A 72,089-nucleotide genomic window follows, 5' to 3' on the forward strand; every position below is an offset into this window, starting at 1 on the left:
AGGAAAGTTCACGACATGGACGCCTTTAGGAACATGGAGGTCACGGTTAATCCATGTAGGGAAGTTCACTACATGGACGCCTTTAGGAACGTGACGTTCACGGTTAATCCGTGTAGGAATCTTGGCTCAGCGCTCCGCAGCATTCAGTGCTTCAACTTTTCCGAACTTTCATAATAATTACGGTGGGACCGCTTGTCACTGTAGTCACATGAATAGTGGTCTCCTTCTCGGCCACTACTCGGATAATCCTTCCTTCGGGAGCTGCCGAAACTCTGGGAGCCTCCATAATAATATCGATTGCGGCCACCACCAAAACTACGATTCCGTTGTCCTCTTCTGTGGCCCCCACGACACCTATGAAATGCTTTCCCTACAGTTATGGTCTGACCCTCCAACTCCTTGCTATTCAGATCCTTTTCTGCATCTCTGGCGTCCTTGGAGTTTTCAAACGTGACAAAGCCAAACCCTCTTGACTTTTTCGTTTCCCTGTCTTTTGCCAACCGCACTTCCAAAAGCGGTCCATATTTGTTGAAGACAGAGGTCAGAACTTCTTCCTTTGTTTTGAAGTTCAGTCCACCTACAAATAACTTGCTACATTTGTCACCATCCCTAACTGGTGTGGTGTTATTTTCCCTACTGGGCTTTTTAACAACCATCGGGTTACCATAAACTTGACCACCGGCCAAATCATTCCCGATAACAACAGATACTCCCTCTACAGGAAGAGTGGCTTGTAAACCTACGGTGACCGGTCCTGACACCAAATCGGACTCCAAATGGATGGCATGAAGTGGAGCTCTAACACAGCCACCAATCCCCTGTAAACGAACACTATCACCAGTTGCCGTCTCCTCTGACAAAGGCAAGATGCCTTCAAGCATTAAAGATTGATGTGCTCCTGTGTCCCTCAACACCCTAACCGGTCTCCGGTTAGTTGGGTCTCCACCCAGTGACACCAACCCCTCTGAAATAAATGGTTGGTAACCCTTTTGAGGGCGATTTCTCACATTGGCCATTGCATTCGGAGTTGTACTAGTCGAACTCCGCTCCTGATTTTCCTTTCCCAGAGCATAACAGTGGGACATCAAGTGTCCAGGTTTATGGCAAAAAGCGCACGTAGGCCCGGAGGAAAACCTCGTGGTTTGTCTCGAGCCGCCCGGAGGATAAGTCTGCCTTGGAACTGGTGTCTTCAGATTTATAGAAGTCGTGGTATCAGAGTGGTCCTCATAGTCATCTCGAGGTCGCCCCCATGAAGTTTCGTTCTCCGCCCCTGATGTACCATAGCTCCCCTGGCTAGGTCTATGCGAGAAGTTAGGTTTGTGGAACCCCATCCTGTGGGTTAAGGCGTAGTCATCAGCCATGGCTGCTGCCTCATAGAGCTTTGGTACTTTCCTTTCCTCCAGATGAACTTTAATGTCTTCCTGGACACACTGTTGGAATTCCTCCACCAGGATCAATTGTCGCAATAGTTCGAAGTCTTTCCCAACCCCTTTGGAATCACACCACCTGTCAAACATGGTTTCTTTCCTTCTGGCAAACTCCACATGGGTCTCACTCTCCCTCTTCCTGGCATTCCGGAATTTTTGCCCGTAAGCTTCCAGGACCAATTCATAGGCTTTGAGAATGTTTTTCTTCACTATCTCATAATCTGCACATTGATCAATCGGTAAAGCCGAATAAATATCTTGAGCTTTACCCACCAGAACATTTTGCACTAATATGGTCCAGGACGCCTCAGGCCATTTTAGCAGTTGAGCCACTTTCTCAAAGTGTGAAAAAAAATTGGCTACCTCCTTTTCATTGAAGGGTGGAACCAGCCTCACATGTCTGCCAACATCCCAGGTGTTCTGACTCGTTGTCGAACAAGTCGGCATGGATGGTACCTCTCCCCGTTCTCTCATTAAATCCAGCTCCTTGGCTTTAATTTCCTGCTGAAGCGCCATTTCGTGTGCCTTTAATTCCCTTTCAGCTTTTTTCTCCTCTGCTTAGAGTTCCCTTGCAACTCTCCTTTCCTCTGCTTTCATCCTTTCTAGCCTTTCCTGGAGTTCTCTTTCCTGTGCTGCTCTTCTTTCCTCGAGTTCTCTTATAGCTCTCCTTTCCTCTGCTTTTTCCTTTTCTACCCTTTCCTGGCTCTGCAAATGCATCTCCAGTTTCCGGAGCTCCACATCTTCTTGTTCCTCCGGTAACCAATCCAAGGCTACCTCTGTCCATGTTCCTAATCCCACCAGAGATTGTATCACCACTGTTTGCAATTCTGCCTTCTTCATATTACTTCGGACCTCCAAGCTAAAATGTTTGGCCAATTTAAAGAGTTCCAATCTTAACAATGCTCTGAACTGTGCCTCACTAGGGGTCGCTGCAAACTACCCTGAGTCAAACTCCATGGTGACTATTGTTAACACCTGTTAACCTTCACACAAGAAATCTATTCAAAAAAATATATATAAATTTTTTTTTTTTGAAAACATTTGGGAATGTTGGAAAAAGTTCCAAATTTGGGAATTCTGGGAATGTTAGGGAATTCTTTTCCGGACTAAATTTATGGAATTGTATATCCCGGACGCAGACCCAATTTCGAGCCCACGAGTCAATTGGACGAGCCCCCAATTTCTGTTACGTGTTCCTCCCCGACCTTCTGGTCTCGGTATACCACCGAACCCCGAGAGGAGTCACGGCAGAAAGAAGAGTTATTCAGTTTCAAAATCAATCACTAATGAAACCATCCATGAAACCATCAAATGAAACAATCAAATCAATAAGGAAACCACACCAATGGTTGTCAATGAACAACTAATCTATCTATAATTCCAGCAATCTCTGTGTGTATGTTTGTATGTTTGTATGTTTGTATGTTTGTATGTTTGTATGTATGTTTGTCTGTGACCGCTGTTTCTCGACAACTACCGGTCCGATATACTTGAAACTTGCCAGGTATATTGCTGGGGACCCGAGGATGTGCCTTTTCAAGGTTTTAAATTAATCGCAGAAGTAGTTACCGAGCTATGTCCAAAAAACGATTCAACCAATCAGAGAGCAGCGAGCTATCACGTGTGCCGAACGTGGCGAACAGACTCTGCCTCGGATGGCACATTTGAGAGCGTATTCATTTATTTCCCGTCGGCAAACTATGTTGGCGCTATGTTGGCGTTAAACGATGTTTTAAAACTAATTAAAACTAATTTGCGATTCTTTCGCTTTCCTGCGATATGCGACCTTCCGGACAGTCAAATGAGGACGTCACTTCCGGACTTACGTAGCGGCGAGCGGGCGCCATTTGGAGGAGCTGGGAGGACTCAGTCGTGATAGAGTGAGCCTGAGTGAGTATATCAAGACAAGAACAAGATCTAGAAGGAGGTATGTACGGTGCGATTCATATAATATATTGTTTAGTTATCGTCGATGAGGAATTTGGGGGCCCGATTAACTGCAGCGCCATCCGAGCTGCGGCGTCGGGACGATACATTCATTGTACGGTAACATCACGCACTTACGGGCACGTCCTATATATATAGTACGGGCATGCCCTAGTATATTAAAAGCACACAAGAAGAACAATACAACAATGGTAGCAATCAACCATACAATCAAGATCTGAAGATGGTAACCTAGCTCAAACTCACGGCACCCCCAGGGACTGAAACAGAGCCCTTCTCATTGTCTCTAGAACACAATGGTGCTCCCGGCGAAGAGGCGATGAGGCGATGAGGTGGGTAAGGAGATGTAGGCAAGGCGGGGACCGTCACGTGGTCCCAGCCAACCCCAATTGGCGGTGGAAAGAGGAATCCCAAAGACGCGATCCAAACATGCACATACACCATGCAGTCGAGAACCGCACCGTATTCTTCAAAGGCCACTGTCGTGCACACACATCCTCGGCAAACCACCGGAGGGCGGGACCAGCGGACGCGGCTAAACAAGGTTCCGCGAACGACGCGCGAGGTCCCCGAAATGATGGACGGCTCTTCCTCGAGCCGCAGCCTCTAGGCGAAGATTCTCCGGAATCTCACACCTGTACCTGGCTTCGCAGGCTTTTCCACAACTCCAGCGATAACACCAATCGCACGAGATTCCTTTGAAGGACTCAAAGTTCACTTGCCATGTACGCTCGACTACGCGAGGTATGGAGCTTTTACAAAACGCGTCGTTTCACCTCTGCCTCACGCCCTCTTCTTTCTCGCTTCATGTCTTCCGGTGCACGATCCGATTTCGTGTTACATTTTTACCCTGAGCGCTTTTAACCTTTTAATCACAATAACCATTTCCTTTAAACAACAACAATCGCCGTTTCCTTCCAACCCCGATAAGAATAATAATACATAACCAGCAATGTTACAAGTGGATGAAAGCCACAACCATGGAAGGGCCGAATCCGTAACAATATAGTTGCAGTTTTGAGAATACAGGATAACCCCCCTCGTAGGTAGTTGCACCACAACATGTAGCTTCGCTTTTGTTCAGTTATTTCTTATTCAATGTTAAGCATAGTCTCCTTTCCTGTGTTAGTATGCGTTGAGCAGGCCAGTAAGTGTAGGCCTCGATTGGGCTAGAATGCCATGTGCTAGGGCCTAGAACAAGTCTGGCAGGCCCAAAGGAGGAGCTGCAGGGGAGTGGCCGGTAAGCGGCAGGCAGCCAATGAACGCTACAGGGGAGTGGCTAACAACAGCAGCCAGAGGAGGGGCTTGGAACATTCGGGTAAGACTCTGGGGCGGGGCTATAAGACCCTGCACCGGGCCCCCCACGCCAGTCGCCGAGAGAGACCAATACAAGGGAAAGTCAGAGTCATCTGGTTGAGTCAGAGTGTCGGAGAGTCAGAGCTTCAGTCAGAGTAGAAAGAACGAGACACAGAGTTTCTGTCCAAGAGGTCTGTGAACGAACGCTCTCTGCCCCCAGCTCTCTCTGTGCACGAACTCTCCCTGTGCCCTGCGCTTTGCGGCTGTTAATCACGCTTGCAAGGACGATCCCTCCCGGGGCCACAGACGCACGATCTCCCTACCTGAGGTCCCTGCACACGTGCCGCGAACACTTTGAGGGCCACGCCCGGCGAGCTGTCCGGAGCGAACGGCGCCAAGGCGCGTTTGGAGCGTGTACTTTTCCTTCCTCCTTTTTCCCTGCGTGAGTGAGTGGGCCCTTGTCTGTGTATTAAGTAAGATTGACTAAGTATCTGCTCTGTGTCTCTTCTCTTTACCCTGATCAGTGTATAAATTGTAAATAAACCTGTGTTTTTCCTTCCATTTGACCGAGCACGTCATTTCACACCATTGGCCGAGCATCGCACGAATAAAACCGCTCAAATCAGGTTCAATAAGAATTAACGGCACGAGTCACGTGACATGCAAACCGCTCGGCGTATCCGATTAGCGTGGCTCGTGCGAGGCCCAGTCCCCGTTCTCGTGGCGGCGTGTGTACCGAAGGTACGTGGGGATTCGACCCGATACCCTTCCGCACGCTCGCTACGGGAGTGGCGGCTCGGCCTTGTGGACTCGAAGCTCGAAGGGGGAAAAGGGTTTAACCCCCCTCTATACATCGACGGGCTCGAGAGATCCGCAATATATATATATATATATATATATATATATATATATATATATATATATACATACATATATATATACATACATATATATATATATATATATATATATATATATATATATATTATAAATAATAATATATATTTTCATAAATAAAATGTAATAATAATCTATAATACGGAAATAATATTATATGTACTAGAAACGGTACCCGCCCTATGGGCGGGGCTTCAATTGGGAAGTGCAAATGAAAAGGCAAAATATCAGAAATTGAATGTTTTTTTTTAAAATTTTAAACGATTCATATACAGTCACGTGAAAAAGTAAGTACACCCCATGTAAAGTTTTGACTTTTTCAACATATTTCAACATACAGCTATTTGATCATTTCAACAATATTGATAGATAAAGGTGATATAATACAACAAATATCATGAAACATATACATTTTGTCGTCTATTGTATAACTTAAATAAACATAAATGCAAATTTCGCATGTGGAAAAAGTAAGTACACCCCTACATTTATCACTACTTCAAATACCTAAAATTAGAATCAGGTGCACCAGCTCAGGTGCAAATGATTGGAACATCGTTGGAGAAGATCTTCGAGGAACCTGTCTTATTTAAACCTCATACATTTAGTTTGGTTTGCTCTTTGTTGATGAGGTGTGCAGCGTCACCATGCCTAGATCAAAAGAGCTCTCTGAGGCCTTCAGAAAGAAGGTTATAGATGCCTACGAGTCTGGGAAGGGATTTTAAAAGATCACCAAACAATTTGAAATCAATCATTCGACTGTCCGGAAGATCATCTATAAGTGGAGAAGATTCCAAACAACTGCCAGCTTGTTCAGGCCAGGCCGCCCCAGCAAGTTCAGCCCGAGAGCAGACCGCAAGGTGCTGAAACACGTCTCTAAGAACCCCAGAATGTCATCACGGGACCTACAGGTAGCTCTTGCCACTGTTGATGTCAAAGTGCATGAGTCTACCATTAGAAAGAGGCTGCACAAATTTGATCTACATGGGAGGTGTGCCAGGAGGAAACCTTTGCTGTCCAGAAAGAACATCAGGGCAAGACTAAAGTTTGCCAATGAACACAGAGGCAAAGACCAGCACTTCTGGAACAATGTGCTCTGGACAGATGAGTCAAAGGTAGAGCTATTTGGCCACAGTACCAGAAATATTATGGTTGATTTTTGTCTTTTTGCACTTGTTTTTTGTACTCTGTCAAAGCGTCTTTGGGCTTCTTGAAAAGCGCGATATAAAATAAATGTATTATTATTATTATTATTAAGACATGTTTGGCCAAAACCAAAGATAGCTTTTGACCACAAGAACCTGATACCAACTGTAAAGCATGGTGGTGGAAATATTATGGTTTGGGGCAGCTTTGCTGCATCAGGGCCTGGGAAGCTCACCATCATAGAATCCATTATGAATTCTTCATTGTACCAGAGGGTGCTTGAGGATAATGTGAGGCCATCTGTCGGAAAGTTGAAGCTCAACCGAAGGTGCTTGACAATGACTTGCAACATGACAATGACGCTAAACATACCAGTAAATCCACCAAGGAATGGCTGAAAAGAAAGAAATGGAGGGTTCTGGAATGGCCACGTCAAAGCCCGGATCGAAATCCCATCGAGATGTTGTAGCGGGATTTGAAACGAGCTGTGCATGCAATAAACCCCTCAAACGTCACACAGCTGAAAGAATTCTGCATGGAGGAGTGGGCAAAAATTTCTCCCAGTCGATGTCAGAGACTGGTAGACAGTTATAAGAAAGGCTTACTTGAGGTTGTTTCTGCCAAAGGGGGCAATACCACCTATTAGAGCCAAGGGTTTACTTACTTTTTCCACATGTGAAATTTGCATTTATGTTTATTTAAATTATACAATGGACTACAAAATGTAAATGTTTCATGATATTTGTTATATTATATCACCTTTATTTATCAATATTGTTGAAATGAAGATCAAATAGCTGTACGTCGAAATATGTTGAAAAAGTCAAAACTTTACATGGGGTGTACTTCCTTTTTCACATGACTGTAAACATCCGTTGAATCATATCACATGCAAATCATCAAAATATAAACAGTACATGGCGCCCATTTTGAAAAAAGATTGAATTCTGCAAAAACAGAAGCGGCCGCTACACCTGTTTCTCAGTCGCTTTGCACATGCTGCCATGTTACTTCGGAGCCGCACGTTTATATAGGAAGAGTTCGTCAGAAGTCTATTTACTCTATCCTGGTACGTAGAATAAACAGAATTTGCAGAATTTCAACAAAAGCCACATCACGGTTCATATCGGTAAATATTATTCCATCGTGTTTGGAAAAACTGGAAAATTGGAAAACTTGGAAAAACAATATCGTCTATTTTACTCCCAGGGGTCCCAGGAATACCCACCCAAAATATCGTTGTGATCGGTTCAGCCGTTTTTGCAGTACCTTGGAACGGACGGACAGACATTTGGTGAATTATAGTAAGATTTATATATACTAGCCGAAAGCACCCGGCGTTGCCCGGGTTCTTTTTGAATGAATTTACTACTATAATTCAGCTTTTACTCGTGGCCGTAGAAGATTGACTACAAAAATTCAGCTCAGCTTTTAATTGCGAAATGGGCCCGGTCCGACCAAGGTGGGCCTCGACCGGTCTCGCCACTGTGGAAGTGTAATTCAGTGTAACTTATTAATTGGCACTGGTAACTTATTGGTTGACCTAGTAACAAAGCAGATGCATTTTACATGCAAACTCTGTGGGGGACGGGTTTGTAAATGAGTTAGGAATGTGTATGAACAATGTAATCTCTTGAAACACCTGGTCAAGGCCCCAGGCTAGAGCACCCCCCCCCTGCTGTGATTTCCATTTACACAGCAGGAGGGGAGCGAGCTGATGCCAGGACTCGGTGCGATGCATGACCTCGGGACATTAGCGGAGAGGAGATTAAGTCCAGCTTGGCGATATAAACGAGAGCAAACGTGGAGTGAGCAGGACTTGCTATCAGGAGCTCTGACCGACGGAACGGACGAGCATGGCGGAGGAACATCGGCCGAACGAGAAGGACCATGCGAAAAGAGTAAACCTGATCCATTATATTATGCGGTATTATTTGGTAAATGGAATGTAAAGTGAATAACCAGTTAATAAACCAGACCTTTTGTAAAACCTGTGTCCGACCACTGGCGTCTTGAGTCCCTTCAACACTTCCCTAACAAATGGAGGCACCGCTTGGATTTTCGAGTGGACCTCGCCAAGGTAAGCATCTTGGGGATGGTCCATTATGAAATATGAAAGAAAAAAAAAAAAAGAACCAATTACTAGGGGATGTGTGTGGGACTTGTGATTGTCTATAGGTAATCCAAGGATGGAACGTTTTAAATAATTCTATTATTCGTGAGCTTGCGAGGATATGTACATTATACGCTGAGTATTAAAAGCCTTACTCTGGTCTGCAGGCAAATCGGCTCATGAAGTGCACCATGAGTAGATTTGTTTGCCGGTTCGGTAAGGTTCGGTAAGGTCCGTATACGTGTACAATTGTGTACACCCGTTTTAAATAAAGAAATAAATAATTTTTTTTCAGTTTTCCCGCCATTTCTAAAAACTCGTTCGATCAACTAATAAATTCATGACAGACAATCCCACCTCATGCCGGTCCAGAATTATTGTGAAAGATGGCGATCGAATGAAAATGAAGGATTTTTCAAATTGTTGTGGACTTTGGCCTATGTTGAATAAAATGTAGTGATTGAATAAAATAGTTGACGGATATATAAATCCCAGTCGAATGTAAAGTGAATCGAATGAAAATTAAGGATTTTTCAAATTGTTGTGGACTTTGGCCTATGTTGAATAAAATGTAGTGATTGAATAAAATAGTTGACGGATATATAAATCCCAGTCGAATGTAAAGTGAATCGAATGAAAATTAAGGATTTTTCAAATTGTTGTGGACTTTGGCCTATGTTGAATAAAATGTAGTGATTGAATAAAATAGTTGACGGATATATAAATCCCAGTCGAATGTAAAGTGAATCGAATGAAAATTAAGGATTTTTCAAATTGTTGTGGACTTTGGCCTATGTTGAATAAAATGTAGTGATTGAATAAAATAGTTGACGGATATATAAATCCCAGTCGAATGTAAAGTGAATCGAATGAAAATTAAGGATTTTTCAAATTGTTGTGGACTTTGGCCTATGTTGAATAAAATGTAGTGATTGAATAAAATAGTTGACGGATATATAAATCCCAGTCGAATGTAAAGTGAATCGAATGAAAATGAAGGATTTTTCAAATTGTTGTGGACTTTGGCCTATGTTGAATAAAATGTAGTGATTGAATAAAATAGTTGACGGATATATAAATCCCAGTCGAATGTAAAGTGAATCGAATGAAAATTAAGGATTTTTCAAATTGTTGTGGACTTTGGCCTATGTTGAATAAAATGTAGTGATTGAATAAAATAGTTGACGGATATATAAATCCCAGTCGAATGTAAAGTGAATCGAATGAAAATTAAGGATTTTTCAAATTGTTGTGGACTTTGGCCTATGTTGAATAAAATGTAGTGATTGAATAAAATAGTTGACGGATATATAAATCCCAGTCGAATGTAAAGTGAATCGAATGAAAATTAAGGATTTTTCAAATTGTTGTGGACTTTGGCCTATGTTGAATAAAATGTAGTGATTGAATAAAATAGTTGACGGATATATAAATCCCAGTCGAATGTAAAGTGAATCGAATGAAAATTAAGGATTTTTCAAATTGTTGTGGACTTTGGCCTATGTTGAATAAAATGTAGTGATTGAATAAAATAGTTGACGGATATATAAATCCCAGTCGAATGTAAAGTGAATCGAATGAAAATTAAGGATTTTTCAAATTGTTGTGGACTTTGGCCTATGTTGAATAAAATGTAGTGATTGAATAAAATAGTTGACGGATATATAAATCCCAGTCGAATGTAAAGTGAATCGAATGAAAATGAAGGATTTTTCAAATTGTTGTGGACTTTGGCCTATGTTGAATAAAATGTAGTGATTGAATAAAATAGTTGACGGATATATAAATCCCAGTCGAATGTAAAGTGAATCGAATGAAAATGAAGGATTTTTCAAATTGTTGTGGACTTTGGCCTATGTTGAATAAAATGTAGTGATTGAATAAAATAGTTGACGGATATATAAATCCCAGTCGAATGTAAAGTGAATCGAATGAAAATGAAGGATTTTTCAAATTGTTGTGGACTTTGGCCTATGTTGAATAAAATGTAGTGATTGAATAAAATAGTTGACGGATATATAAATCCCAGTCGAATGTAAAGTGAATCGAATGAAAATGAAGGATTTTTCAAATTGTTGTGGACTTTGGCCTATGTTGAATAAAATGTAGTGATTGAATAAAATAGTTGACGGATATATAAATCCCAGTCGAATGTAAAGTGAATCGAATGAAAATTAAGGATTTTTCAAATTGTTGTGGACTTTGGCCTATGTTGAATAAAATGTAGTGATTGAATAAAATAGTTGACGGATATATAAATCCCAGTCGAATGTAAAGTGAATCGAATGAAAATTAAGGATTTTTCAAATTGTTGTGGACTTTGGCCTATGTTGAATAAAATGTAGTGATTGAATAAAATAGTTGACGGATATATAAATCCCAGTCGAATGTAAAGTGAATCGAATGAAAATTAAGGATTTTTCAAATTGTTGTGGACTTTGGCCTATGTTGAATAAAATGTAGTGATTGAATAAAATAGTTGACGGATATATAAATCCCAGTCGAATGTAAAGTGAATCGAATGAAAATTAAGGAATTATTTCATTATGAGCGATTAATGAAGTACTCATTTAATTAATTACATTTCTTATTAAATTACAGTAATTACATTACAGTAATTACCTGGGGTAATTACAGTAATTACAGTTCCGGTAATTACAGTAATTACAGTAATCATTACAGTAATTGCAGTAATCTTATTACAGTAATTACATTACATTAACTCAGGCACCTTTTGAGTAAGGAAGCTGATATTTGGACATGACACTGACCAAGTGATGTGGCTGTCAAGGAAAATATTGATTTATTGATTAATCATTTAATAAATTAACTCGTTGATTTATAAATGACTTATTTAATTAAAAGTCCTCAGAGATACATCTTCGGATGAAATACTTGCAGATTGGTTATGCTATGAGCCAATTGATTAAGGAAAATATTTTGTGATGGCCATATTGGCAATTTCGTGGCCATATTCGTGGCAACTCAGTTAGTGCCACTGCACCTTTAAAATGCATCCCTGCGTTCATTTTTCGATCGATTGAGTTGAAATTTTGAACAATCGGAGCTGGACTGTCGTTGTTAACGACTCTAGCACGCACTCGTCCAATCAGGATGGAGCGGTATGGTCCCCGGATTATCACTGCTCGCAGTTATAATTAATTTTACTTTTCTCTTGGTCATATAATTTTGAAGACATGCATGTCATGATAGAGGAAATGTTTGTTCTGTGAAACGGAATAAATGTTGTTTATTTGTGTGGGTGTGTATTTTTGTGTATTTGGATATATTTTCACGACTAATTCCAGTTATCGTCCGGCAAAAGGTCTGCTCGTTCTTTTTCCTTTGAGTCGTAAATTCCTGTTGAACTCTCATTAAAATGCGGAATTAAGTACGCGGTGTGATGATAGAGATCCTTGATGACGAATCAGGAATAGTGAATGAGCAAACAAATATCACGGATGGTACGCCGGATAGGGAAAATGTAGATGAAACCCCTTTTTGCTCAGGTGCTGTGCAGCGCTGCACAAAGATCCATATGAGCGGGGCCTGGGTGCTGTGTAATTAGTACACAAAGAACCAATTACTAGGGTGCTGAATAAACACAAAGATCCATTTTTGGAGCTGGTCCTCCCGGTGCTGTGATTTATTCAAAGAACCAAATCTTGCAAGAATTAAGATATGATTTGTCGACATTATAAATACTTTAATATATGTAACGATTTTGTAACGATCATCCTGCAAAAGGTCTGCTCGTTCTTTTTCCTTTGAGTCGTAAATTCCTGTTGAATTCTCATTAAAATGCGGAATTAAGTACGCTGTGTGATGATGGAGATCCTTGATGACGAATCAGGAATAGGGAATGAGCAAACAAATATCACGGATGCTGCGGCTAGAGCAGTGGAAGCGATTTTTGAATTGTTCAATGATTATTCGATATTGTTATGACTTATTGTCAATAGGTATACTAAGTGGCCATGAGGTAGCCTGTTGCTATGTACAGTTTTATTCTATTGTTGATTATACCACATAGCTGTGGTGATAAAGGAAATGTTCGTTTAAATAGATGATTATGATAGGACCATGACTATAAAATCATGATGATTATTATGAATGATATCATAGGGTTCAAATGCAGAATGCTGCATGAACTTGAGAAAGAACTTTCAAGCCCTATGGGATAAATTGGGTATTACAAGCGATGGAGTTTCAAAATTTAGCATGATTGAAGAAATTTTACAGTCCCATTTCAGGAGTTTTACGAAATTTATATTGCCAAGAGATTTTGGGTACTATTAAAAGGAAAATGATGAGATATTTTTCCCAAAGAACTTTAATATCTGCCATCCATTTTGGCTGTCTCACGAATGAAGGATGAGTTGCCTTTAGTGGTTGCAAAGAAAATTTGTGGAGACCAGGCAAAATGGGAAAATATGTCAGATATGACCCTAGGACAGGACGGCGATTCATCAATTGACATGAGGTACGAATCCGAGGTGACGACCGATGAAATTCGATCTCAGTCAATGGATGGACCTGTCCTGACATCATTGGGGAAAGGGCTTATGCAAGGAGACATCCAAAATGATTAATTTGATTTATTGATGAATATTGATGAATTAATTGAAATTGAATAATTGATTGAATTGTTGATTGATTGAATCTGATTGATTGAATCTAATTGATTGAATTTAATTGAATAAATTTTACTGAATAAATTGAACTGAATAAATTGAATTGAATATATTGATTGTTTGATTGATGAAAATGCGGTCTCAAGAAAGAAGCTTTGATATCTTTGCGTGATATTAACAATGTGGAGACAACCTGGGAATATTGAGCAAGGTGGTGAGTTTATATATAGATATATATGTGCGGTTACCATTGTGTGATTTCCCCTTCAACAGAGCGGACACCTGAGGATTCACCCATTTCATACTGACCCTCTGGCTCATATGCAAATACTGATCTGTGAGATTGGATTGTGCAAAAGCCACAGGTGAGAGAGATTCTCTGGAAATCACCGTTTGAACAGGTGGAGAGATCCTTCCTGGAGGTACGAGTGAAGCTTTAGAGGAACAAACTACAACACATCCAACGCTACTTTGATAAAAGGCAGAATGGGAAATGGAGCCTGCAAGAATACACAAGGACAACCAGAGATTCCACAAAAAGGTACTTGTACACATCATATGTACGACCGTTATGGTGCAGAAGCTATAAGGCAGGTCGAGAATTGGTATTTGTGGACAAAGGGACATGATGAGGAGTTTCCAAGAGATGGTACATTTGAGCGAAGTCGATTGGAAAGATTGGAACAAAGATTGAAAGCCAGGAAGAGACAGAATCTAACGGTAGACTGGCTTGCATTCCATCTTTGGGATGGTGAATCCAGACAACGGGAACAGCAAGAACGGATAACGGAACTAGAACTTAAAATAAAAAGGATACAGGATACAGTGGAGGAGACAAATGCACAACTGCCCTCGAAATTAGGAATGAAAGTGACAGTTGTCCCATCTGATTTCCAGTTGTCTCCCCAAAAAGGACGGTACAGAGAATTTTTTCGTGTTTCAGGAGATAACGAGAGATTGCAGTGGCAACTCAGGGATGTAGAGATGCAGCCCAGCAATACAAGTGCACAGGTGCACAGATCAGACAACGACAGAAACCGGTGTTTCGAGTGTGGAAAGATGGGACATTGGAGAAGAAGATGTCCGTATGTCAACAGGAAGACAAGGTCATGGGGCAAACCAAGATCAAGGGTACCAGTGCTTACCGGTACCTCAGACAATGATTAGGCCTTCATTGCTGCAAATCCCAAATGATGATTGGCCTCAACAGATTCGATTACTGGACAAACATGAACAACTGTCAATGATTCTTGTGTCTGAAAAGTTTTCAGAGCAAGAATGATTCATTTTTCTTTTTGCTTGTTAACAAATTAATAATTAATTGATCAAATGCCAAAATTGGATCTTCTATTTTGGGCACAGCAATTTTTAATTTACAAAGTTTGGAACAATTGCGTTGCAATTGTTGGCAAACCAAGTAACAAGAGTCACATGATGATCAGGTGGGAATTTCGGACTATTGTTCCGCACGATTGATAGGTCAATGGTCGACTGACATGCAAATGGGTGTGTAGTCAAAATTTGGATAGATTATTGTGAAGGCAGAAAGGGTAATTTCAATTTGACATCATAAGGGTTTTCTAAGAATGGACTTTTGGTTTATTTGTCTATAAGCATTTTGAATTTGATTGACAAATTTTATGAAATTGAAATAAAATTGACACCCATCTGATCTGTAAATAATGGTTCCAACGCAAACAAATATGCATAATGCATGTGTGTGTGTGTTTTTGTGTATCAATCTTACAAGATTGTTGACACCGACAGTGTGCCTGTCTGGAAATGGATAGTGATATGTGGATGGGATTGGGATATGTGGATGGGATTGAATATCCAGAGAATCCGTAAAATAAAATAGAAATATAATTTGATTATGAACATTATCTCTTTTGTCAAGGGAAATGGAATATAAAAAATTTGATGTGCTGGGTTATGAGCAGCCATTAATTAATAGTAAAATTGTGAGTAATTTTGGGATTCCATTTTTGATAGAATGTATATGAGAATAACATCTATTTATGGATATGAGCTTCATAAAAGGAAATGAGGAAGTACAAAATCATCCAAATTTGGGAGAGGTCTTACACTGACTTCCCAGAATACTCTGCTCATGGATTTTATATATATAAACTTGAATTTTATCAGCATATAAATTGTGCTGTATGTATGGATGTGTTTTAGGCATAGATGATATGGGAAAAGAGTAAAGAAAATTTTGCTGGTTTGAACTATTGTGGGTTTTTCAGTTCTGGAGTTTAAACAAAGACACTGGTTAACAGATGAGAAAGGATAGTAAATAAATTATTCTCTGCTGGGCAAATTAAGTACGATATTACTAAGACTTATGAGAGCTATTGTTCCGCCTTACAGCAGTGGAAAATTATGGGAAAAATTAGATCCAACATAATGAATCTATAAAAGAATGTGATAGGGATAATATCCTCAATTTGTACTAATTATTTGATTGTGGGTAAAGGAATTAAGTCATCGTAGTGGATTGTTAACAGCAGCCTGAAAATGTCCTGAGAGTGCATCCATGTAATCAGAAATCCCAGATTTGTTTTTACAAACAACATTTTGGTAGAGGTCTTGTGTGGAACACTTCCTTGGTAGATAAAAAACGGTACTGCATGCTGGCAGCCACTTTTGCGGCCAGTTAGGCCAAACAAATTGAGAGGAAATTGTAGTTAAATACGTAAGTTACACATGGCTATTTGTAAAAAAGGAAATTTGTTGAGATGGGAAACATTTTTTCGAAGGTTTATTAAGGTGTTATAATATGACATGTGGCAAGGCAAACTATTGGATGGGAAAATTAGATCTGGCTATAGGATAAATTTATTGACCCCTTGAAGTTAATCCTTCGAATCATTGTTTCACTGGCATTTTTTGTTCAAATTGGAAATAGTTTGGTAGAGCTTTGGTTAAAACCTTTGGTTGCGGTATCTTGGAACGAATTGATAAACCATAGGAGATTGATAAGAATAGAAACAAATATGGACCCAAAATAGAAAGTTGGATTCATGCCTCTCATTGCAAGCAAGCACATGGGGCTAAGGTGGACGATCCCACAGAAAATGAGGCTGCACCTAGCAGCCCAGCAGAACATTCAGTGGTAGAAAAATGATAGTCGTGATTTACAGTCATTTGAATTACATTTTAACACCCCTTGCATTGATAAACATTACATTTTCAACATGTGATATTCCTACTTGGAATAGTGACATTTATTTGCCTACATGACATACAATTACCTGCTGATATTAATACAACATGAGTGAAAAAATGTATCACAACTACACTCATGATCAGGGGATTGAGTTCAACCCCGCGAGATAGGGGGATCAGGGTAAGACAAATAATCTGATTATGTTACATATTAAGGGATTTTCTTTATTTACCTTTTAGGAAGCTTGTTAGTTTGGTATATAATGTTAAATGTCATCGACATATAACTATGTCATAGATATGAATATATACAAGGAGTAGCAGACTTGTTTGTTGGTTTAGTAGTTATATTGGCAATTGTTTTAGTGGTGGCTTGCTTGAAAGCCTTAGTGACGGTGTGTTTGAATAAGGTAACCAACAACACGATGATAACACATGAAGTGACAAATGAGGAAAGAAATGTGGAACCAGAAAAGGAAGACTTTTATGGCGACATAAACAGTAGAATTAAGATAATGGCATAACGACAATGTTATGAGTTGTGTCAATTACAATATCAATGAACTCATATCACCACGAGTGACACACTGTTAGGAAAAGAGGGAAAAGAAAAAGTGGAGAGGAATTATGGTAATAATACATTATGCTTAATTTGTTGGTTTGGGAAAATTGTTGTTGGGAATTAGGTATTCCCGTTTGTGATTGTAATCATATACAATGCTATTCTTAGTTTAGTAATAAAATACATACCTGATTGAATATTATTTGTGTGACGCATATAAATGAATATAACTTTTTGTGTTAAGGAAAAACAACAAATTGTTGAATGTGAAACTGTCGGAAGATATACATGATTATGCTGATTTCATGGTAAGATGTACCCTATCTGATTCAGTGTGTGCGGAAAGCAGATTCAGATATGACTGAGCATAAGGATAAGACGAGATCACATTTTGGAGGGATTGCTAACGGAATTGGGAAGAAGAAAGAAAGAAAATTTGTGGCTAAAAAATGAAGTTAATCGTGGCATACACCCTCTTTCTCAAAGAATGATGAAGACATTCTCCCGTGTAACTTGGAGATGAATGCTTACCTTCACCAAGGAAATTTATGTGACCATTTGCCTGGATCACACTGCAACATATGAAAGAAAGGCGATCACTTACTCTTGTTCGAAGACTTCGAACATTCACCACATCAGAAGTTGCAGGACAACGACATTTTACCTGCAACCTCTGTGAAATGCGGGGACATATGTTATTACTTCACCAACGTCCGGGGAACCAGCATGGAGCTGCAAAAAACGGCTGTGCCCTTGTCACAACAGCTGTGCACGATTCTGCTGGATTGCTCCTGGTAAGGACCATGAATGACCTGAACACCATGGTCCCAACATCATTGTGGATGCATCCGGCATCCCTGTTCCACATCTTGCTGGCCAATCAATGTCACACCAATACTTGCTGCCCACTCACAATAAGGGAGGAGGCAAGTCGACTACAACTGGGTGAAGGCCTTGTTCAGGAATTACTATGGTTTACAGCAAAAAGTGGCAAGAATGCTACAAGGAGAGCAGGGTCAGTCTATGACTCCGCAATGTTACCACAACAGCGAAATCCTACACGAAGTAGTGCAGGAGCTATGAAGACATTAGGAGAAAATGTTTCATACCTGGATTCAAACACAAGTGATCAGCCCTTCCTTTCAAACAAAGTCAACATTTGTGTGGAGGCAAACGTTTTTGCCAGATGGTGCAGATGCTTTACAAAACTTGAAAATGAAGTGAAATTGTTGTATCTTGGTGATGGTGAAGTGTTGTTTTGAAAATATATTTGTGATGCAAATGCAATAGATTGAACGATATGGAAGGAGTCAATGACCAACGAAATGTTTTGTGATTCTTGCAGGATGACGGTGTATGCCCAAGGGAATTTGATTACCAAAGTGATTGATTATTTACTTATACTTGTAATGATGTTTACTTGTAGTGATTGATTGTTTACTTATATTGATGTTTAGATTAATGGTTAATATAAACAAAAACAAAAAGATGAGGGAATTGTGGAAGTGTAATTCAGTGTAACTTATTAATTGGCACTGGTAACTTATTGGTTGACCTAGTAACAAAGCAGATGCATTTTACATGCAAACTCTGTGGGGGACGGGTTTGTAAATGAGTTAGGAATGTGTATGAACAATGTAATCTCTTGAAACACCTGGTCAAGGCCCCAGGCTAGAGCACCCCCCCCCTGCTGTGATTTCCATTTACACAGCAGGAGGGGAGCGAGCTGATGCCAGGACTCGGTGCGATGCATGACCTCGGGACATTAGCGGAGAGGAGATTAAGTCCAGCTTGGCGATATAAACGAGAGCAAACGTGGAGTGAGCAGGACTTGCTATCAGGAGCTCTGACCGACGGAACGGACGAGCATGGCGGAGGAACATCGGCCGAACGAGAAGGACCATGCGAAAAGAGTAAACCTGATCCATTATATTATGCGGTATTATTTGGTAAATGGAATGTAAAGTGAATAACCAGTTAATAAACCAGACCTTTTGTAAAACCTGTGTCCGACCACTGGCGTCTTGAGTCCCTTCAACACTTCCCACTTCCCTAACACCACCTAGCCTAAAACCTTCCTGGGGCCCGTCCCGACATTTTTTGTATTGGAGTATTATTGGAGTATTATTTTCGACATTTTTCGTCCTCCTATCTTTCGCCGTTCAGGAGATTAGCTTGCGCAGACAAACAAACAAAAACCTTCTTTTATATATATAGATAGATAGAAGATAGAAGAAGATAGAAGATTATATATATATATATATATATATATATATATATATATATATATATATATATATATATATATATATATATATAATTAAATATTGCAATGCTGTTTTGTACAAGTTATCAAACGACAGTGCTCAAACCGAGAGACCGTTGTGACGTACCGTCGAGCCGGAAGGCAGCCATTTTCCAGCCATCGTGCGTGTGACCTGTTTGTCTGGCTTCCAGCGTTCGTCCCGTGTCCTGCAAGATGAATCCCGGTCTAGAGATCGACTCGAACACCTTCAGGTTCTGAAAAGACATGGAAGAAGATGAAAGAGTGATCCATCTCAACATGGCCAGTTACCACCGCACTCTGCGCTGACCGTACTCCATGTACTTCTTCCAGTAGCCTACCTGGACATGCTGGTCCAGTCGATCGTTCCTTTCTGGCTCATTGTAAGGGAAGGTGTCATATTCCTTTGATACCTTCCCTTATGGAAGGTCTTTGCAACTTCACAAAACAATGACCCAGCATCACTCCCTATAATCCAGGATGGAGGACCGACCTCTGCAAAAAGCTCCAACGATTTTTAAACTATAAAATGTTTCTAAAATGTTTAAACGACCATGTTTGTTCAATTTGACGTTTTACTCCACCGTTTTATATTCACAGATAACAAATATCTCTATACCACCCGTGCGCAGTGTAACGCGGGTTAACAATTGGTTCACTCTGTGTCTATCTATCAGTCTATTTGTATCAGCGTAAAGTCCGGTTAATAATTGGTTCACTCTGTGTCTATCTATCAGTCTATTTGTATCAGCGTAAAGTGGGGTTAACGATTGGTTCACTCTGTGTCTATCTATCAGTCTATTTGTATCAGCGTAAAATGGGGTTAACAATAATTGGTTCACTCTGTGTCTATCTATCAGTCTATTTGTATCAGCGTAAAGTGGGGTTAACAATTGGTTCACCCTGTCTGTCTATCAGTCTATTTGTATCAGCGTAAAGTGGGTTTTTTTTTTTTGGTTTTTTTTTGTATACTGAATCGAGGCTCGTGAAAGAGCGAACATTTACTTCACAAACAAATCAACCAGACAAACAAAATACCCAAAAAGAGGGAGCAGAAGACAATGGGGAGAGAAGGGGAAACACACAAACACAACATCCGAGAGCAGGGAGATGTGTGGAAGGGAGAGGGCCCGGGGGGAGGAGGCATGGGAAGGGGGGGGTGGGGGGGGGAGGGAGAAGTATAAAACACAATGACACCAAGGACTTCCTGGGCAGAAGTTGGTATTTCAAAAAAGTGGATTTGGGGTGAAATTAGTGGGGGTAGAAAAGATCAAGGTTTTGGATGGGGGAAGATAAGAGATGGTGGTGAACAGCTGTTTTAAAGACTTGGAGGGTGGAGTGGGATTGAAGAGAGTGAGGGAGTTTGTTCCAGAGGCAGGAAAAAAGAGGAATGAAGGAGTGAAGGTGAGCACAGAGTCTTGATTTTGGCAGTTTAACCATAAGAGGGTTGCAGGCAGATCTTGTGCGACCTGTAGGAATATTTGCGGGACAGAGGCCAGAGAGGAGTCGGTAGAAGACGGAAAGACCACCAACCTGCCTTCGGTGAGTGAGTGAGAGGCCCTTGGAGTTAGCTTCATCGCGGGAGATTCCAATGATTCTGAATGCTTTGGTTTCAACAGCATGAAGGCGAGCTAGGTGTGAGGCAGGAGCACCAGCCCAGAGGGGAGAGCAGTATTCCATTGAGCTGCGGATGAAAGCCTTGTATGTGGTGAGGAGCTCAGGTGTGCCAAGGAAGGACTTTGCACGACGGAGGATGCCCAGTCGGCGACTGGCTTTGGAGGCCAGATTTGAAATGTGGTTTTCCCAGGAAAGATCATGGCAGATAGTGAGACCCAAAAGCTTGAGTGACAGAACTTCTTGGAGAGGATTATTCAGAAAGTGGATGTGAGGGTTGTCCAGTCGGTCTTTTCGGAGAGACATCGTAAGGGTGTGAGATTTGTCAGGATTGAAAGACATGTTCCACTTGTTTGCCCAGTCTGTGATTTTCTCAAGGTCTGCAGAGAGTGAGGAGGCTGCAGACTGCCGATCTGAGGGATGAAGAATGGAGCGACAGAGAGTAGAGTCGTCAGCAAAGAGATAGAGAGGATTTTCAAGAGAGTCAGAGAGATCATTGATGAAGACCAGAAAAAGCACAGGGCCCAAAACACTGCCTTGGGGAACTCCAGCCTGAACAGGAAGAGGAGATGAGAGAAACCCATTCAGGGCCACACGTTGACTACGACTAGAGAGGAAGTCCGCCAGCCATGCGTGGAGATTTCCATGGATACCAAAAGAGGAGAGTTTGGTGAGCAGAGCGGGGTGCCAGACCGTATCGAAGGCACGTGATGTGTCAAGGGAGACTGCTCTAATTTCCTGTTTGGCATTGAGGACCTCCATCCATTGTTGAGAAAGCAGAAGCAGCATGTCCAGAGTGGAGTGTCCAGGTCTGAAACCAAATTGATGATTAGAGATCAAGCCATTGGAGAAGAGGAAAGATTTCATATCTGAAGCAATGATGGATTCCATGACTTTGCTGATAATTGGGAGAAGGCTGATTGGTCTGTAGTTGCTGGGATCTGTTTTTGCACCTTTTTTGTGCAAAGTGGTGATGTTGGCTGATTTCCAAGCAGATGGAAGATGACCTTGAGCAAAAGAGAGGGTGAAGAGAACAGAGAGAGGGAGTGAAAGAGCGGAAGAACATGATTTTAGGACCCGTGGGCTGATGCCGTCAGGTCCAGTTGCAGAATCAGAGTCGAGGGTTGACAGAAACTTTTCCACCTTGTCAGGAGGAAAGGACACAGAGTCCAGGAGCAGCTGGGTACGACTGGTTATGGTGTGTACAGAGAGGGATGGGTTTGGGACACAAGATTTAGAGGCAAACACAGAGTTGAGGCATTCAGCTTTTTCACGTGCGGAGTCAGCCGTGTGGCCATTTGAGGTGAGGGAGGGGATGGAGGGGGAACAAACACCAGAAACAGATTTGACCAGACGCCACCAGGATTTGGAAGAGGGAGACAGATAAGAGAGTTCGTTCCTGAGAACGGAATCGCTGGGTTAACGATTGGTTCACTCTGTGTTTATCTATCAGTCTATTTGTATCAGCGTAATGTGTGGTTAACAATTGGTTCACTCTGTGTCTATCTATCAGTCTATTTGTATCAGCATAAAGTGGGGGTTAACAATTGGTACACTCTGTGTCTGTCTATCAGCCTATTTGTATCAGTGTAAAGTGTGGTTAACAATTGGTTCACTCTGTGTCTGTCTGTCAGTCTATTTGTATGATTGAGGGACTCCATAATTAGTCGCGCCCCAAAGGGGATGCCAGACTATTATTGCAACATGTCCTTGGTTGTTATTTCCATTTGCGAGTTTCAGGAGGTAGAACGGAGTCCGCTCCGTTCATCTCCTCTTCAGATCTCCTCCTCCGTTGAAAGTATCCACCTCCTTTTCCGGTAAGAGATCACGGTTCATGGACCAAGCTGTTCAACTTTTTCAGAGTTTTGTTCCAAGTTCTCTTTTCAGGAATCGTCACCGAACCGCGGATTGCCTCCAGTTGTAGTTCATTTGTGGTGATATTCCTGGGGATGGTTTTTTAAATCTCAGTGAGGATCTTCTTCATCATTCCTTTTGCTCCAATGATCACTGGTACAATTTCGACGTTCTTCAGCTTCCAAGATCTCTGAACTCCTTTTTGAGGTCCTGGTATTTGGTGATTTTCTTGATTTCTGCCTTGTTTAGGCCAAAATCGCTGGGTACTGATATCTCAATCATCAATGCTGTCTTTTCCTTTTTGTTCCTGAGTACAATGTCCGGACGCAATGCTTTGTTTTCTATGTTCACGCTCAATGGAATCATCAGGTCGTACATGAGCATGACATCCTCATTTTCAATGATTGCCCTTGGTTCGTGTTTCCATGAGTTTTCTGGTCCTGGGAAGTTTACAATTTTTGCCAATGAATCACTTTGCATACTTTGTTGTGGCTTTGTGTGTAAAGTTGTTCTGATAATAGTCTTTTGTTTCCCAATAGGAAATGACTTGTGCGTTGTGTTTCTACCTTGCAGAATCTACACTTATCCGATTGACCTTGATTTAATTGTTTTTTTCCCCCTTCAGCCTTTACACCTTTATTTTAATACAGTTGAATTATACACGTATATTTGAACACTGTCGACAACAAATTGCCTTTTTGCACTTCCAAAAACCTTTAGTTTAGCAAAACTTGGGAAGAATCGAGTCGTAGGCCTCCACCACATGTGGGTCCCAGGCATCAAGATGATCACTGCCACAGATACGGAGGCCCGGGGGCCACACAGGCCCGAGGGATCCCTTATGACTGCTCGTCATCCTTGTTGAATGGCCCTGACTGCTCACCAAAGGTGGATGACATGAAGAATGCACCAAGACAGCGGCAATCCCATAAGGATGCCGTCCTTCGAGGTGCCACTCTCTCCATCCAGCCACGTCACCCGCTGTTCCCACAGTTCAAGGCGGGCAACCTTGGCCATCCATTCAGGAAGGCCAAGACAGCGAACCAGGCCCTACCACACTGTTCCGACCAAGTTGAGTGGGAGGAGGTCCGTGGTCGCGGTCCAGTTGGTAGATAACAACTGCTGAGGACCGGACAGCGGGTATCAGGTCCACGGTCTGAGTGCTGCCGCATACCATGACGACAATATATCAAACACTTGGCTGCGTAACCTGATGTTGGGCTGAGTTTGGCATGCACTTGTGGTGCTACAACTGTGTTCCAACACCTACCTGCTCAGGGCCAAACTAAGCAGGGGACAGGAACCTGTAGGCAGTGCCAGACGGTGTTGAAAATCCCATCCCATGTCCTGTTTGTCCGGAGGTTAAACGCAACCATATTCAGAGGCATCACAGAATCTGCGAGATGTTAGCGAGAATGGTCGAAGTGTGTGGCTGGGAGTGTGAGAAGGAAAAATGTAATCTCAGGAGACCAGAGGGTAAGCTTTAGGCCAGATCTAGTTTGAACCAAGCAAGGATTCCCAACCAGTATTGGATGTTACGACAGTATTCGAAAAACTCCCAGTCCATAGACTCTTAGAGAATTTAGGGCCAAAACACAGAAGTACAAGCTCCTGCTGGATCTCTTGGCTCAGCAATTAGCGACAACACAGCTAGACATACAGGGTTTCCGCATAAGAGCCAGAGGCTTATCGACCAATCAAATTTGCCACCCTCTCAGTGTGGTAAAATTTTGATTCTCCTTCTTCCTCTTCTTCTTCTTCTTCTTCTTCTTCTTCTTCTTGCAGTGCACTGTTTCCAATAAAGTCCCATGTCCAAGTTAAAATAAAGTCCGAAAACACTTACGAAAGATTGAGAAGACGGATAAACAGGTCAGTGAGAAAGAATGACTGGTAGGGAAGACGCGAACAGGGAAAGAAGGAAAAGTTGTGAGAATGAAATGATTGATATGAGTTCAAAAGATGAAAACGCTGATGGACTGATGAGGAGGACACAGATAGCAGTTGATGTGTGGTCACCTCTTCTTGGCCTTGAGGCCACTCCAAGAAGGTCGACTGTTGACGGAACCAGTTGTCCGCCCTCCAACGTTCAATGATCAGCGATCCGTCTGCCCTCAAGCACAGGAAATAGTTTGGTCGTTCTGCCCACTCCATGGACACAGCAACAACGTTGGCTGTGAACACGCACATCGGAAACGTCCATACGTTTCGCACAACATGTTTGTCTCTCAAGAACTCAATGCAAAGACCAAGGTCCACTTTACTAACCAACAAGCAACATGAGAAAGCCCAAGTGTACCAACGGGAGGCCCTCGGTAAAGGGGAGGCGTAAGCATGAGAGCAAGCGCCCTCGGCTCCGATGGTTCCTGGCGTCCGTGGGGATACACCGAACAGCCGGTGGTGTTCAGGGCGACCACACTCCCTCGTGGGCTCACGAGGTGGTAAGGACCACGACCAAGCTCTGAGCAATAGAGGCGTAAAAAAAAACCAAGATGGCGGACAATGGGGAGCAAAATGAAAAAATCATAAACCCAAACACGAGCCAATTAACTTTTATATACACATCAAACACAATGGGAAAGACTCTTCCTTGCCCTGTGTTCCCATCATGAGATCAGGCTCAGTGATTCGTAGGGCGTGTACTCTAGGCCCAAGTCTTTCACGAACCGGCTGGCCAGGCTCGATAGATCTTCGACTGGAGCCGATTTGGAGGGGAATTTGTAATTTGTTCAGGGTGCCGGCGATAACTCACCGACTCTTTGTGGGGGACAACGTGGATGCACACCGACTAATGCTAGCATACGGGACACCCGGCTTAACATCTATCCGAGGGAGGGCGCACTTTGCGATTTGCGAGGCGACGTGCGCTACCCATCCACCATTTTGTCCGACTACAGGAAGGAAGAGACTGATGCAAGTTTAAAAGTATCCCTCAACTCTGATACTGAATAAGAATTATTGAACAAAAAGTCTGAAATGAAAATTTTACAACAAACAAGAATCCTTTTATTTATTATATTTACATATCAATCTGAGGCTCATGGAGGAGTTTGAGTCCCAATGTCCTTTTCCTGCGAGTGATTTATGTACATCAACGAATTTTGAAGGAATGACGTCACAGTGGGATCAAGAACCGTTATGGGAGGAAGAGCGACCCCTTGTGAGTGTGACATCACAACACCGGAGTAAAACGCGCTTGCTACCTACAATTTGAACAAGGTGTGTGCTGGTCATACCTCTGGAGAAGTAGTCACAGTCAAAAGCTGCAAAGAAGAGGAGACGTCACAGTTAGAGACGCACATGACATGTCTCATGGCAGACATGACGCTATAGACAAAGTGGGTAGACAATTTACGATCGCTGAACGGGTATGGAAGGGATTTTAAACGATGTACAATGGCGGCAAGATGCCATTTTGTTACAAATAAACATTCAACATTTACACAGGAGGGTGCAGCATCAAGAAGCATGCTCGACTGTGAGAGTGAAAAATAAGGTGGCTGTCCTGTGTGCTTTCACATACCACGAGTCAGTGCCGAATGTTCTACAGGACACCATCGTGACCGGCAATACACATGTGCAGGTTGGTACCCTCTACAAATCGCAAAATTGTAACCACCACCACCACCACCACCACAACCCTCAGCACACTCAAGAAACTGCCATAATGTACCACGAATTCCCATTGAGATCGTCAGACGAAAAGAGGTTGTATGCGGTGCATTCAAGCGGTATGCGGGTATTTGAGCAGTATGCATACGGCAGTGTGGTTTGCGGTGGATTAAAGCGGTATATGCGAAGCAGTGTGCGGTGAAGTCAAGTGGTATACGTGGTTTGCCATGGATGGAAGTCGTATACGTAAAGTGGCGGTATACTTAAAGCAGTACACGTAAAGCAGTATACGTTGGAATGATGTCGTATACGTAAAGCAGTACACGTAAAGCAGTATACGTTGGAATGATGTCGTATACGTAAAGCAGTACACGTAAAGCAGTATACGTTGGAATGATGTCGTATACGTAAAGCAGTACACGTAAAGCAGTATACGTTGGAATGATGTCGTATACGTAAAGCAGTACACGTAAAGCAGTATACGTTGGAATGAAGTCGTATACGTAAAGCAGTACACATAAAGCAGTATACGTTGGAATGAAGTCGTATACGTAAAGCAGTACACGTAAAGCAGTATACGTTGGAATGATGTCGTATACGTAAAGCAGTACACGTAAAGCAGTATACGTTGGAATGATGTCGTATACGTAAAGCAGTACACGTAAAGCAGTATACGTTGGAATGAAGTCGTATACGTAAAGCAGTATACGTAAAGCAGTATACGTTGGAATGAAGTCGTATACGTAAAGTGGCGGTATACGTAAAGCAGTATATGTAAAGCAGTATACGTTGGAATGAAGTCGTATGCGTAACGTGGTGGTATACGTAAAGCAGTATACGTATTGCAGTATGCATTGGATTGAAGTAGTACACGTAAAGCGGTATGCGGTGAATTTAAGTAGTATATGTAAAGCGGTATGCCGTAGAATCACCTCTAGAGGCCATTTTCCCCTGCGGAGCACAGGTTGGCCTTTTTTGGGCATTGTGGTCCCCTTTTTGAAGCAAATGTTTTATGGCAAGCGGTATGTGTATAGTGGTTGCATGTGGTGGATTGAAGCGGTATGTGTATAGTGCTGGCATGTGGTGGATTGAAGCGGTATGTGTATAGTGCTGGCATGTGGTGGATTGAAGCGGTATGTGTAAAGTGGTTGTATGTGGTGGATTGAAGCGGTATGTGTATAGTGGTTGCATGTGGTGGATTGAAGCGGTAGGTGTAAAGTGGTTTATGTGGTGGATTGAAGCGGTAGGTGTAAAGTGGTTGCATGTGGTGGATTGAAGCGGTAGGTGTAAAGTGGTTGTATGTTGTGGATTGAAGCGGTATGTGTATAGTGGTTGCATGTGGTGGATTGAAGCGTTAGGTGTGAAGTGGTTTATGTGGTGGATTGAAGCGGTAGGTGTAAAGTGGTTGTATGTGGTGGATTGAAGCGGTATGTGTAAGGTGGTTGCATGTGGTGGATTGAAGCGGTGTGTGTAAAGTGGTTGTATGTGGTGGATTGAAGCGGTAGGTGTAAAGTGGTTGTATGTGGTGGATTGAAGTGGTAAATGTAAAGTGGTTTTTTTATGGTGGATTGAAGCAGTATGTGTAAAGTGGTTGCATGTGGTGGATTGAAGCAGTATGTGTAAAGTGGTTGCATGTGGTGGATTGAAGCGGTATGTGTAAAGTGGTTGCATGTGGTGGATTAAATCAGTGTGTGTATAGTGGTTATATGTGGTGGATTGAAGCAGTATGTGTATAGTGGTTGTATGTGGTGGATTAAAGCAGTATGTGTATAGTGGTTGTATGTGGTGGATTGAAGCGGTATATGTAAAGTGGTTTATGTGGTGGATTGAAGCGGTATGTGTAAAGTGGTTGCATGTGGTGGATTGAAGCGGTATGTGTAAAGTGGTTGCATGTGGTGGATTAAATCAGTGTGTGTATAGTGGTTATATGTGGTGGATTGAAGCGGTAGGTGTAAAGTGGTTGTATGTGGTGGATTGAAGCGGTATATGTAAAGTAGTTTATGTGGTGGATTGAAGCGGTATGTGTAAAGTGGTTGCATGTGGTGGATTGAAGCGGTGTGTGTAAAGTGGTTGTATGTGGTGGATTGAAGCGGTAGGTGTAAAGTGGTTGTATGTGGTGGATTGAAGTGGTAAATGTAAAGTGTTTTTTTTATGGTGGATTGAAGCGGTATGTGTAAAGTGGTTGCATGTGGTGGATTGAAGCGGTGTGTGTAAAGTGGTTGTATGTGGTGGATTGAAGCGGTAGGTGTAAAGTGGTTGTATGTGGTGGATTGAAGTGGTAAATGTAAAGTGGTTTTTTTATGGTGGATTGAAGCAGTATGTGTAAAGTGGTTGCATGTGGTGGATTGAAGCAGTATGTATTGGACTGAAGGGGTATGCAAAAGCTTCATGCAGATTGAGTCAAATACAGCAAAAAAGGTGTCACAAACAGAATGGTGGTTACGGTGCGGTATGTACGGCATAGCTGTGGTGAGCGCCAGTCCAGCACAATCCCAAACCGACAGCAAAGTAGGACGTAGGCTGAGAGGGTGTGACAGGCACAGCCACTGCCAGAGCTCAGGGTACAGGTGCACACGTCCTCCATACAGGCAGAAAAGTACCACCAGACCTCCACCTAAAACCACACGGGTAACAAGGGACATGCACAGCAACACAACTATTACCACACCCACGGTAACCATATAATTATTTGCGGTAGAAATTTTGTGGTTATTGTGGTGATTTCCGCGTGGTTGTGACTTTTCATTACCGCATCGTGACATGGAGCGAAGGTCCTACCAAAGAGGACACCACACTCCCGCCTCGCCATCATCCCTCGCTCCGGGAACCTCTCGCAAGCATTCCGCAGGCTCTCAGTGCCAGCTCTGCACTGCACACACACAGTACAAGTACACTCGGATGTAGTGCGAGTACACTCGGATGTAGTGCGAGTACACTCGGATGTAGTGCGAGTACACTCGGATGTAGTGTGAGTACACTCGGATGTAGTGTGAGTACACTCGGTTGTAGTGTGAGTACACTCGGATGTAGTGCGAGTACACTCGGATGTAGTGCGAGTACACTCGGATGTAGTGTGAGTACACTCGGATGTAGTGTGAGTACACTCGGATGTAGTGTGAGTACACTCGGATGTAGCGCGAGTACACTCGGATGTAGTGCGAGTACACTCGGATGCAGCACGAGTACACTCGGATGTAGCGCGAGTACACTCGGACGTAGCACGAGTACACTCGGATGTAGCGTGAGTACACTCGGATGTAGTGTGAGTACACTCGGATGGAGTGTGAGTACACTCGGATGTAGTGGGAGTACACTCGGATGTAGTGTAACTACACTCTGACATAGCACGAGTACACTCGGATGTAGTGTGAGTCCACTCGGATGTAGTGTAAATACACTCTGACATAGCACGAGTACACTCGGACATAGTGCAAATACACTCAGATGTAGTGGGAGTACACTTGGACGTAGTGAGAGTACACTCGGAGGTAGTGTGAGTACACTCGGACGTAGCACGAGTACACTCGGATGTAGTGTAACTACACTCTGACATAGCACGAGTACACTCGGATGTAGTGTGAGTACACTCGGATGTAGTGAGAGTACACTCGGATGTAGTGAGAGTACACTCGGATGTAGTGAGAGTACACTCGGATGTAGTGAGAGTACACTCGGACGTAGCACGAGTACACTCGGATGTAATGCGAGTACACTCGGATGTAATGCGAGTGCACTCGCACATAGCGCAAGTACACTCGGATGTAGTGAGAGTACACTCAGACATAGTGTGAATACACTCGGACGGAGAGCGAGTACACTCGTACATACCACGAGTACACTCGGACGTAGCGTGCGTACACTCGGACCTGGTGCGAGTACATTCACACACCTGGACTCCTATCCACCTACAAGGCCTCCATCTATAGCTTGATGGAGTACTGCTCTCCCCTCTGGGCTTGCACCCCTTCCAAACACCTGCTCAGCTTGACGCCGTGAAAACCAAGGTCTTCCAGTTCACTGACATCCCCACGTTGAGGTTGAGTCTATGGGCCTATCACTTTCCCATCACACCAAGGCCTTCCAGCTCACTGACATCCCCACGTTGAGGTTGAGTCTATGGGCCTATCACTTTCCCATCACACCAAGGCCTTCCAGCTCACTGACATCCCCACGTTGAGGTTGAGTCTATGGGCCTATCACTTTCCCATCACACCAAGGCCTTCCAGCTCACTGACATCCCCACGTTGAGGTTGAGTCTATGGGCCTATCACTTTCCCATCACACCAAGGCCTTCCAGCTCACTGACATCCCCACGTTGAGGTTGAGTCTATGGGCCTATCACTTTCCCATCACACCAAGGCCTTCCAGCTCACTGACATCCTCCACGTCGAGGTTGAGTCTATGGGCCTATCACTTTCCCATCACACCAAGGCCTTCCAGCTCACTGACATCCCCACGTTGAGGTTGAGTCTATGGGCCTATCACTTTCCCATCACACCAAGGCCTTCCAGCTCACTGATATCCTCCACGGTGAGGTTGAGTCCATGGGCCTATCATCACTTTCCCATCACAGACAGACAGGTGGTCTCTCTGTCGTGTACAGTCTCCTTTCTGTTCTTGCATCCTCTGCTCTTTCCGTGCTTTGCTCCTGCCCCCCCCCCCCTCCACCCTTCCAGGTTCCGGCAGGGCACACACAGTCCCCCATCAAAACTTTCTGGTGAAACTACCTAAATCCAAGATCACTGCTCACCTCCACTCATTTGATCCTATTTTTTCACACCTCCTGAAAAAACTTTCACATTCGACTTATTCTCATCCTTCCTTGCAGGTCTTCAAAACAGCTGCTCACCACCATCTCAGATCATCCTCCATCCAAAACCATGATCTTTTCTACACCAGTTAACACCAGCCACCCCCAATTGGCCCCCAAGACCTCCTCCCGCCAAAGTTTCCATTTCTTGCTTCCGGAGAGTTCGCTTCTGTATCCATCTTGTCCACCCCATGCATCCTTTCCTCTCCCTCCCCTCCGCCACCCCTCTCCCCCATTCCTCCCCACACCCATTATTCATCCAAATCTCCCTTTATTTTGTCCTTCAACTCTGATGCTGATGTGCCCCCCGTGTGTCCCCCCTTTCTCCACTGTTCCTTTTGTTCTGTGTTCCAGCTCTTCCACTCTGTGAATATAAAAAACTTATATCCTCAGATGTGTGGAGCACAATCCTCTGAAATGTGTAAAACACGAGGATTTGTGGGACACCGTTTCATCATTGTCACGATTATAATCCACTGATGATATAATCACCCATAAATGGAACCTTTGGATGGGAAATTATGGTGAACATAGGTTAGACCCGTGGTTCTTAATCTGGGTTTGACCGAACCCCAGGGGTTCAGTGAGCCAGTCTCAGGGGTTCGGTGGAGGTCCTCCGAAACGCATTGCAATTTGTTTGTTTTTTTTGTTTTTAGTTTTGTATCAATTTTGAATCTATGTGTAATTACACTTATTATTAATATTATTATTATGTTGCTATGTATGTTACGAACGAATGGAAATGTTATTTGTAATTGTATTCCCATCCCATTCATGGTTTCTCTGGTCTGTGTTAAAGATACGTTGTTTCACACTGACTGTAGTAAGTTGAATCAATGAGCAACTTGCTAATTATTCTGTTGATGGTGCTTACTTGCTTACTTTCTTACTGGATTTTGGACCTTGCAGGTGTTCGGAAATTCCAGTGAATAGCCTCGATTAGCTTGCCGTGTGCCGTGCGTCATTGGCCGCGCCTTACTTTGAAGTTACTGATTAATTGAAAAGTAAGTTGGAAATGTTTGGATATGCAGGGCGGGTTCAGTGTTATATTAAAGTCCAAAGTGGATGGTGATTATAAAATATGATTGAATTACTCAGAAAATTAGGTGGAGGTGATACAACTCCTTTGGTCGCAATTCAAAACTAACAATTCGCAGTTTTCAATGTAATATTATAATGGGATTTGAGGTGACATAGAGTTGAGTAGATAATAACTATAAGTTATCGTAACTATAAGTTATGTTTTCTTCGTTAAAATTTCTCAGTTTTCAGAGGGGTACTGATTATATTTAAGCATGTTCCTTTTTAAATTTTTGTCATATAATTATTTGCCCGAACTCAATTAAGATCAGTTTGTTACTTTAAAAAAATTTTTTTTGCAGTATGTCGAGCAAAAAAAGGAAGTAGTCGGAGGATTACGTGCGGTACGGGTTCTCACGTGTTTGACAGAATGGGACGGAAGTCAGCGTCCTCAATGCATGCTTTGCAATGTCAAGTTGAGCAACTCCAGCCTAGCACCAGCAAAACTACGGGAACACTTCAAAAAACTGCACGGCGTGGGGCAGTACTAAGACGCAACGCTGGATGAATTCAAATTGAAGAGAGTCCGATTCGACGCAAGTGCTACCATGCCCACTCTCGGCTTCATTCCAATTGACAAACCGATCCCCACCGCTTCGTATGAAGTTGCATACCTGATCGCAAAGCAGGGCAAACCGCACACCGTTGGCGAGACACTCATCAAACCGGCCGCGTTGAAGATGGCCAACATCATGCTGGGAAAAGCTGCTGAAAACAAGTTGTCTCTCGTTCCACTCTCAAATGACACCGTCAGATGCAGAGTCGACGACATGAGTGACGACATCCTCACCCAGGTAGTTGCAGATTTAGTCGCGAGCCCGATGAAATTCAGCCTTCAACTCGACGAGACCACCGACGTTTCGAATTTGAGCCAGCTCATCTTATTTGTGCGTTATGTCAAAGGAGACGAGATCAAGGAAGACTTTCTGTTCTGCAAGCTTCTCACAACAACGACGAAGGCAGCTGACGTGAAGAAGCTTGTGGATGACTTCTTCAGAAGCAACGGCCTCTTGTGGAACATGGTGTGTGCAGTTTGCTCGGACGGAGCTCCAGCCATGCTAGGATGCAACTCCGGTTTTGGAGCGCTGGTGAAGGCCGATGCACCACACATCATCGTCACGCACTGCGTCCTGCACAGACACGCGCTGGCATCAAAAACCCTGCCTCCAAAACTGGCAAATGTTCTGAAAATCGTCGTTGAAACTGTGAGTTACATGCGAAGCCGTGCTCTGAATCATCGCATCTTCAAAGAGCTGTGCAATGAAATCGGCTCTGAATTCGAAGTCCTTCTCTACCACTCTAACATTCGATGGTTATCACGAGGGAAGGTAGTGAGCCGTGTTTTTGCCTTGCGTGTAGAATTAGCCCTGTTTTTGCGAGAACACCAGCATTGCCATGCAACGCACTTCCAAGAGTCAGAGTTCATCCTCGCCTTGGCGTACTTGGCTGACATCTTCGACGCACTCAATCATCTCAATTGCCAGATGCAGGGCGGTGGAGTGAATGTCATCGAATCTGAAGAAAAGCGGAGCGCTTTCCGAAAGAAGTTACCGTTGTGGAGGCGGCGAACAGAGAACGACAACTTCGCGAACTTTTCGCTACTGGACAAGTGCGTGAGCGGGATTGAAGATGAGTCTGAAGTTGGAGGAACTGCTGTACCGGGGGAGCTGAAGCAAGCGATTGACACGCATTTGGATGAGCTGGGAAAGTCATTCGATGGCTACTTCCCCGACCAAGAGCAATACCCAGCAGCATGGGTGCGGCAGCCGTTTACTTTCGACGTTGCAACGGCAGATATCAACGACCAATACCTCAACGACCTCATCGAAATTCAGCAGAGCCAGACTCAACAACAAAGCTCTCAACGTTTTGGTGCCGCCAAATGGAAGGGTATCCTCACATCGCTAAAATTGCCCTTGAGATCCTCATGCCGTTCGTTACAACGCATATCTGCGAGCATGCGTTTTCGAAACTGGTGGACATTAAAACAAAGAAAAGGAGCAGGCTTGCATGCGAAAATGATTTGAGGGTGGCCCTTGCCAAAACAAAACCACGCATTTCCCAGATCGCCTCCCGAAAAGAAGAACAGAAAACGCATTAAGCTGCAATTCTTCTTTTTTTTTTTGGTCAAATTTGAGGGGTTCCGCGAGTGTTCGGTGGGTTTCGTTAGGGTTCGGCGCCTTTAAAAAGGTTAAGAACCACTGGGTTAGACGGTTCTACTGTGAAGAAAAAGAAGAAGAAGAAGAGGTAGAAGAAGAAGGAGAAGAAGAGGAAGTAGTAGGGGAAGAAGACGAGGAAGAGGAAGAAGAAGAGGAAGAGGCAGAGGAAGAGGCAGAAGAAGAGGAATCAGAAGAAGAAGAAGAAGAAGAAGAATAGGGGCAAGAAGAAGAAGAAGCAGAGCAGAAGGGAAAGAGAAAGAAGAAGCGGAAGAAGCAGAGGAAGAAGCAGTTTCATTCATGATATTTGTCAAAGTGCCAGCCAACAATACTGACATACTGTTGTTTGGATTACATCAGTCATTGGGGATTGAGAAATACCTGTTGAGGTTGCAAGTTTGAATCAATATTGAGTCCGGTGGGCAGGTGAGATGAGCTGCTCATAACCTTCGTTACACCATCAAAGGTACCACATAAACCATCCACACTGCCCTGTAATGACCGGATGTACACAAAGACAAATACAAACAAAGCAATGATGGTACCTACTATAAACACGTGCTCAGTCTGGGGGTTCCACTTTCATTCATCTTCATATATAGTTCTATTATTAAAGGGGAAGCACTTTGCCAATCTACCTTTTTATCAGGTTGTCCGTATTTTGACAGTCTATATGATTGGCCACCTGTTTGTCTGGTTCAGATTTACCTTCCAATGAGGTTGCAGTTGGATGTGCAGAGTATTCTCTCCATCTAAAAGAATGGACAGGCCGGTCCTGAGTATAGTGGCCACGGTGTAGAACCCAGCATGCCACACGGCCACGTGATCGCCAGCAGCAGCAGCACCACCATAGAAAGGTGCACCACGACTTCCTTCAGCACCTCCAATCCCATATCCTCCACCTGTTGCACCACTCCACCTTCCTGAGTTGGACCATAAGCGGCCAAAAGATCTCTGCAGATGATGCACGAGGAGCAGACATATAACAGTTTATCATTTTGATACCGACGATGGTAAATATCTCTTATACTACCGACATTTGTAATTGGTATACAGTACACAAAGTACAGTGCAATCTGTACAGCACAGAATGTACAGTACACAATGTACAGTGCGATCTGTACAGCACAGGCTGTACAGTCCACAAGGTACAGTGCAATCTGTACAGCACAGACTGTACAGTACACAAAGTACAGTGCGATCTGTACAGCACAGGCTGTACAGTCCACAGGGTACAGTGCAATCTGTACACCACAGACTGTACAGTACACAAAGTACAGTGCGATCTGTACAGCACAGGCTGTACAGTCCACAAGGTACAGTGCAATATGTACAGCACAGACTGTACAGTACACAATGTACAGTGCGATCTGTACAGCACAGGCTGTACAGTCCACAAGGTACAGTGCGATCTGTACAGCACAGAATGTACAGTACACAATGTACAGTGCGATCTGTACAGCACAGGCTGTACAGTCCACAAGGTACAGTGCAATTTGTACAACAAAGACTGTACAGTCCACAAGGTGCAGTGCAATCTGAACAGCACAGCCTGTACAGTACACAAAGTACAGTGCAATCTGTACAGCACAGAATGTACAGTACACAAAGTACAGTGCCACCTGAACAGCACAGACTATACAGTACACAAAGTGCAGTGCGATCTGTACAGCACAGGCTGTACAGTCCACAAAGTACAGTGCAATCTGTACAGCACAGAATGTACAGTACACAATGTACAGTGCGATCTGTACAGCACAGGCTGTACAGTCCACAAAGTACAGTGCAATCTGTACAGCAAAGACTGTACATTACACAAAGTACCATACATTAAAAAAAAACACCAGAACATGCAGAAATACCTGTCACCTGTCCAAATCAGTATGGAATTGCTCGTCCCGTCGCGTTCTTTAAATAATCCGATGTTTTGGTCAAACTCTCACGAGGTTTTTCGCAACGAGAAACGTCAATATTGTCCCATTCGTGTTTGACAGGTTCCCAAAGTTGATCCGAATTTGCAAATTTCCTTCCAATAAATTTGTGCTGAATATGGATGAGGTTGTGTGAGGTAGTGTGAGGTTGAGGGGATTGAGGTTGTGGATGTGAGATGGATGAGGTTGTGGATGGTGGAGTGAGTTTGAGGTGATTGAGGCTGTGGATGTGAGATGGATGAGGTAGTGTGAGGTAGTGTGAGGTTGAGGGGATTGAGGATGTGGATGTGAGATGGATGAGGAAGTGGATGGTAGTGTGAGGTTGAGGGGTTTGAGGATGTGGATGTGAGATGGATGAGGTAGTGGATGGCAGTGTGAGGTTGAGGGGATTGAGGATGTGGATGTGAGATGGATGAGGTAGTGGATGGCAGTGTGAGGTTGAGGGGATTGAGGCTGTGGATGTGAGATGGATGAGGTAGTGGATGGTAGTGTGAGGTTGAGGGGATTGAGGATGTGGATGTGAGATGGATGAGGTAGTGGATGGTAGTGTGACGTTGAGGGGTTTGAGGATGTGGATGTGATATGGATGAGGTAGTGGATGGCAGTGTGAGGTTGAGGGGATTGAGGATGTGGATGTGATATGGATGAGGTAGTGGATGGTAGTGTGAGGTTGAGGGGATTGATGATGTGGATGTGAGATGGATGAGGTAGTGGATGGTAGTGTGAGGTTGAGGGGATTGAGGATGTGGATGTGAGATGGATGAGGTAATGGATGGTAGTGTGAGGTTGAGGGGTTTGAGGATGTGGATGTGATATGGATGAGGTAGTGGATGGCAGTGTGAGGTTGAGGGGATTGAGGATGTGGATGTGAGATGGATGACATAGTGGATGGCAGTGTGAGGTTGAGGGGATTGATGATGTGGATGTGAGATGGATGAGGTAGTGGATGGCAGTGTGAGGTTGAGGGGATTGAGGATGTGGATGTGAGATGGATGACATAGTGGATGGCAGTGTGAGGTTGAGGGGATTGATGATGTGGATGTGAGATGGATGACATAGTTGATGGTAGTGTGATGTTGAGGAGAATTGAGGATGTGGATGTGAGATGGATGAGGTAGTGGATGGCAGTGTGGGGTTGAGGGGATTGATGATGTGGATGTGAGATGGATGAGGTAGTGGATGGTAGTGTGAGGTTGAGGGGATTGAGGATGTGGATGTGAGATGGATGAGGTAGTGGATGGCAGTGTGAGGTTGAGGGGATTGAGGATGTGGATGTGAGATGGATGAGGTAGTGGATGGCAGTGTGAGGTTGAGGGGATTGAGGATGTGGATGTGAGATGGATGAGGTAGTGGATGGTAGTGTGAGGTTGAGGGGATTGAGGATGTGGATGTGAGATGGATGAGGTAGTGGATGGCAGTGTGAGGTTGAGGGGATTGAGGATGTGGATGTGAGATGGATGAGGTAGTGGATGGTCGTGTGAGGTTGAGGAGATTGAGGATGTGGATGTGAGATGGATGAGGTAGTGGATGGTAGTGTGAGGTTGAGGGGTTTGAGGATGTGGATGTGAGATGGATGAGGTAGTGGATGGCAGTGTGAGGTTGAGGGGATTGATGATGTGGATGTGAGATGGATGACATAGTTGATGGTAGTGTGATGTTGAGGGGATTGAGGATGTGGATGTGATATGGATGAGGTGGTGGATGGTTGTGTGAGTTTGAGGGGATTGAGGATGTGGATGTGAGATGGATGAGGTTGTGGATGGTGGAGTGAGTTTGAGGTGATTGAGGATGTGGATGTGATATGGATGAGGTGGTGGTTGGTTGTGTGAGTTTGAGGGGATTGAGGCTGTGGATGTGAGATGGATGAGGTTGTGGATGGTGGAGTGAGTTTGAGGGGATTGAGGATGTGGATGTGAGATGGATGAGGTCGTGGATGGTAGTGTGATGTTGAGGTGATTGAGGATGTGGATGTGATATGGATGAGGTAGTGGATGGTAGTGTGATGTTGAGGGGATTGAGGATGTGGATGTGAGATGGATGAGGTCGTGGATGGTAGTGTGAGTTTGAGGTGATTGAGGATGTGGATGTGAGATGGATGAGGTAGTGGAATGTAGTGTGATGTTGAGGGGATTGAGGATGTGGATGTGAAATGGATGAGGTAGTGGATGGTAGTGTGAGGTTGAGGTGATTGAGGATGTAGATGTGAGATGGATGAGGTAGTGGATGGTAGTGTGAGGTTGAGGTGATTGAGGCTGTGGATGTGATATGGATGAGGTAGTGGATGGTAGTGTGAGGTTGAGGTGATTGAGGATGTAGATGTGAGATGGATGAGGTAGTGGATGGTAGTGAGAGGTTGAGGTGATTGAGGATGTGGATGTGATATGGATGAGGTAGTGGATGGTAGTGTGAGGTTGAGGTGATTGAGGATGTAGATGTGATATGGATGAGGTAGTGGATGGTAGTGTGAGGTTGAGGTGATTGAGGATGTGGATGTGAGGTGGATGGTAGTGTGATGTTGAGGTGATTGAGGATGTGGATGTGATATGGATGACATAGTGGATGGTAGTGTGAGGTTGAGGTGATTGAGGATGTAGATGTGAGATGGATAAGGTAGTGGATGGTAGTGTGAGGTTGAGGTGATTGAGGATGTAGATGTCATATGGATGAGGTAGTGGATGGTAGTGTGAGGTTGAGGTGATTGAGGATGTAGCTGTGATATGGATGAGGTAGTGGATGGTAGTGTGAGGTTGAGGGGATTGATGATGTGGATGTGAGATGCATGAGGTAGTGGATGGTAGTGTGAGGTTGAGGTGATTGAGGATGTGGATGTGATATGGATGAGGTAGTGGATGGTAGTGTGAGGTTGAGGGGATTGAGGATGTGGATGTGATATGGATGAGGTAGTGGATGGTAGTGTGAGGTTGAGGGGATTTATGATGTGGATGTGAGATGCATGAGGTAGTGGATGGTAGTGTGAGGTTGAGGTGATTGAGGATGTGGATGTGATATGGATGAGGTAGTGGATGGTAGTGTGAGGTTGAGGGGATTGAGGATGTGGATGTGATATGGATGAGGTAGTGGATGGTAGTGTGAGGTTGAGGGGATTGAGGATGTGGATGTGATATGGATGAGGTCGTGGATGGTAGTGTGAGGTTGAGGTGATTGAGGATGTGGATGTGATATGGATGAGGTAGTGGATGGTAGTGTGATGTTGAGGGGATTGAGGATGTGGATGTGAGATGGATGAGGTCATGGATGGTAGTGTGATGTTGAGGTGATTGAGGATGTGGATGTGATATGGATGAGGTAGTGGATGGTAGTGTGATGTTGAGGTGATTGAGGCTGTGGATGTGAGATGGATGAGGTAGTGGATGGTAGTGTGAGGTTGAGGGGATTGAGGATGTGGATGTGATATGGATGACATAGTCGATGGTCGTGTGATGTTGAGGTGATTGAGGATGTGGATGTGATATGGATGAGGTAGTGAATGGTAGTGTGATGTTGAGGTGATTGAGGCTGTGGATGTGAGATGGATGACATAGTTGATGGTAGTGTGATGTTGGGGTGATTGAGGATGTGGATGTGAGATGGATGACATAGTGGATGGTAGTGTGAGTTTGAGGTGATTGATGATGTGGATGTGAGGTGGATGGTAGTGTGATGTTGAGGTGATTGAGGATGTGGATGTGAGGTGGATGGTAGTGTGATGTTGAGGTGATTGAGGATGTGGATGTGATATGGATGACATAGTGGATGGTAGTGTGAGTTTGAGGTGATTGATGATGTGGATGTGAGGTGGATGGTAGTGTGATGTTGAGGTGATTGAGGATGTGGATGTGAGGTGGATGGTAGTGTGATGTTGAGGTGATTGAGGATGTGGATGTGATATGGATGACATAGTGGTTGGTAGTGTGATGTTGAGGTGATTGAGGATGTGGATGTGATATGGATGACATAGTTGTTGGTAGTGTGAGGTTGAGGTGATTGAGGATGTAGATGTGATATGGATGAGGTAGTGGATGGTAGTGTGAGGTTGAGGTGATTGAGGATGTGGATGTGAGGTGGATGGTAGTGTGATGTTGAGGTGATTGAGGATGTGGATGTGATATGGATGACATAGTGGATGGTAGTGTGAGGTTGAGGTGATTGAGGATGTAGATGTGAGATGGATAAGGTAGTGGATGGTAGTGTGAGGTTGAGGTGATTGAGGATGTAGATGTCATATGGATGAGGTAGTGGATGGTAGTGTGAGGTTGAGGTGATTGAGGATGTAGCTGTGATATGGATGAGGTAGTGGATGGTAGTGTGAGGTTGAGGGGATTGATGATGTGGATGTGAGATGCATGAGGTAGTGGATGGTAGTGTGAGGTTGAGGTGATTGAGGATGTGGATGTGATATGGATGAGGTAGTGGATGGTAGTGTGAGGTTGAGGGGATTGAGGATGTGGATGTGATATGGATGAGGTAGTGGATGGTAGTGTGAGGTTGAGGGGATTGATGATGTGGATGTGAGATGCATGAGGTAGTGGATGGTAGTGTGAGGTTGAGGTGATTGAGGATGTGGATGTGATATGGATGAGGTAGTGGATGGTAGTGTGAGGTTGAGGGGATTGAGGATGTGGATGTGATATGGATGAGGTAGTGGATGGTAGTGTGAGGTTGAGGGGATTGAGGATGTGGATGTGATATGGATGAGGTCGTGGATGGTAGTGTGAGGTTGAGGTGATTGAGGATGTGGATGTGATATGGATGAGGTAGTGGATGGTAGTGTGATGTTGAGGGGATTGAGGATGTGGATGTGAGATGGATGAGGTCATGGATGGTAGTGTGATGTTGAGGTGATTGAGGATGTGGATGTGATATGGATGAGGTAGTGGATGGTAGTGTGATGTTGAGGTGATTGAGGCTGTGGATGTGAGATGGATGAGGTAGTGGATGGTAGTGTGAGGTTGAGGGGATTGAGGATGTGGATGTGATATGGATGACATAGTCGATGGTCATGTGATGTTGAGGTGATTGAGGATGTGGATGTGATATGGATGAGGTAGTGAATGGTAGTGTGAGTTTGAGGTGATTGATGATGTGGATGTGAGGTGGATGGTAGTGTGATGTTGAGGTGATTGAGGATGTGGATGTGAGGTGGATGGTAGTGTGATGTTGAGGTGATTGAGGATGTGGATGTGATATGGATGACATAGTGGTTGGTAGTGTGATGTTGAGGTGATTGAGGATGTGGATGTGATATGGATGACATAGTTGTTGGTAGTGTGAGTTTGAGGTGATTGAGGCTGTGGATGTGAGATGGATGACATAGTGGATAGTAGTGTGATGTTGAGGTGATTGAGGATGTGGATGTGATATGGATGACATAGTGGTTGGTAGTGTGAGTTTGAGGTGATTGATGATGTGGATGTGAGGTGGATGGTAGTGTGATGTTGAAGTGATTGAGGATGTGGATGTGAGGTGGATGGTAGTGTGATGTTGAAGTGATTGAGGATGTGGATGTGAGGTGGATGGTAGTGTGATGTTGAAGTGATTGAGGATGTGGATGTGAGGTGGATGGTAGTGTGATGTTGAGGTGATTGAGGATGTGGATGTGATATGGATGACATAGTGGATGGTAGTGTGATGTTGAGGTGATTGAGGATGTGGATGTGAGATGGATGACATAGTGGTTGGTAGTGTGATGTTGAGGTGATTGAGGCTGTGGATGTGAGATGGATGACATAGTGGATGGTGGTGTGATGTTGAGGTGATTGAGGATGTGGATGTGATATGGATGACATAGTGGATGGTGGTGTGATGTTGAGGTGATTGAGGATGTGGATGTGATATGGATGACATAGTGGATGTTAGTGTGATGTTGAGGTGATTGAGGATGTGGATGTGAGATGGATGACATAGTGGTTGGTAGTGTGATGTTGAGGTGATTGAGGCTGTGGATGTGAGATGGATGACATAGTGGATGGTAGTGTGATGTTGAGGTGATTGAGGATGTGGATGTGATATGGTTCAAATTGGGACTCTGACCAGGCCAGAACATCCGTTTCAGGGACTTTTTCTCCAACCACTTTTTGGTGGATTTTGCATTCAGCATTCCTGAGCTCCTCTGATAGTTTCCGCTTTTCCGCTTTTCCGCTTTTCGTTCTTTCCTGGAGAACTAGGAATTTCATCAGTCACCTGTCATATTTACTTGAAGTGGTTCTCGGCTGCCAAATCCATTCTTCCTCACATTCGAACCGGTTTTCTGGGACTGTGGACCTATTCTCTTTATGGTAGGCAGACGGGATGTTCTTCTTCTTCAGGAACTTGTGGATTTCAGAATATGTTTTTCCCGCTCGACGAAGACAAGCAATTCCATTTTTAATATTCCCATCAGTATGGACCTTCTCTTTCTTTGGAAGTATCTCCAAATTGAAACACAAAAACGTGACCTACACGAAATGTAGGCCTACAAGTCATAAATTAGAGCAATTTACGCACTGCATATACTACATGTGCACTGGCCAATCAAAAACATGACAACACCCGAAATATACATCGCACATCTTTAAAAGTATACTTCGGACAGGAAAATATTTTTATGCCTCCGTTGACGAAGTCGCTGGAGTCATTATGTTTTCAGGTTGTCCGTCCGTCCGTCCGTCCGTCCGTCCGTTCGTCCGTCATAGGTTTTCGTTACCGCGATAACTTGAGAACGGCTGAAGGGATCTTAGTCAAACTTGGTGCAGGTAAGTATAATGAGGTAAAGATGAACTGACTAGATTTTGGGGTCACGAGGTCAAATACCAAAGGTCAGAGGTCATGTTAGGTAAAAATCCTGTCACCGCGATAACTTATGAATCAGTGATGGGATTCTGACCAAATTTGTTACAGGTATGTATGATGATGTAAAGATTAACTGATTCGATTTTGGGGGGAAAGGTCAAAGGTCAAAGGTCAAAGTTTGTAATAGGTCTATAACTTGAGACCGGCTGAAGTTATCCAATTTAAACTTCGTACAGGTATGTAGAATGATGTAAAGATTAACTGATTAGAATTTGGGGCCGAGGTCAAAGGTCAAAGTCTGTTATAGGTCTATAACTTGAGACCGGCTGAAGTTATCCGATTTAAACTTGGTACAGGTATGTAGAATGATGTAAAGATGAACTGCTTAGAGTTTGGGGTCAAGATGGCAAAGGTCAAAGTCTGTTATAGGTTTTAACTTGAGAACGGCTGAAGTAATCTAATTCAAACTTGGTACAGGTATGTACAATGATGTAATGATTAACTGATAAGATTTTGTGGGGAAAGGTCAGAGGTCAAAGTCTGTTCTAGGTCTATAACTTGAGAACGGCTAAAGGGATCCAATTCAAACTTGGTACAAATGTGTATAATGATGTAAAGATTAACTGATTAGATTTTGGGGTCCCGAGATCAAAGGCCACAGGTCAGAGGTCATGTCAGGTAAAAATGTGATAACTTGAGAACAGGTGAATGGATTTAAATCAAACTTGGTACAAGTATTATAATGATGTAATAATGTGGGCGGCGGCATATCGGTCGACATCGTGACGTCGAAGAGTGCCGTTCTAGTTTTAATTTTTTTGTGACACACAACAACTCAAAACAGTTATATCTTCCTTTTTATGTGTAATGTTTTGATCTATTTTGTCTTACCTGAGATATTGGTCTTTAAGGATGAAAGGTGGAAATATATAAATTTCGTAATTTTCTTTTTTTTGAGAACAAAACTTCTTCAAGACGAATTTTTTCATACAAATTGCTTTAAACTGCACGAATGCCTTTTGGCTGCTGTAACATGAGTAATCCATTTAAACTGGAATATGTTCTCCGCATCTATAGCTCAAAATAACCAGCTTAGCTCTTCTTTTTTTTTGCTCCAGAGTGTACAATCAGTACAGGGCAAACTGTAAACATATCCCGAACCGAGTCCTCTTCCATTAGGATTGAAGGCCTTGATGTGGTATTATTTTGTGACTCGTATGGACAAACGGGGTCCCCCTTTAATAAATTCACAAATATGCCAGAGATTTTAACCCCCTGGATGTGTGTGTATACTCTGTATTTATATATACTAGGGCATGCCCGTACTATATCTATATCTAAAATTATATCCCCCCCTCTATTTACATGAAATGGTTTGGTGCATGAAATGTTTTGGTCCATTCGCAACGCCAAAGCGAACGGCGAACGCTTTACATGAAATGGTTTGGTGCATGAAATGTTTTGGTCCATTCGCAACGCCAAAGCGAACGGCGAACGGCTTGCGAGTACAGTGACAATCCCCCCGGGGTTTTAATTAGTTTTAAAACATAGTTTAACGCCAACATAGCGCCAACATAGTTTGCAAACGTGAAATAAATGAATACGCTCTCAAATGTGCCATCCGAGGCAGAGTGTGTCCGCCACGTTCGGCACACGCGATAGTTCGCTGCTCTCTGATTGGTTGAATCGTTTTTTGGACATAGCTCGGTAAGTAATTGTCCGATTAATATGAAACCTTGAAAAGGCACATCCTCGGGTCCCCAGCAATATACCTGGCAAGTTAAAAGTATATCGGACCCGTGGTTGTCGAGAAACAGCGGTCACAGACAAACAAACAAACGTACAAACGTACAAACGTACAAACGTACAAACGTACAAACAAACACACAGAGATTACTGGAATTATAGATAGATATATATATACACTCCATATAAGTCATTCGCCTACTATTTGTCCCAATTTGTGCACGGACACTACATATACTGCTCTCTTTCCCCACTCCTCCACGCCTCCCACACTTCCCTACCCCATTTGAATTTGCTCAAATTTGTACCCCATCCCCTACCTCACTCCCATCCATCCACTTGATGTACCCGTACGTTCAAACTATATTGGCATATCGTAGAGGATCTGAGTACATCAAACATGATGACATTTCATGGCCTGACATATATTGAGCTCATTATACTCTGTCTTGTATTAGTTGTATCCCTTACAGAATGGGATCAGACTGCAAACTGTGTCCTGGTGCTGCGCAGGACTGATGACGCTCCATTCAATACACTGTCTTTAAGAGAGGTCATTTTATCTGGGGTCATTTTTTTAAAAATCCAAACATAGCCCTCGACCTTCCTCTGGATGAAAGTGGAGGCCATGCAAAGTTTGGTTGCACCGCTTCATGCACGGTCCGAATGCCTAAACAAACAAACAATTAAACAAACAAAGTTTCTTCTTTATACATGATCTGAGAAAAGAGGACGAGAAGAAAGACTCACGGGCGATTCCAGCACGATGAGTTTGCCTCCAATGGTGAGTTGGACAGATATGCCACAGGGGGCTCGTCCCTTACACCTGTCTTTACCCAGAGCGACGGTTATCAACCCGTCCACTGTCTGTGTGACACAGTGAGCAATAAGTCCTACACGTTTCAAATGAGTAATTCATTCACAAAGATCGATAAGCATTCCTCAATATAAGAAGAAGAAGAACCACCTTTAGAGGCCATTTTTCCCAGCAGGGCGGGCGTTGGCCTTTTTTAGGCACCTTGGTCCCCTTTTTGAAGCAATGTTTTATGGCCGGATGCCCTTCCTGCCGCCAACCCTGTTAGTCGCCTCTTGCGACACACAGGGAATTACCAGTGAACTGGTACTCAATTTGCCGACCTCAGAAGGATGACAGGCTGAGTCAACCCCCCTGGTGTTAATTCAGCGATCGACTGGGATTCGAACCCAGGATCCTAGGATCCCAAGCCGCACCCTAACCGCTAAGCCTCAATAAATTAACGAAAATCAAAAACATTCATTTCATCCACAATAACTCATAAACTGAAACATCGTCATTGATTGGCCAAAAGCCATGAGCATATATACACACACACAGACTTGCTAGCATCTGTGGGGAGTCTTGTTGGTTTGCTAATAAATTTTCAAACTTCTAATAGTCAGAGTACCTGTGAATCATTGCTTTTGCTCACCTGCAGCAGAGGATGTCTGCAGGAAGGGGGGAGTGATTTTGCACGCCCATCAAACGTCATCAAATGTCCCGCACCGTGAATGGAGCACAGGGCAGGGCAGGGGCGGAGTTCACAACGAAAAGCTCCGCCCTCACACACACTGGCACAAAGAGGATGAACAAAGCATCGGGTGGATATGGAGAATGTTGAAAGGGAGAGAGGAGGAGTTGGAATAAAGAAAAGTGGAAATGAGGTTTCAGCAACCAAGGTTTATAATCCACATACACACAACAAATACAATTATTACGGAGTGCTTGGGTGATGATGTGACAAACTATAATGGGGGATGGGGGTTTGAGAGAACCCTGTCCGATAATTACCAGGTGAAGCAGGGATCTTGGACCGAGTCCCCACTGGCGTAGGCTCGGCCATGCCACACACATGGACATTCCTCAGCAGGATAACAGGACAGGCCATGACGCCACATTCTAGAGGAAGGAGGTGTGTAGTATTGGTAAACATGGGGGGAAATGGAAATGGAGACATAATCCATAATTATACTTAATATGAGACAATTAATAACATTTTAGAGTTAAATAATTTGAATAAATCTTTTTTTAATTTTTAGAAATGGTCGAGGCTCGTGGAAGAGCGAGGGCACAGAAGAGATGAGGACACAACATAGAACACGGAAGAGCAGGGGAAAGGGGAAACAGCAGGGTGGAGTGAGAGGGTAGACGGAGACCGACGAACAGGGATGCAGGTAGTGAGTGAGTGAGTGGTAGGGGAGAAAGCAAGGGGTGGACAAGATGGATACATAAACAAGGTTTGTGGGGTGGGGGGGGGGGGGGGGGGGTTAACAGGTAGAGAAAAGATTGTGGTTTTGGATGGGGGATAACTTGAGATGGTGGTGAACAGCTGCTTTGAAGACCTGGAGGGAAGAATGAGATCGAAGAGAATGTTGAAGGCGGTTCCACAAGCGGGAAAATAGAGGAATAAATGAGTGGAGGTGAGCAATGGTTCTGGATTTAGGCAGTTTCACGAGGAGTGGGTTGCTGGTAGACCACGTGTGTCCTACAGATACTTGAGGAGGGACAAAGCACGGAGAGGGCAGAGGGTGAAAGACCAGAAGTGAGGTGGAAGGAGACAGAGATACCACTAACCTGTCGGTGATGGCGAAGTGATAGGCCCATAGACACAGCTTCATCACGAGAGATTCCAATAATCTGCAAGGCCTCGGTTTCAACAGCGTGCAGCTGAGGTAGGTGTGAGGCAGGAGCACCGGCCCAGAGGGGGGAGCAGTATTCCATTGAGCTGCGGATGAAAGCCTTGTATGTAGTGAGGAGCTCAGGTGTGCCAATGAAGGACTTCGCACGACGGAGGATGCCCAGTCGGCGACTGGCTTTGGAGGCCAGCTTGGAAATGTGGTTTTCCCAGGAAAGATCATGGCAGATAGTGGGACCCAAAAGCTTGAGTGACAGAACTTCTTGGAGAGGATTATTCAGAAAGTGGATGGGAGGGTTGTCCAGTCGGTCTTTTCGGAGAGACATAGTGAGAGTGTGAGATTTGTGATGATTGAAAGACATGTTCCACTTGCTTGACCAGTCTGTGATTTTGTCCAAGTCTGCAGAGAGTGAGGAGGCTGCAGACTGGCAATCTGAGGGATGCGGAATGGAGCGGCAGAGAGTGGAGTCATCAGCAAAGAGATAGAGAGGATTTTACAGAGAGTCGGAGAGATCATTGATGAAGACCAGAAAAATCACAGGGCCCAGAACACTACCTTGGGGAACTCCAGCCTGAACAGGAAGGGGAGATGAGAGAAATCCATTCAGGGCCACACGTTGACTACGACCAGAGAGGAAGTCCGCAAGCCGTGTGTGGAGGTTTCGATGGATACCATGGGAGGAGAGTTTGGTGAGCAGAGCTGGGTGCCAGACTGTATCGAAGGAACGAGATAGGTTGACAGAGACCGTTCTGATCCCATATTCTGTTGAAGCCACACGTTGGCTACGAGAGTGGAGGAAATCAGTGATCCATGAGTGGAGTTGGCCTTGGATTCCATAGGCAGACAGAGTGGAGAACAAGGCAGGATGACAGAGTGCATTGAAAGCTTGAGATATGTCGATGGAGACGGCTCTGATCTCAAGTCTGATATTGAGGACCTCCATCCATTGTTACTTTAAATTAATTTCTCTCACTAATTGATCAAACAAAAACATTCCGTACATTATCAAAACAATGAATATGGATTCATTAAATATCTGCATCCATTTCATCCTTTTTAACAGTGACACAACCCACCTCCTTTCCATGTCTCCTACATACGTACAGTATCTTCCATGACTCTACTTTCTCAATGTCACATCAATGTCCTCAATACCCTCAGACTGACATCAGTAGTGTAATAATGTTGCTTCTGGGACACCTCCGTTTAACATGGGAAATCCCTATCTAATGTCATTTACCCCCTTGTCTTTTTCAAAAATCATAAACACCTCTATTTCTCCCACCCTCATCTTTATGAACCTTTTGTCTGTAGTACCTATCCTTAATGTTGTTCATTAGACCACTCAAACACTACAAATATTTGTTTTCTCTTATAGACCTATCATCCTTCTTCTACATATCATCTGGCAGATTAATCTTTGACCCACTCAAACATTGACCCATTCACTTCCATATTAATTCTTTCCCTCCCTCATTGCCCCTAAACACCTATATTTCTCTCACCCTGTTCTTTACGAACCTTCTAACCTTTTGACATGTTATCCTTATTCATTAGACCACTTAAACACCTGTGATCCTTCTGACCTCATGGACCTTTTAACCTTTTACTCTTAATATCATCTGGTGAATATAACCCACTCAAACAACGACCCTACAAATATTTGTTTATGCGTGGGAAATAATTTAATTCTCCTACAACTCTCTTCACCATCTAATATATTAACAAAAAATATGTTTGAGTTTGGTTCTTTATTAAGATATTTTAACTGAGCTAAGATAAAATGGTAAACCTCCCTCAATGTTCTTGCTTGAGCGCCTCCAGTGCCACATACCATTTTTAAATTAAAGTATATATTTTCCTGACAACCATCAAAGTTTTCCGTCCACTCAAAAATATTTCCATCTTTTTTACCCAATTCACCGGTATTTAAATTAATTCTCTTATTTGTTTTGTGAACTTTTTTACCAGTTGCCTTTTCAATTATACCTATTTGATATTTTTCACATTCATTATGTTTTCCATTTATATACCAAGGTTGATTACACCTCCACTCTTTAGTCTGGTTGATACTTGGTTCTATCATTTATATAATAGTAAAAAAGGCGGCGGTAGCCCGTTAAAATCCCCAACCCCCCCCCCTTTTTAACTTATCACTTATATATCTTATCACTTATATATATCTTATCACTTATGTATATCTTATCACTTATATATATCTTATCACTTATATATATATCTTATCACTTATATACTTATATAACCATAAGGGAGACTATCAATTCCATTTTCTAAAATAAACCTCTTATCATCAAAAGCCCCCAATGCTTTCTTATTTATCTCTTCTGAATATAATTGATGTTTATAACTTCTTATTCCATTAATCTTTCTAAACTCTTCTTTCTTTGTTGTTAAACAGTTATAATAATCCTTAAAGTTTATTGTTTCTTTAATAACATTTTTCTTTACACCTTTTAACTTCTTATCAGTCTTTTCAACGTTATTCACAATGTATTTATAAGCATAAGCCTTTGACCTCAATCCCACAAATTCACTCATAACATTTCCTCCTAATTCATCCTTGAACTTTCCAATCACCTTTTTATTTTTAGAAGAGAACAACTCACTCTCTGGACTGTAATTACTCGTGTCATAGATATTAATGTCTCTTTTCATGTCTGAATAAACATCGTTGGTATTAATTTTCAAAATAAAACTATCTGTATCCATATAAAGTAGATTAACATCATTTTGATATTTCTTCCTCAAGTTATTATAAAAGTAATCATACATTAATGACTTTGATAAATCAAGAATTGTTGTTCCAATATAAATAGGTTTGTTCATTTCAATACTCTCTTTAATCAAATGGATCGCACAAAAGTTCTCAGTAAAGACCTCAGCTCGAGTAAAACTCGGTCTATTAATTAATTTTGATGCTTGTTCCCAAGATGTTGATAGTCTGATATTTTGTCTTTTCCTCACATTCTCCATAGTCTTACCAAAGACCGCATTATTCATCAATTTATAAAAGTCTTTCTCAAAATCTGTTTTTGACTCTGTTCTTCTTTGTGTATTAAAATCAATGTACCCCTTTAACCAATGACTTTGATTGAACTTTAGAACCCTATGGATCTTCTCTACTCTTAGACCTTTTGATAAATATTGTCGCAAATTTCTTTGGTGTAGAACATAATTTTTCTTGTTATATAATGTAGTAAGTAATTTTTCTGTTGATTCACCTATATCAAACGATCGTTGATAATCACTCAACCATTCTTTCTTTGGACTTGCTTTCTCACAAGCAAATGGGAGATCTTTGTGTAGGTTATGGAGTTCCTCTGGATATTTTAAATCAATTTCAAAATAATAACCAACTTTTTCTTCATCCAATTCTTTTTGTGTAGAGATACATACATCTTGTAAAACGTTTTTGTAGTCTTTTTCCTTTACCCATCTAAGTTTTCCATAAGGAAGAGCCTGAGACATTGCCCAGCCATACAGGTTGTTCGCGTCATAGTACATCAAGTAAGAACTCTCTTTCGTTGGATCATAATTTGGAAGATATTTGTTATTTGCTTTTGCGTATCTACTCGAGCAGACTTGTGAAATTCCACCTCTTTTTGCCTTTTCAATCATCAAAAGCATATCAACATCGGTTATCAAATCCAAATCTTGTTTTGTCATTTTCAACATCGCACTCCAGGCCAATCCAGGTGCTGTGTAGTAGTGAGCAGGATCCAATCCATATCCAGTGCGACAAACAGATCTAAAGGCTTCAAATACATCGGCCAATAAAAGCACATCAGTTTTGAGATACAAATCGTGATACTCGCCAAGATTCTTGATGTTATATTTTTCCCAAACATTTTGTGCGTGTACATAATCTTTATCAGATATATGACTATTATTTAATTTGTTATAGAAATTTTCTTTTGAAGGAAGTTGTGTTTCATTGAATCTCTCAAATGAGTCCATATAGTCATAGGGGTAAATTCCCTTTTGTGTTAGAAAATCTTTATCTAAAAAATACTCTGAAAGACATGGAAACTCTTTTAGATTTTGAACCAAGTTAACCAATGGACTTGCCATGAATTTAAATGTATCAAGAAATCTGATATGAGTAATAGGAGATGTGTGAATTGTTTTTGTGAATGAAATGTATTTCTGATCCGTGTTTGGAATTGCTGAGATACTTCCAGAAGTCTTTGAGAGTTCCTTGATAAATAGATGTGTATCATAATGAGCGTTGTTATGAAGAAAGACAGGAATGAAAGAGGGGAGTTGATAATTAATATTACAACTTTGATGAGCCGGACCTCTATATTTACCAGTGAGATGACAATGGTCTCTAACCTTTAGACCTTTACCAATTTTCTCCTCACAAATATGACAGACATTGTTTTTTATAAATTCCCTTTTTTCTTTACTTGTTAAGGACATTGGTTTATTGGTTTCTCTCATTATCTTGGTTAATCGAACACAGTCTTTTTCTAGTCGTTTCACAAACTCCTCTGGGGTATTTGAGCCTCTATACATCTCTAACTTGTTATATTTATCACCAACGGATGATTTGATATAATAACAAAAACCACAAGGAGTATGTTTTTGATATTTATTTGTGTATGATTCTTTTGGATCTTGAGAAGCAGTATCAATTTTTTCTAAAATACTTTCAAAATCAGCATATATAACAAATGGATGTTTGATCTTTTTATTTTCATCTTTGAATGTGATCTTTGAGCCTTCTTTAGGCATATTGATTACCGTTGATTTATGTTCGCCACAATAATTTGAATGTTTATCTAATCTTTCTTGTGAATTGAAGAAGTTAAGACAACGCAAACAAATATATATTTTATTTGTTCTCTTACAGACTTGTGGTTTTATTAATTTAGCAATATCTTTGATGTATGTATAATGTGAATTTTCGTCTGAATTAAAATATAGAAGATTAATATGAGTTTGTTTACAATTGTCAGAAAGCTTTAAAACCTGAATGTTGTTTGTTTCTGTTAGACCATAAACATTAACTGATAAATTATTCATCTTTTCAAATTTAGGAATATCATTTAAAGTCATCGGAAACTTTAGATCTTTCGTATTTAATGTATTCTCATATTTTTTATAATGAGATACTCTTTCATCATGAAAATGTGGAGGATGTAAGTGTGCTAAAATAGACCAGAGAAAACATTTATTGTCTTTATTTTTGATATTGATAACTGCTTTTCTATTTTTGATAACACTGGGTAAATCAATGTAAGAAGAAGCTTTTAGAGGATCTGATTTAAGAATATGAATGTCTATGTAAATAATTTTTCCTATATTGAATCCACTTCCTACGATTGAATTATCCACATCTTGCTCTTGTTTAATAAGTTCATCATAGACTCCTGATGTTTTAAAATCTTGATATGAAGATATAAAGTGTGGCTCAGTTCTCATGTATGGTGCATCTATAACTCCTTCATCCTTTGTCATTTCTAATTTTACTCCCATATAAAATTTAAGTGGTTTCATTTCCTTTAGTGTTTTTTCAATCAACGTTTGAACAGCAGGTTTAACTATTTCTACAGCATCAACTATAGACTCTGGTTCAGGAGGTTTGAAGTTAAAGACTCTTATTTTAATATGTCCTTTGAATGCTCCATCAGAGTTTTTAGTTGTGATAAAATTTGATAAATGTAGATTTGTTTTAAGATGTATTTTGAAGCCTTTCTTGAGGATATTTTTATTACATGTAGAACAGTGTTTTGTTTCAGGTGGAAGAGGGGAAAGTTTGTTAAAAATGTTGTATGTATGTTTTGCGGTGAGAATATGTTGTTTATAATATTTTACTTCCTTCTCGCAAGTATCACAATAAACCATATTTATAGCGTGAGAAAACGTGGTGTTTTATATATATCACTGTGCTTAAAATAAAACACTTTTGAGCTTTACAGCTCCGTTTTATATATATCGCTGTGCTTAAACTAAAACACTTTTTCACTCAGAATCATCTAAGTCATAACTATCACATGAATACTCAGAATCATACTCAGAGTCATCAATAAAGCTACTCTCATAACTATCATTTGAGCACAAACTATTAGTATCATAACTATCATCTGTGTTCAATGAAATACTATCATCACCATCGTCCAAGTTCAATGAAATACTATCATCACTATCGTCCGAGTTCAATGAAATAGTAAAATCTTCACTGCTGTATTGACTCATATTTAATTAGCAAGAAAAATATTCCCATCAATATCTATATACTTTCTTTCATTAACAGATTCAATCTCTACAATTTTTATATCAAAAGTTATCTTTAAATAATCTCTAACTATCATAGAACGAAATGACATTTCACCAGAAATATTAACATCATTCATTTTACTTAGATCTACACCCTTTGGATTATTAAAGAAAATACAAATGTCTCCTCTAGAATTATTAATGGTCTTATCATTCTTTTTCAAAGTATCGTGGTCAATCACTTTTTCAAGCTTTGAATAAATTGCCAGGAGTAGAGGAGAAACTTTTGTTAGATTTACTTTAATGGATGTCTTTCCAGGTATAGTTAGAGCTCTTCCTTTAAATGAAATAGAGGGGCTCATGTTATTTTCCATAACTGGTTTTACCCAAAAATTTCCATATTTATCTTTGTTCAATTTAACATCTTTGACATATTTTTCTATATCTTCCACCGAAGTAGAGATTGATTGAAATTTGTCTTTTGTGCTTTGAAACATTGTATTTATTAATGAATAAACTTGCGTTTAGTTTAAGTAAAAATTTACCACATAAATATGATAAGTTCTGAAGGATATTTAGAATTTCCAGACTCTCCATATGATAAATTAGAGAATTGTCCGGCTTGTGATAGAGTGGGGCTTAATGATGAGGATTCATATAAACAATGTATTTTCTGTGATTTAATTTTAATTAATGATAATAAGAAATATAAAAAAATATATAACTTTTAAATTAGAACCAAAAATGAATTACTTTACAAGATTAATAAGAGAGATGAATGTTAAGTATTGTGATGATAATACACCATTTCTTTCAAGGGAAGAGACTAATTGTATTGAGGAAATGTATAAGGGTTTAATGATATTTATTATTCAAAATAATTTTAATGGAAATGTTAATACAAGATACTATATAAATAAAATAATGGATTATTTTGAAATTAAACCCGAACTCAGGATAAAATATAGAGTTTCTCAAATAGCTCAAAAAAAGTTGGATAACTTGTTTTCCAAATATATAAATGAATGATTTTTTACCCGTTTGGGAAAATAAGATAAAATTTAATAACCATAAAAACATTCCAAATTCATTGAGATGTCTAATAGTTGGTTCAAGCGGATGTGGAAAAACCTGTTTACTTTTAAAGATGCTCCTTGGTTCTAATTTTTTAGATTATGATAATTTAATAATTTTTACAAAGTCAAGTTTTCAACCCGAGTATCAACTACTCTCACAGGGTTTTAATGCGGGTCTTAAAAAGGAAGACATTATCGGTTTATTTAAACTTCAAAACAAACTAAATGATTATAATATTGATGATATAATACAATTATTTTGTGATACACAGAAATCAAAATCGAAACCCATAACTTGTATTCTCAGTGATAATACGGATGATATACCTTCACCTCAAGATTTAGATAAATCAAAAAAGAACCTTGTCATCTTTGATGATTGTGTTAATGAGAGAAACCAAACAGTAATGGATAGCTACTATACAAGAGGGAGACATTCTTCTTGTAATTGTATATATCTTAGTCAATCATATTTTCAACTCCCTCGACGCTCAATAAGAAACAATGCCAATACTTTTATTTTATTTAAGTTAAATTCAATAGATGTAAATAATTTTTGGAGAGATAATTGCTCTACGTTATGTAGTAAAAAAGAATTTGAAAATTATATGAAACACACGATTGGAAAATATAAATATATTGTTGTGAAACAAGATGAGATACTAAATGATATTTTTCAATAAATAAATACAGAAAATGAATACTGAAGAAAGAGAAAGAAAGTTTAAGGAACATCAACAATTAGTTTCAAAAGTTGTTAAACAACAGGAAGAGATAAAGAAGAAACGGAGACAGAAACTAACTGGTGAAGAAGCCTTTGAAAGAAAACAAGAGAAATTCTTTAAACCACTTTTGAAAACTCAACACCCTACAGTTCCCACGGTAGAATTTACTCCGAAAAAACTTCAAATGCTCAAAGATTTTAGTCAGATAACAAAACAAGAACTTGGTGAATTAGAATATGATGACGAGGGATTATTTCGGAAACTTGAGGAGGTAAATCAACCCCCTAATTATGTTGTGGAAGCTCTTCAAAACAATGAATATTCGGCGGGTTCAAAAACCAGAGCAGGTCTCATTCCAACAGAAGAACCAGCAGTGTTTCATCTTGTGGAAGAAAAGGTATTGATATTTAATGATGAATTGATGTTCTTGAGTTCTACTCAACCAAATGTTAAATTAACTCCAAGATTAATGTTTCTTCTAACAAACCCCGGATTCAGCGGTTCAAAATATTTTGAGGAACCACTTGATATGGAAAGAGAGGAAGATAGGGTATATATTGAGTTGCTAAATGCACTTGATTATGGAGTTTCTGTTGCTGGTAAAAGTAAGAAGAATGAGAAGGAGAAACATATTATTGATGCTTTAAGTAAGCTTGGTTCGGGTGTTAGTTTTCTTCCAAATGACCCATCACAATTAGTTAATAGGCTATTATTGTTGTTAGGTAGTAAGAAGGCTGGAAACAACAATTGTTTTAATGAATCCTCAGCCATTTTAGATCAGTTGATGAACATGAAAATAATTAATAAATGTCAATACAAAGATATTTTATTAGATATTAAATAAGATGAGAAGCACAATTCTTAGTTTTAATTTCACAACGAGCGATTACACAGCTTCATTCCCTTACCCACTACAACTTGACCCCCTTACCTCATATGAGGCATCTTTGTTGTCAATGGAAACTTACAATACCCTTTTTAATATCACAGAGAAAAACAACAAGTTTAGTTATAATCCAGGAAGTGGATATAAAACTATAACCGTTTCACCTGGAGCTTACGAGATTTCTCAAATATCTTCAGAAGTCTCTCGCCTTATGAAAGAAAAAGGTGATGAACCAAAAAATATTGTAATAGATATTCAAAAACACACTTCAAAATCAACTATTAAACTTAAAAATAATTATAAAGTTGATTTCACGATTGAAAATTCGTTTAGAGAGCTATTGGGTTTCTCTTCAAAAAAGATTGAAAATAACGGGACGTTTTACAGTGATAATGTTATCCAAATATCCTCCGGTATAAATTCAGTATTAATTCATTGTGATTTGATTGATGGTGCTTATAACGATGGAATAAGAACAAATACAATATTTTCATTCAGTGCATACTCAACCCCGATTGGTTATAAATTTAATATGGAACCAAAAAATCTTGTCTATTTACCTGTGTCAGGAAAAACCATATACAGAGTAAATTTTAGGATAACCGACCAAGATAATCGTATGATATCCTTTAATGATGAAATTATATCCATCAGAATTCACCTACGTGAAGTTTTTCAATAAATAAATAATGGTTATTGTAAGAAAACACGAGTTGGGAAAATATAAAATAATTACAGGGGAGGGCATGTTCCTTTCACCAGACTATACAAGGTATGTGGGTAAAGGATACTATAAACCTAAGAGACAACGGGGTGTGGGTCATCAATTTCGAAATAAAGGAGATGGGATAATTGATACTCTAATGGGTATTGGTTCAACCATTCTTAAACATAAAGACCTAATTGGTTCAACTGCTTCTCTCATGGGAAATGTAGCAGGTGTTGTAAAGAGTATAAAAGATGCTCAAAAGGAGTCTCATAAATTACAAGCAATCAAAGAAATAAAAAAAGGTAAAACTCAACTATCTTCACAAGAACGACAAAAAATCATTAAAATACTTGGGTCAGGGTTTCAACAATTTTAATGCTATATAAATACAAGTATGGAAGCGATTGATAGTATCTATGATTTGGATGATACGATTATCATTTCAAACTCCACTAAAAAGGAAGACTATTTTAAGGTAAATGCTATAACAGGAACAGACTGGAATTCAAACGGAACAAAAAGTTTTGAAATAAATAATCAACAAACTTACTTGAATATAGCTGATAGTTTCTTGCTGTGTAAATTTAAATTCACTAAGGCTGCGAATAATACTAATGCTACACTCGTAAATGATTTCTTCTGGAAAATGTTTGACAGTGTCCGCCTGTATATTGGAACACAAGAGGTTGAAGCGGTTGATTATGTCTCTGCTACATCTGAAATGATGAAATTTACACTATATTCGTTTAGTGATAGAATGGGTAAGGGAGCTGTTGAGGGTTTTATTCCTGATATGTCAACGGGTACAAACGCAGACCCTGGTTATAGTCAAAGGAAGTCAATGTATAATGATGACGCAAAAGCTGAGAATAGTTTTACCGTAGCAGTACCTCTGAAAGGTATATTTGGATTTTGTGATTATGATAAAGTTTTGTATGGGCTTAAAATTAGATTTCAACTACAAAGGAATGATAATGTAAATAGATTGCTTTTTGGGGATGAAAATGCTTTTGGAGAAAATAATAAATTTGTTATTAATGATTTGTGTTGGTATATCAGTGAATATACTCCTAATCTTAAAACGGAAGAGATGTTAAATAGAAGACTTAACTCAAAGAAACCGCTAAATGTATCATACCTTAAAAGAAGATGTCAACACGTTAAACTGGAACACACTACCTACACTTGGAATTTAGGTGTTCTTCAAGGAAAGCCACGATACCTCTGGCTCATTTTTAAAAAACCAGATGGAGAGGACGGTACTAATAAGAATAATGCCCTGAGTGATAATGCAAAGGTGAAACAACTTCGGGTTTCTCTTGATGGCACATTTTATCCGCGAGATAGATTGGAAATTGATTGGGAAAAAAATGATTATGCGGAAGCCTACAAGTCCTACCAAAAAGTGTGTGAAAGTAATGGTAATAATGATCCTATTTTGGATATGGTTGCATTTAAAGGTTTATATACAATCTACGCAATTGACCTGAGTTCTCAAAAGGAAACTATAAAGTCTAATCGAGTGGATACTTCTCTATACATTGAAAGAGGGGAGAATGAAGAAGTTGATGCTTATTGTTTGCTTTTGGAGGAAACAGAATTACAGATTAATACAGATAATGGTGTTATGATTAATATCACATAGGTTTTTTCTCATAAATAAATGGTAGGGGTATATGTGAATCAAATCAATCTTAATAAATTAACATCTTGTATTCAAAATCAAAAGCCTTGTATTATTAATGTTAATACAATTCAAAGAAAAGGAGCTGTAAGAATTGATGTTTTACTCACACACACACAAGTAAAAACACTAAATGATGTTGGATCACTTAAAATTAAAATGACGAAACCTATGTTAAAGAAATATTCAATAGACGAGTCAAGAGGAGGATTTCTCCCGTTTCTAATTCCTTTATTTGCTGGTTTAAGTGCGGCGGGAGCATTGACTGGTGGTATTTCAGCAGCGGTAAAAACTGCTAACGAAAGGAAGGCACAACTAAAAGCTCAAAAAGAATTGGAAAGACATAACAAGGAGTTGGAGAAACAAATTAGTGGAAGTGGTGTAATTGTAGATTTTGCTCAAAAACTTGAAAGTCTACCTGATAAAGCTAGATTGTTGGTTGGTGATATGCTTTCCTCTATCGCTCAAGCGGGTGTTAAACTAACTAAACGGGGTAATGGATTGTATCTTTCTCATAAATAAATGGATAAATGGTTTAAACAATTTGGAAAGAATACAACGTCAAATATAGAACTAGCCAAGTATTGTAAAACACTAAAAATTGATAATGTGGTAATCTGTATGAGAGATGAATTAATACATATAAATAAGAATACAAAGAATATTATTATGAATTTAGACACACAGAATGGTTCTCATTGGGTTTGTATTCATAATAGTCAGGATAAATATTATTTTGATAGTTATGGTATGCCACCACCTGTTGAAGTAATACAATTCTTACAGAATGGTGTTTATCAAACATTTCAAGTTCAAGAAATTAATTCTAAATGTTGTGGTCAATTATGTTTATATGTATTATTTCAACTCAACAATAATGAAAATTTTTATAATATCATTTTTAATCTAATATAAATGACTTATGTTGGAAAAGATGGTTCTATCTTTGGAAAATCCTCCCAGGATATTGATTTATCAAATTATTATACAAAGGCACAGGCTGAACGACAAAAATATAGTATAAGTAAAAATATTAATATGAAGAATACTTATAAATTAATCAATTATCCAAACCCTACAGATGCGAATGACTTGATTAGATTTAGTGATTTATCACAATATATATTTTTAAAGAAAACAGCACGTTTTGTGAAACAAGTAAAATTTACAACCACAACACCTGGTTATACTGACCATACACCTTTCCTCATTGAATTTAACTACCTGCTTACAATTGAATTTTATAAAGAAGGACATTTAGTTAATATGCGAATTAATAAATGGGGGTATGATATGCCTGATTTAGGGTATAATTGGTCTTTTTCAATAAACTTAGAAGACCTACATGATTTAAATCAGTCTCGTAAAGAAGAATATTATCCACTTGGTGAAGATAAGGATTTATGTGGAAGTACAATTAGTAAACAACAAATACGTGATTTTAAGAAAATAAAAATATATGATAGTATAGCGATGGTTCGCATGACAAAGAAGGAAGGTAATGAGATAAGGATAGAAAGCCGAGGAATACAAACCGATTTGGTAGTGGGAAGATGGGGTGGTATTACCTGTCATAATATTAATCTCACATATATTTCTGATACATAAATGGCAGGAAGAAGACTACAAGAGAATTATAATTTTTGTATTCAAGGATACCTACAAGAAAAGGGTGCTCGGTATTACATACCTTATGATTTGGAGCATATACATGGGAATTTTGTCATAAAAAACTGGCCTTATACTGATATTGTTAAACCCACAAATAGAGACTTGTTTAAAGTATTAAATAAAAATGAACTTCTCAAAGTTATGAAATATAAAACTCTTTTAGAAATCGTCAACAAATCTTATTGGTATCCTATTATGAGAAAAATAATTATAGATACAAGAATATCTCAAAATCCAGATGAGTATATGTATAATATTCTTTGGGGTTCAAACTCAAGGGTAGCAAGGGATGAGGAAGGAGTTGAAGAAGAGAAGGAGGAAAGAGAGAAAAAGGAGAAGGAGGAAAGGGAGAGGGAGGAGAAGGAGGAGAGGGAGAAAAAGGAGGAGAAGGAGGAGAGGGAGAAAAAGGAGAAGGAGGAAAGGGAGAAAAGGGAGAAGGAGGAAAGGGAGAAAAGGGAGAAAAAGGAGAAGGAGGAGAGGGAGAAAATGGAGGAGGAGGAGAGGGAGCAAAGAGAGAGGGAGGAAAAATATAAAAAGATGGAAATCAGTGAGATTCATAAAAGATTGAGTGTATTAAAGCAAATAAATCAATCTCAACGCACCGAAGAGGAAATTAAAGAATTAACAACTCTTATGAAGATAATGGTTTCAAAAATAAGAACGTCAATGTCTTCAATTTCAGGGAGGAGATTTAAACGAGAAAGTGGTGAAGAAGAAGAAGAAGAAGAAGGAAAAGATTATGTGATTGATGATGTTGGTGTCATTGACTTTAGTTAGTTTTTATTTGTAAATAAATGGAGGAGAGAGTGAAGGCATTCCTTAGGATTCTTTATGTTTTAAAAATAAAGATTGAAATGTATATGTTGAAAACCAAAAAGGTTTTGATACTCTGTCGGAATTTTTCTGATAAATAAATATGAGTTATTGTCTCAAATGTAAAAAGAAAACTAAATCTAAAAATATCTCTTATGTTAAAGCTAAAAATAATAGAGTTTATCAAAAAGGAATATGTCAAGTATGTGGCTCTAAAAAGTGCCAATTCATCTCTCCTAAAAGAGGAGGAGACATACAAAAGTTTCTGTCAGGAAGTAAATTTACAACAACTGGAATTCCAGGGGAATTACACCTTCCAGGGTATTCTTTCTGTGGTCCAGGAACAAACTTGGATAAAAGATTAGATGAGGCTGACAATCCTAAACCTTGGTCTAAACCTACAAATAGGGTTGACGAAGTGTGTATGAAGCATGATATTGCTTATGGGAAAACCACTACGTTGACTGAAAAACATAAAGCCGACAGCGAAATGTTGTATAATTTGTCTTTGATACAAAATCCAACGTTGAGAGAGAAAGTTGATAGGTTTATTGTGAGAAATTTGATAAATGCTAAATTGAAACTTGGTCTTGGTTATTCCTCAAAAAACTATTAGGCTCTAATGATGCCATCAAGACTGAGGAGCTTTTGGCTGAAGAATTACACAAACCTATAATCACAAAGTTTAAAAGAAGGAAGGTTTATTCTAAATACACTGACCACATATGGTCCGCTGATTTAATTGAATTGAATAATGACAGGGGATACAGGTATGCTTTAACCGTTATTGATTTGAGGAGTAGATTTGCCTGGGTTGTCCCTTTAAAAAATAAAAGGGGTGATACTTTAATGTTAGCCTTTAAGCTAATATTTGATCGGGATAAAAGGAAACCAAAGAAGTTATGGACTGATGAGGGAACAGAGTTCTATAACAAAATATTCATGAAATTTCTTAAGGGGAAGGGTATTAAATTATACAGCACCTTTAATGAAGGAAAGGCAGTTGTTATTGAGCGTTTTAATCGTACTTTAAAAGAGAAATTATATAAAAAATTCACACAACTCGGTTCTCAAAAATGGGTGTATTTAATTCAGGATATTGTAGATAATTACAATAATACAGTTCATTCATCAACACAATCAAAACCATCAGAAACATTTACAAAATTAGAATATGAAAAGGAGATTAATTTGAGAAAGCCCAAGTTTAAAGTTGGTGATATTGTAAGAATATACAAATGGAAAAGTCATTTTGAGAAAGGTTATACACAAAAATGGACTCGTGAATTATTTAAAATCATTGATGTAATGGATACAGTCCCTTGGACCTACAAATTATATGATTTAAATGGAGAAGAAATCTTGGGTTCATTTTACTCACAAGAATTACAAAAAACACAAGTAAGCAGATAATACCCTTGAAAATAATAAATAAATAAATAAAATGTAATGGGGATACGTTTTTAAATCTGTGAACCCCAAACACAGAATCCCACAACTTTTTAGTTGGGGCTTAACTTTTGTGTGTGTATAATGGGGATACGTTTTTAAATCTGTGAACCCCAAACACAGAATCCCACAACTTTTTAGTTGGGGCTTAACTTTTGTGTGTGTATAATGGGGATACGTTTTTAAATCTGTGAACCCCAAACACAGAATCCCACAACTTTTTAGTTGGGGCTTAACTTTTGTGTGTGTATAATGGGGATACGTTTTTAAATCTGTGAACCCCAAACACAGAATCCCACAACTTTTTAGTTGGGGCTTAACTTTTGTGTGTGTATAATGGGGATACGTTTTTAAATCTGTGAACCCCAAACACAGAATCCCACAACTTTTTAGTTGGGGCTTAACTTTTGTGTGTGTGTGTATGTGCGAGTGAGTCATAATAATATACAAACCCTAACCCAACCCAAGCCCTAACCCAACCCCATCCCTAACCCAAACCCATCCCTAACCCAACCCATCCCTAACCCAACCCCATCCCTAACCCAACCCCATCCCTAACCCAACCCCATCCCTAACCCAACCCCATCCCTAACCCAACCCCATCCCTAACCCAACCCCAACCCTAACCCAACCCCATCCCTAACCCAACCCCATCCCTAACCCAACCCATCCCTAACCCTCACATTCAAAATCCCAACCCTAACCCAATCCCATCCCTAACCCAACCCCAACCCTAACCCTCACATTCAAAATCCCAACCCTAACCCAACCCATCCCTAACCCAACCCCATCCCTAACCCAACCCCATCCCTAACCCAACCCCAACCCTAACCCTCACATTCAAAATCCCAACCCTAACCCAACCCCATCCCTAACCCTCACATTCAAAATCCCACCCAAACCCTAACATAATCTTTCTTTTCTTCTTTTTTAAATACGTATTTCTTTTTTTTTTTTTCCTCTTCCTCCAATTCTGTCTTTCAAGGCTTTTAAGTTTGAAGAAGTAGAAATGGGAAGAAAGAATTTTCCAGCATTTTCTTCCTCGAACTTTCTTGATATTGCTTAAATCAAGCGTCATTAAATAAAGAACATTGTTCATTGCTTTAGAATCCAAAGAGTCTCCAAGAGGAACCCCACAGGTAGAGTCTCCAAAATAAAACCAACTTTCCAAGTTCCCAAGGTATAACCACATTCCTGTTGAGCCTCCAAGATAGGTATCACATTCCGAGTCATCAAAACAAAACCCCCATTCCGAGTCTCCAAAAATATAACCATCTTTCCAAGTCCCCAAGGTAAAACCACAATTTTCAGAAATATTGGGGGTTTCCGTGATAAGTCTCACATAGTATAACTGCGGACCATCAGGGAAAACTTCCCTTTCCCAATTTTTTAGGGTTTCTATGATGTGTCTCACATAGTATAACTGCGGACCATCAGGGAGAATTCCCATTTCACAATTTTTTAGGGTTTCTATGATGTGTCTCACATAGTATAACTGCGGACCATCAGGGAGAACTCTCCTTGCCCAATTTTTTAGGGTTTCTATGATGTGTCTCACATAGTATAACTGCGGACCATCAGGGAGAACTCTCCTTGCCCAATTTTTTAGGGTTTCTATGATGTGTCTCACATAGTATAACTGCGGACCATCAGGGAGAACTCTCCTTGCCCAATTTTTTAGGGTTTCTATGATGTGTCTCACATAGTATAACTGCGGACCATCAGGGAGAACTCTCCTTTCCCAATTTTCAGAAATTTGTGGGTCTCCAATGTATGACTTGTATTCTGGCTCATCAAGGTAGAACTTGTTCAGTGGGTTTTGTTTTGATAACTCACAACAAGTATCATCATGGTAAAACTCTTTTTCAGGATTTTGTGGATCTCCAAGGTATAACTCTTTGGCTGGGTCATCAAGGTAGAACTCGTTCTGGGGGTCTTGGTTGTTCAAAATGTCTTCAAACAAAAAAATAACTTCATCCCAAGTTGTGTTAAAAGCAGAATTTTCATTTCGTATCTCAGATACAATTTCCTGTGAAAGAAAATAACAATGTATTAATTTAATACAATATTTTTTATTTGTATAAATCAAGCTCTATGAATATTAAAATAAACTTTGTTAACTCTTACACGAGTCTCATCTTAAAAAAAAAAAAAAAAAAAAAAAAAAAAAAAAAAAAAAAAATAAATAAATAAATAAATAAACAAACTTACCTCCATTGATAAGAGGTTCGAGTCCAGTTCATCAATCTGAAGGTTGAGTTCTACACAGGTAGTAGGACTCCATGGAATAGCAAAGTTATCCCATTCCATTTCGGCATAGTAGTCCATTCTCAAGTAAAGCAGAAAGCGTGTTTGAAAAAGCCTGTGTGGTCGGTGCCTTTTATAAGGACTGGGTGTGTCTTCCTGTGGAAATTCCCTGGGCGTGTCTTAACTGGAAATGATGTGATGGAAATTCCCTGAAAATGATGTAATGTATTACCTGGAAATGATACAATGCTGAAGAGTTTATAAAGTGGGTGGGACTTAGCAAAAGTGGGAGGAGCTTAGCAAAAGTGGGCGGGCGTAGTAAAAAGTGGGCGTGGCCTAACAAAAAGTGGGCGGGGCTTAGTAAAAAATGGGCGTGGTTTACCAAAAAGTGGGCGGAGCTTACCAAAAAATGGTATGTGGCGCTGGAGGCGCTCAAACAAGAACATTGAGGGAGGTTTACCATTTTATCTTAGCTCAGTTAAAATATCTTAATAAAGAACCAAACTCAAACATATTTTTTGTTAATATATTAGATGGTGAAGAGAGTTGTAGGAGAATTAAATTATTTCCCACGCATAAACAAATATTTGTAGGGTCGTTGTTTGAGTGGGTTATATTCACCAGATGATATTAAGAGTAAAAGGTTAAAAGGTCCATGAGGTCAGAAGGATCACAGGTGTTTAAGTGGTCTAATGAATAAGGATAACATGTCAAAAGGTTAGAAGGTTCGTAAAGAACAGGGTGAGAGAAATATAGGTGTTTAGGGGCAATGAGGGAGGGAAAGAATTAATATGGAAGTGAATGGGTCAATGTTTGAGTGGGTCAAAGATTAATCTGCCAGATGATATGTAGAAGAAGGATGATAGGTCTATAAGAGAAAACAAATATTTGTAGTGTTTGAGTGGTCTAATGAACAACATTAAGGATAGGTACTACAGACAAAAGGTTCATAAAGATGAGGGTGGGAGAAATAGAGGTGTTTATGATTTTTGAAAAAGACAAGGGGGTAAATGACATTAGATAGGGATTTCCCATGTTAAACGGAGGTGTCCCAGAAGCAACATTATTACACTACTGACATCTACATTCCAAAACTCCTCAACCTCACACCACCATCCACTACGTCATCCATCTCACATCCACATCATCATTCCCCTCAACCTCACACTACCATCCACTATGTCATCCATCTCACATCCACATCATCAATCCCCTCAACCTCACACTGCCATCCACTACCTCATCCATCTCACATCCACATCATCAATGCCCTCAACCTCACTACCATCCACTACCTCATCCATCCCACATCCACATCCTCAATCACCTCAACATCCCTACCATCAACTATGTCATCCATCTCACATCCACATCCGTTACAATCTCTATTTTCACACACACGTCCTCAATATTCACACTCAGAATGTCCCCTTGCACAATCCCACATGAACATCCTCAATCGCCTCCACCTCCTTAATCTCACATTGACATCACCATGCATCACCATCACCATGCAAATCAGTTCAAAATGCAAATTCCAATCTCTGGTTACCCTGTGGGGCAGGTACAGGTAGGAATGCAGTTGATGGACTGGATACAAGAGAGGTTCAGAGCTCTGGCCTCACATGTTCGCTCACAGGTAGCACCTGTCGAACCTTGATGCATGTCCACATCACAGCCTTGGTAGAACATTCCCTCAGGACAAGGTGGTGCTGAGAATGTGTTTCACCAATATTTTATCATCGCAAAATCCACTAAACATGAGATAGAAATTCAATCACAGGTTCTGTTAAGATTCGTTACAACATAGAAGCAAAAATATCCCTTTACACTTCAATGAGTTTGAGGCTTTTTATCTGCTGGATAGTTAATAAATTCTCAATGTGATTGTGGATCAGGATACAACGAGCTACAGCGTCTTCACAAAGTATTCACACCCCTTGACTTTCTCACATTTTGTTGTTGCAGCCTGAATTTAAAATTGATTAAATCGAGATTTTTTGTCACGGATCTTCATCAAAATGCCCTGCAATGTCAACATGGAATGTTTTTTAGAAATCTTTACAAAATAATTAAAAATGAAATACAGAAATATCTAGTTACCCTGCACTCGTGAAGCGAAAAGTGTGGTTAAGTATTCGGTTACGTACGTGCGTGTCTGCATTTTTTAAATTCATGTTATCGGCAACCGTTGGTCCAATTGACAGAAAATTTTACCATAGGAGTGCCTCCGCCTGTAAAAATGTTTAATTCATAATTATGACGTCATAGGTCACGTGGTACGGACGCCATCTTGGAAAAACGTTACACCTCTATATCTCCCAAAGCGCTCAATGGAAAAAATTGGAAACATGGCTCATTGTCAAGTACTCCCCATGGGGAATAAGATATGTTCATGGTGTCATCGGTGCCTTAATTATGACGTCATAATTCGACAAGTACAAAGCTTGATCTGATCAGTATGAATAAAACAAAAATTCTTCTGCAACTGTGAGACCAATGGACACAGAATTTTCAGAATATGAGTGGCTCCTCCTGTGGAATTTTTTAAATGATAATTATGATGACATCGGTCACGTGGTACAGGCGCCATCTTGGAAAAATCGAAAAACTTTGCACCTCTATATCTCTGAAACCACTCCATGGAAAAAATTGAGACCTGGCTCATTGTCAACTACTCCCCATGGGGAATAAGATATGTTAATGATGATGTCATCGGTGCTTTCGTTATGACGTCTTCATTCGACAAATACAACACTTATCCATCTGATCATTATTAATTTATTTTTCAGCAACTGTTGTTCTGATGGACACGAAATTTTCACCATAGGAGCGCCTCCTCCTTTAGTATATTTTAATGATAATCTTGACATCATAGGTCATGTGTTACAAGCGCCATCTTGGAAAAACAGAAAAACGTTGCACCTCTATATCTCCAAAACCGCTCTATTGAAAAAATTGAAACGTGGCTCATTGTAAATAACTCCATATGGGGAATAGGTGTTGTTAACGATGACGTCACTGGTGCCATAATTATGATGTCATAATTCGACAGAGACAATGCTTCGTCTGATCAGTTTGAAATTGATTGAGCATGATCTATGCAACAATTAATTATATTAGAGAATATAAATTTATGATGTCATCGCTCACGAGGTCTGGCAGCCATATTGGATCCAAAAAAAAAGAAACGTTCAAAAACAGAAGAGTTGGCTCACACCAAGTTGACTGCGCAGGGTAAGTATTCCATGAGTACCATCTAGTTTACATAAGCATTCAGCCCCCTGAGAAGCCATTCCAGTGTTGCTTTGGCTGTATGCTTGAGGTCATTGTCCTGTTGGAATGTAAATCTTCGCTGCAGTCTCAGGTCTTTTGGATTAGGAAGAAGGTTCTCACCAAGTATTTGCCTGTACGGTATTTGGTTTCATTCATTGCTTTCTTTATCCTTACAAGTCTCCCAGTCTCTGCTGCTGAAAAGCATCCCCATAGTGTGATGCTGCCACCACCTTGCTTCACGGTATGAATGATGTTAGATGGGTGCTGAGCTGTGCTCGGTTTCCGCCAGACATAGTGTTTTGCATTCAGGCCAAAGAGTTCAATTTTCAACTTATCAGGCCACAAAATATTTTCCCTCATGCTCTCAAAGTCTTCCGTGTGCCTTTTTACAAACTCCAGGTGTGCTGTCATGTGCCTTTTTCTCAGTTGTGGTTTCTGTCAGGTACTCTCCCATAAAGCCTTGATTTGTGAAGTGCTGCAGAGACTGTTGTCCTTCCGGCAGGTTCTCCCATCTCAGGCAAGGAACTCTATATTTCTGTCAGTGTGGTCATTGGGTTCCTGGTCACCTACCTGACCACGATCCTTCTTGACCGGTTGCCCAGTTTTGTCAGATGGACAGCGGTAGGAATAGTCTGGGTAGTTCATATTCTTTCCATTTCCTAATGATGGAGCTCACTGTGGTCTTGAGAACTTTCAACACTCTAGAAATTGCTTTATAACCTTCCCCCAATGTAGGCCTCCTCACAATTATATCTCAGAGTTCTACGCACAGTTCCTTGGACTTCATGGTGGAGTTTCTGCTCTGACATGCACTGTCAACTGTGGGATCTTCTATAGAAAGGTGTGTTTCTTTCTAAATCATGTCCAATCAATTGCTTTGCCCACCAGGTGGGCAAAAATTTCAGCCTCCTCACTCTCTGAAGACCTGGACAAAATCACAGACTGGTCAAACATGTGGAACATGTCTTTCAATCCTGACAAATCTCACACTCTTACTATGTCTCTCCGAAAAGATCGACTGGACAACCCTCCCATCTACTTTCTCAACGATCCTCTCCAAGAAGTTCTGTCGCTCAAGCTTTTGGGTCTCACCATCTGCCATGATCTTTCTTGGGAAAACCACATTTCCAAGCTGGCCTCCAAAGCCAGTCGCCGACTGGGCATCCTCCGTCGTGCGAAGTCCTTCCTAGGCACACCTGAGCTCCTCACCACATACAAGGCTTTCATCCGCAGCTCAATGGAATACTGTTCTCCCCTATGGGCTGGTGCTCCTGCCTCACACCTGGCTCGGCTTCACGCTGTTGAATCCAAAGCTTTCAGAATCATTGGAATCTCCCGCGATGAAGCTATCTCTGAGGGCCTTTCACTCACTCACCGCAGGCAGGTAGGTGGTCTTTCTGTCTTCTACCGACTCCTCTCCGGCCTTGCTCCCCCAGCTCTCTCTGTGCTGTCCCCCAAATATTCCTACAGGTCGCACAAGATCTGCCAGCCACCCTCTGATGGTTAAACTGCCGAAATCTCGGCTCTCTGCTCACCTTCACTCTTTCATTCCTCTTTTCTCCCGCCTCTGGAACAAACTCCCATACTCACTTCAATCACACTCCTCCCTCCAGGTCTTCAAAACAGCTGTTCACCACCATCTCTTATCTTCCCCCATCCAAAACCTTGATCTTTTCTACCCCCACTAATTCACCCCAGATCCACCTTGTTTGAAATTCCAACTTCTTTCCTGGAAGTCTTGGCAGTGTCCATACGTTTTATACCTCTCCCACCCCCCCCCCCCCCCTTCCCATGCCTTCCCCCCAAAGCCCTCTCCCTCCCACAGTTCTCTCAATGTCTCCATGTTTCTCGGTCCCTGCTCTCAAATGTTGTGTTTGTGTCCTTCCGCCTCTCTCCCCATCTTGTCTACCGCTCCCGATGTTATTTGTTTTGTGTGTCTGTTTGTCTTTCTGTGTGATTAATGTTCGCTCTTTCACGAGCCTCGATCTTGTATACAAAAAAAAGAAAAAAGAAAAAAAAAAGTGGACTCCAATCAAGTTGTAGAGACATCTCAAGGATGATCAAAGGAAATTTGATGCACCTGAGCTCAATTTGGAGTGTCATAGCAAAGGGGTTGAATGCTTATTGACTCAAAAAATTTCAGCTTTTCATTTTTTATTATTTTGTAAAAATTCTAAAAACAAACACTTTGACATAATGGGGTATTATGTGTAGGTCAGTGATTTTTAAAAATCTCAATTGAAACCATTTTAAATTCAGGCTGTAACTCAACAAAATGTGGAAAATGTCAAGGGATGTGAATACTTTCTGAAGGTGTTGTATGAAGCTTACTCTTATTGAAACATCTTCAAGCATCTGTGGAGGAGGGTAAGAAAAACATCTTCATTAGGCCTGGATTCACACCATCCAGGTCTAATGGACAATACAATTCTTCGTTTGAATGCAGCACAAGACTGCGGGCAGCATCATCGGCTGAGGGTGCAGCTGTACCGCTGATGCAGTGCCCTCTGCTGGTTAGGGAAGGAATTTGGAATATGTTCATTGTTCTGATCTTTAATGTCACCAACTAATACTAGGATGACAGTTTGTAGCTGGGTCGGGATTTGAACCCAGGAGAAACATCTTAGAGGCGAGTGTGCATACCTCTAGGCCCGTGGTTCCCAACCTGGGGGCCATGGTGTATTTCTTGGGGGGCCATGGGGTAATTTGAACCATACTAAAAATTAAATATTGTTTTTTTTGTTTGTTTTTTATTGTTTTGCCTTTGATATTGTTTTTTGTTTTTTTCCTATTGCAGATTTGACGTTATGGCTTCTGGGAGTAAAAAAAGAAAGTATCTTGACAAATACATAAAGCTTGGATTCACGTCCATTACCGTGTCTGGCCAAGAGAAACCACAATGTGTGCTGTGTCACAAGGTTTTGAGTACTGAATCCATGAGGCCATCCAAGTTGAAGTTGCACCTCGAGACGAATCACGCACAACATGCAAAGCAGGATCCCGAATTTTTCAAGCGGCATGAAAGTAATTTAAAGTGACAGAAGTTGGATGAGGGAGGAGCTTTTCAACAACAAAAATGTAGCAACTGTCCAGGCTTCTTATGAAATTTCACTTGAAATTGCAAAGAAGAAAAAACTCCACTCGTTTGGGGAGACACTCATCAATCTTTGTACCCTCCTCATTGTCGAACAGGTTCTCGGCAAGGCAGAGGCTCGCAAAGTTGAACAGGTGTCTTATCGAATAACACAGTGCAGCGTCGTATCTGTGACATGTCGGAAGATGGAAAACAACAGATCATCAATGAGATTAAGGCGGCGCCTTTTGGCTTGTTTTCTTTTCAACTTGATGAATCGACTGATGTTAGTTCCTGCTCCCAGCTACTGGCATTCGTTCGCTATGTCAAGGGAGATGATATCAAAGAAGAATTGTTGTTCTGCAGTGCCCTGGAAACAACGACAAAAGCTAACGACATCATGGAAAAAATGAAGTTGTTCTTCGATGCGGGAGGAATTCATTAGGAGAATGTATGCAGTGTCTGTACTGATGGTGCTCCTGCCATGCTTGGTTCCAAATCCGGATTCCAAGCAAAAGTGAAGATGCTGGCACCACAAGCGAA

General features: G+C 41.0%; 1 protein-coding gene across 1 annotated transcript; it reads right to left on the reverse strand.

The window, feature by feature from the left end:
* Nucleotides 1-4,779: 4,779 nt before the first annotated feature.
* Nucleotides 4,780-46,946, reverse strand: LOC144892080 (otogelin-like). The gene is made up of 13 exons (XM_078777247.1): nucleotides 46,850-46,946; nucleotides 46,565-46,629; nucleotides 45,793-45,909; nucleotides 35,306-35,551; nucleotides 34,979-35,089; nucleotides 29,301-29,420; nucleotides 29,009-29,165; nucleotides 26,176-26,202; nucleotides 25,239-25,400; nucleotides 24,959-25,113; nucleotides 19,584-19,710; nucleotides 8,693-8,801; nucleotides 4,780-4,945 (listed from the first exon to the last, which is right to left on the reverse strand). Exons 1-13 carry the CDS (start codon nucleotides 46,944-46,946, stop codon nucleotides 4,780-4,782), a joined length of 1,659 nt encoding a protein of 552 aa, XP_078633373.1.
* Nucleotides 46,947-72,089: the final 25,143 nt, after the last annotated feature.

The sequence above is a fragment of the Myxine glutinosa genome, chromosome 5, assembly GCF_964187855.1.
Source record: "Myxine glutinosa chromosome 5, kmMyxGlut1.1, whole genome shotgun sequence".
NCBI lineage: Eukaryota > Metazoa > Chordata > Myxini > Myxiniformes > Myxinidae > Myxine > Myxine glutinosa.

Bases quoted from the DNA above. Each gene is read 5' to 3' on its own strand.
- LOC144892080 (XM_078777247.1), bottom strand. From the start codon at position 46,946: ATGGCCTGTCCTGTTATCCTGCTGAGGAATGTCCATGTGTGTGGCATG. The intron at 35,552-45,792 runs GTGAGTCTTTCT...CATCATCTGCAG, and splicing joins TCATCGTGCTGGAATCGCCC to AGATCTTTTGGCCGCTTATG. The intron at 26,203-29,008 runs GTACATACCGCA...TCTTCTTTGCAG, and splicing joins GCGCTCACCACAGCTATGCC to CTTTTGACTGTGACTACTTC.